The 71,135-nt window shown below is 45.9% G+C and overlaps 5 protein-coding genes, 1 non-coding gene and 1 pseudogene across 8 annotated transcripts; 3 read left to right on the top strand and 4 right to left on the bottom strand.

Moving 5' to 3' along the window:
• Nucleotides 1–37,980: 37,980 nt before the first annotated feature.
• Nucleotides 37,981–38,409, top strand: LOC136534040 (uncharacterized). The gene has a single exon (XM_066526530.1). The coding sequence runs from the start codon at nt 37,981–37,983 to the stop codon at nt 38,407–38,409; it is 429 nt and encodes a 142-aa protein (XP_066382627.1).
• Nucleotides 38,410–38,674: 265 nt separating this feature from the next.
• On the top strand, nt 38,675–43,285 carry LOC136534042 (ADP-ribosylation factor GTPase-activating protein AGD12-like). The gene is made up of 9 exons (XM_066526531.1): nt 38,675–38,959; nt 40,037–40,139; nt 40,467–40,551; nt 40,859–40,934; nt 41,106–41,269; nt 41,351–41,480; nt 41,699–41,815; nt 41,906–42,001; nt 42,530–43,285. Exons 2-9 carry the CDS (start codon nt 40,088–40,090, stop codon nt 42,806–42,808), a joined length of 999 nt encoding a protein of 332 aa, XP_066382628.1. The 5' UTR covers nt 38,675–38,959; nt 40,037–40,087; the 3' UTR covers nt 42,809–43,285.
• Nucleotides 43,286–43,806: 521 nt separating this feature from the next.
• On the bottom strand, nt 43,807–50,861 carry LOC136534043 (probable amino acid permease 7). 2 transcript variants are annotated; one of them, XM_066526532.1, is made up of 7 exons: nt 50,519–50,855; nt 50,142–50,378; nt 49,391–49,484; nt 45,164–45,381; nt 44,915–45,048; nt 44,558–44,785; nt 43,807–44,464 (listed from the first exon to the last, which is right to left on the bottom strand). In XM_066526532.1, the coding sequence occupies exons 1-7, from the start codon at nt 50,628–50,630 to the stop codon at nt 44,087–44,089; spliced, it is 1,401 nt and encodes a 466-aa protein (XP_066382629.1). In that variant the 5' UTR covers nt 50,631–50,855; the 3' UTR covers nt 43,807–44,086. The 2 variants fall into 2 exon arrangements, with proteins under 2 accessions (XP_066382629.1, XP_066382630.1); XM_066526533.1 differs by lacking the exon at nt 49,391–49,484 and having other exon boundaries at nt 50,519–50,861.
• Nucleotides 50,862–52,430: 1,569 nt separating this feature from the next.
• TRNAE-UUC (transfer RNA glutamic acid (anticodon UUC)) lies at nt 52,431–52,504 on the top strand. Its single transcript has one exon. It is a non-coding gene; the product is annotated as a tRNA-Glu (tRNA).
• A 1,647-nt stretch (nt 52,505–54,151) lies between these two features.
• On the bottom strand, nt 54,152–60,037 carry LOC136534045 (putative pentatricopeptide repeat-containing protein At5g06400, mitochondrial). Of its 2 annotated transcripts, XM_066526536.1 has the most exons (3): nt 56,231–60,037; nt 54,829–54,996; nt 54,152–54,279 (listed from the first exon to the last, which is right to left on the bottom strand). In XM_066526536.1, exon 1 carries the CDS (start codon nt 59,939–59,941, stop codon nt 56,597–56,599), a length of 3,345 nt encoding a protein of 1,114 aa, XP_066382633.1. In that variant the 5' UTR covers nt 59,942–60,037; the 3' UTR covers nt 54,152–54,279; nt 54,829–54,996; nt 56,231–56,596. The 2 variants fall into 2 exon arrangements, with proteins under 2 accessions (XP_066382633.1, XP_066382632.1); XM_066526535.1 differs by lacking the exon at nt 54,152–54,279 and having other exon boundaries at nt 54,636–54,996.
• Nucleotides 60,038–61,920: 1,883 nt separating this feature from the next.
• Nucleotides 61,921–65,054, bottom strand: LOC136534044 (transmembrane 9 superfamily member 12-like). Its single transcript, XM_066526534.1, has 2 exons — nt 64,841–65,054; nt 61,921–64,262 (listed from the first exon to the last, which is right to left on the bottom strand). The coding sequence occupies exon 2, from the start codon at nt 64,216–64,218 to the stop codon at nt 62,248–62,250; it is 1,971 nt and encodes a 656-aa protein (XP_066382631.1). The 5' UTR covers nt 64,219–64,262; nt 64,841–65,054; the 3' UTR covers nt 61,921–62,247.
• A 3,527-nt stretch (nt 65,055–68,581) lies between these two features.
• LOC136534041 (transmembrane 9 superfamily member 12-like) lies at nt 68,582–70,813 on the bottom strand (annotated as a pseudogene).
• Between the last annotated feature and the right edge of the window lie 322 nt (nt 70,814–71,135).

Raw genomic sequence — 71,135 nt, 5'->3', positions numbered from 1 at the left:
CGGTCGCTTGTCCAGCGTCCGGTCACCCCAGTGAACTCGTTTCTTCGCGATCTTGCATATGGCTTGGTTCCAATCTTCGTGCTTGGACTTTGCTTGATATCTTGGGTCTTCTCTTGTGCTTCTAAGATCTTTCTTAAGGTTTTGATCATCAGATCACCACGTCGCCTTCGTCCAAGTCACGTCTTGCACCTTATTGAACTACAAAATAAACACTTGCAAATTCATTAGTCCAATTTGGTTGTGTTGGTCATCAAACACCAAAATCCAAAGTAAATGGGTCAAGGGTCCATTTTCCTTACAGGCAGGGGCTACACAGATAGCTCCGGCCTTCACCTCGATTGCTGCTAAAGCTCAGCCTGGGCACGTCGAGCTGTCCAGCTAGACGGACAGTGTCCAACCTGACCCATTGACGCTGATGTTGTACCCGGACGCCACGCATGGTCGTGACATCACGGAGGACCCGATGCTGGAGGAATTCACAGCCTTGCTCGCCAGCAGTCGGATCATCGCGTGGCCTTCTCTTGAGCGCCAGTTGTCACCTCCGATGTTTTTTTTAATTTTAACTCTTTTTTTAATATAATTTTAAATCTAACACTGTCGGTTTTTTTAAAAAAAACTAACACTTTTGGCCGCGCCTATTGCCCTGGCGCGGCCAAATGCCTGTGCCGCGCCATGCATGGTGGCGCAGCACAGAGCTGACGTGGCGTGGGGCGGCCGGGGGGGCCGCTGACGTGGCTGGTCTTGCCGCGCCACCGACCTTGGCGTGGCTGGACCAAACATACCGCACGAGCAGCCACAGCACATGGCCGCTACGCCCACCGCCGGCCGGGGCTACCTGGATGGTAGAATCGAAATGCGTCGCGCCTGTATTTTATTGAGTTTTTTTCATGGCCGAATAGAGAATTTGATAAGCCAATGATTAGTTTTTCATCTTTCATAATACGGTTATGCACCATTTTAACTAATCAATTACGAAAAATTGCCACCGGTGTCTAGATACGCCGAGACTGCCGGTTCCCGAACGCAGGGTACTTAATCTCACCGGCAGTGCTGCCATGACTCAATGAAACGAATAAGAAGCAAGTTGACAAGCTGCCACATAACATATTCATTATTTTGACATAAGTTTGACATAACATAACCAAATAACCCCACAAGTTTTGGATGCCAATATTCGTTTGACCTAAACAAACTAAGACCCAGGAGTGTAAGGATCCCCCGGACGCCTCTGTCTCTTCGGATTTGTTGGCAACACATTAGGAGTGTAGCCAACATCGGTATGGTCGCGTCGACGGTGCGTATGGCTCGTACCCTGTAGGTATATGATACGCACAATTACTTATAATTATTTATGATCGTTAGTTCATGGAGCCTACATACTGAAACAAACTATCTTTGTTAGTACCTGTGAGGCTCCTTGGGTTCCAAATGGGGCACCACCTAGCTGAGACATGCCGATCTCGTCCTGTGGCCATTCGTCCCACTGGCCATGCTATCCGCGAAAGCCCGGGGGTTCATCGTCGTCATCATCGTCCTCCTCCTCGTCCTCGGTTGCAGGGTCCTTCCCAGCGCTATAATGTGGTGGTGTACGCACCGCCGAAGTGGCACCCTGCGTCATCGGCTGAGAAGAGCCGGCTAGTGTCCTCAAAGAGGCTGAAGGCGTGCCACCCGACCGCGCAGGGAGTGGAGGTTCCTCATAAGGAGTGTCCATGCGGCTCAACTTCTGAGCTAGCTTCCTGCAGCTCTTCTTCACCTTCTGCATAAATAGACGTTAAAGTCAGTTCATTAGCCAAACACATATACAAAAAGACATATTTTTGAAACGGACAAGTTTATGTTTACCTCCACAAAAGCCGTGAGAACGCCTGGCCCCTGCCCTCTAGACTCGTGAAGCCAGAACGCTGCTTCGTTGGATAGCCTTGCCAATTGTGTCGCCTAGGTACAGAAACACGGTTGGGCAGTTTTAGTACACATACTTAATACCAAAAGGATAACAAATTGTACCATTCAAGTATCTTATCACATATCTTTGAAGTGGGGCTCTCTGTAGCTGTGTGTCCTCTCTAGTGGTGACGTCGTACACATCTTCGATGACATCTTCCTTCGAGTCCTCGTCAATCGCCACATCAGTGTACAGAGGCTTGATATGTGTCCTTGTAGACCTGTGAAGCCACCACAGGTACTCATCGAAGGTGTGCTGGTCGTGTGGAGGACCCGCAAGGACCGCATGTGGTACCCTAGTCTGCCACAAATGGATGTACAAGCTATGTGTCACGCGCTAATCCTTGGTCTTGTACCTCTTCCTGTGGTCAAACCTGCAACAAAACGATATTAGTTGTACCAAACACACATCTGAATTGTAGCATTGTTATTAATCGATAACGCACCCGTGCAATACTTGATTGGTGGAGTAAAGCAGTGGTGGGCAGCCTGTCATTCTTCCAAACTATCTGCAGACCCGGATGGGCAAGTGAATCTCGACCACATGGAAGAAAATAAGAGGGATGTCGCAGCGATACTCGTGTGACTCGTCCCTAGTGACAGGACTCAGATAGTCCTGGAGCTCCGGAGAATCCCAAGGACACCAAAATACCTGAAATTTTGTAATTGTGTTAGGTTGTGATATAGTGTACATCGAAGAAGACACTGCTACGATAGTATAGAGAGCGTAACCTAGTACTGTGTTAGGACGTCGAGACCGTTCGTATACTCCCTGTACTTGCGCCACACATTCTCTCTAACTAACTGTGCTTCTTTCCAGATATACAGAGCTGTAGGGAGTGTATCATTCCTGTTCCATTGTTACGGCCAAATGGAATTTTAAATCTAACACCGATAGTTGGGGGGCCGTTCCATTGCTGCTGGCCCCCCCAACTACAAGATGAGGCCCCGGCAGTAACAGCCTCCCAGCGGGAGGATGAGGACTCGGCGGCTGTGGGCTCCTATGCGTTGTGGACACCACCTCCGCGTCCCATTCACTGGGCCATGGACTCATCGAACCTCACGGTGGACGCTGGCCCTCCCAGTTCACCACCGGTGGATACCCACCCGACCGAGGACAACGATGACTCCGCCAAACGCCGCCTCGATAGCTTCATCAACGAAGTGACGCGCACTACTATACAAACTTTACTGGAGGCGGGCGTTTTCGGTTTCCCGCGGCGGGCAAAGCCATCCGCCGCAGCCTAGAGGCCACGGTAAATCGTGGCTTAACCGCGGCAGGCGGCTTTGCCCGCCGCGGTTAATGTTTTTAAAAAACAAAAAAAACCCAGGAGCCCGCCAGTGAGCCCATTCTCAGCCCACCGGCGAGCCCGTTTCCAACCCAATAGTCCAAAACCCTACCGAAACCCTAGCACTGCCGAGATCCGATGCGAGCTCGCCTTGAGCTCCACCTCACCGGATCCACCGTCGATAGGCCCACCAGCCACCGGGAGAGGGGCGCCAGATGTGGATTCATGCCGTGGAGCCACCGATGGCCGGATCGATGCCATGGAGCCACTGGTGGCCGGATCGACACCGTGGAGCCACCGGGTCCAGATCCACCCTCGCCGGGGCCGGATACGCCCTTGCTGGGGTAGATCTGCCGTCGTGGCCGTCGCTAGAGGCGGATCGAGACGACGCCGCGCCGCTGTAGCCTGGTGGAGGATGGGCCGCCGCGACAACCTCCGCCCACGCGAGCCGCCTTAACGCGCCGTCCTCCCTCCGCGTGAGCCACGCCATGGCGCCGCCCTCCACCCGTGCGAGCAGCGCCACCGTGCCGCCCTCCCTCTGCGCGAGCCACGCCATGGCATCGCCCTTTGCCCGCGCGAGCAGCGCCCACCGCGCCGCCCTCCGCCCACGTGAGCCGCACCACCACAACTGAGAAGAGCACCGCCACCGCCGGGAGAGATAGAGGATGGGGAGTGTAGGGGTGGGGGTCGAGGGAGAGGGGCTTGTCTCTCAGGATGCAGCGCGTGGGAAGGGAGTGTGGCCGCGTCTGAGAAGAGTGAGAGGGAGGGCGAGGGGGTGAGAGGAGTGAAAGGGAACCCTAAGTGCTGGCTTATATATGAAGACAGCTATCGGGCCAGCGCTTGGCCATTTGGGCCTTGCCTTTTTCCGTGGTGGGCCTTTTAGTGTGCCCACCACGGTAAATCGATTTACCATGGCGGACACGTTAAGATGTCCGCTGCAGTAAATGGGGATTTACCGCAGCGGGTAAGTAAATGTCGCCGGCCGGCCACCGAATTACCGTGGTGGGCAAAAACAGTGCCCACCACGAAGGCCAATTATGCAACGCTGCGCAAGTTCATTTCTGTAGTAGTGGCGTAAGAGGGACTCTCCACTAATTCGTGAGCCTCCAAAGCAGCCTCCTGCTAAGCCAGTGATGCCGTGCCGGAGCAGGCAGTTGCCGGCTAAGCCCCTCTCTCGAGTACCTGCTTCCAAGCGAGGTGAGGTGCTGATCATATAGCGTATGGGCTTCGCCAAGGGTCCATCAACGCCATTCATGTTGGAGCTGGCGGCCTATGACAAGCTCTTCGGCGGTGACCTGACTGTGTCCAAAGCCAAAGCGTTGGACGAGCTCTTCTTGGCTGTTCGGTCCAGGCAGCCGCGAGGACGCAAGTCCACCTCCTAGGTCGCACCGTTGTGACGGTATTGGTTGTTTCCTTTAATGTAATATCGAATCTAGATGTCTCTTGCTAGGATGGTCCAGCTACGGCTGTATTAGATTCATCTCCTTCAGCACTCGATACAAGTGCGTTGTATGTTTGTCTAAACTCTTCTACTTAATCCAATGATACGCAAAGCTTTTGCGTATTCGAGAAAAAAAGAGAGGCTTTGCTGCTACCTGCCCAGTCAGAAGCCAAGCCAACGGAAGGCTGATGTTGCATGCAAAGGAGGAGACTTCCTCTCCTGCATTAGTATTTCCTTATTAGTCATGCATGCAACAGTGCATTAATTGATATATTCTTTCTTGAGAAATTGGTTAATGTTCTTTTTTTGACATATCATTTGTTAAAAAAGAAGGCCACAAAATAACAAGGAATATCCTTGCGCGAGTATTTCCAGAGTATAATGTCGTGAAATAGGGACTTGCTAAAATAGCTCTATCTAAGGTGACAGTTATTGCATATATTTTACATTAAAAATTATACTTTTAGTTCGTTGCAATTTATTGGTTCTGAGAATAAAAAACTCGTTGGTTAAAACCATAAATCCGACAAAATCTGATTTATGTTGGCACAGAAGTAATAAACAATTTATAATTGTTTCTATAGTTAGACAAGGTCAAAAATTTGATATGATATGATACAAAGACAAATAATAAATTATAAAATTAATGATTTACTTGTAGCAGTTGGTTATACAAGAGTGTTGTTTGAAACCATCTTAAAATTCAGGCACCTGAGGAGGAAGTGTGTAAAATAAGGACCAGTTTGGCAGGGCTTCGGCCTCACGTAAAAGGGTTTCAGTTCTGGTCCCTGTTATGGAGTTTAAGCTGTTATGGAAAACATTTAACAAAAATGGCTTCAATGACAATTTTATTATAATTCATGCCGAATTAATGAGGAGCCAGAAGAAGCTAGATTTTTATCACTCAGCTTGTCCAGTACAAAAGTGGCTTCGGCTTTGGCTTCTTCACCAAAGCCATTTCTTGAGTGACTCTTTGGAGGGCTTCGGTAGAAGACAGAGCCAGAGTCACTCTAGAAGCCCTGCCAAACGAACCCAAAGTCTATGGCGACACTTGTTGCTTATAAGCACATAGTAGGAGTAGAAAGACCGGTATCAGAGGAGTAGCTACTTTTTGACCAAAAACTTGGCACAATTGTTGATAAGCATTTTCCTAGAAAAAAACAAAGCTACAAATTAATAACCTAAACTATCACATAGACTTGGAGTTGTTGTTGAGGAAACTCTGTTTTTTATAAGGGAAAAACATCTAAGTTGAACTAGGCAATGAAAATCTGCATGGACCATTTGCAAGAATGCGGTGTCTCAAGCCACATCATCAATAAATGTATGCCCACGTAGGCAGGGGTGCCCGATGGCCAATGTGGTTAATTGCTACACCTATCTAAATCCTTCAAACATCTTCATATGCCATTGGCAATAAACCTCCAACCATAATAATTATACTTACAGCTACTCCTACACCGCATAACAAAACAGCAAGCTAGTTGAAGCAAAAACCGAGGCACAAATTGGGACCTGTCCAAACTAAGGCAATATAAATATTCTTATTACTCTTTTACTTGGTAGTAAGATGTTGAATGTGAATGTCTATGAGCAGCACTTGGTGAGGCCAAAACGGCAAGACCGGGCATGAAGAGAGCCAAGTGAACCGCTTAGGTTTCCCACTTTCCCAGCCATCACCGTCCCCTGGTCCCCTTCTCCTCCACCTCCAGCAACCTCGCTGGTAGCGAGGAGCAGGGGACCTACCCCTCTCGCATATAGACAACTTGTTCTAGTTTTGGCTCGTTGCTTAGCTTATATAGACTACTTCATGGTCTAGCTGGGCACTCCATTGGGCGGATGCTGGAGGAATACCACATTTGTCTTGCCTAGGTTGTTGAAGTATTCTTCGTCGTTGCCGGTGAAAACAAATGCAAGACGAGTCTACATAATATCATCAATTAGTTTTTCCCCTTCAAGCAGTTCCACCCTCGCCCCTCTTCGCTCACTACTACATGATTTCTCCTGCTATCGTGGTTGGTCTGCCTTGGATTGGGGTTGTTCTTGCAGATCTAGCTACCCACTTGGTGGATCTGATCTTTAGTGTTAGCTCTTTGGTCAACCTTCGCGGTTGCTCCCCTCAACCTCTTTGTCTTTGCCCGCCCCCTTGTAGCACCGCGCCTTGTGTCATCATGCCTTCATTGACTACGTCTCTTCTTGCCCTGCAGCTTGCCATCCCCTAAATCCTTCGACGATGGCATCAACTTTACCTTCGGTTCAGTGGAGATACACATGACAACTAGATGCATAGCAAAAAACTATATATCTAGAAAAGCCAGAACGACTTACTCATATATATTTCCCCTAAAACATTAATGGATCTGCCGCAATGTTGATCATGTCTGCTTGAGCCATTGTTGCCGAATAGGTATTGGTTGGCCTTGTCATCAAACCAACATCTATTAGTACAATCATTCTAAGACAAACTCTGAAACCATCATTGACACCATCAAGTTGTTGATCTCTGACCTACTACTTATGCTACTCTATCCAATTGTAGCGAACCATGTTATGACCATAATTGTTTCCACTTGTGAAGCTTCTCGCAAAGAAAAATTTTCGAACTATGTCCCTTATGCCACTTGCATGCTTGTCACTCATGTGCATAGGGAATTACTTGATCACTAGCCTATAAGACATCAAAAGAGGATATATTTTTCATGAACTTATCATAATCTTAGCCAATTGAAATTGTTTTCCTCTTCTTAGTCATCACCATGAAATTTGGACACTTTTGACAAAATCATGAAAAGTAGTTTTACACGATCAATGTGCCTGGATTTTTTACTAACTGCCTTTTACATGAACTTTGTATTTAAATATTGTTCTTTCTAAGCTCGTACGGAAACCAAATTGCTATTTTTCTTAATTTTCATTTTGAATTTACTATTTATTAATTAAATAAGGTATGGATTTTTTGATTTAGTCTAGTACATTCACATATACCTTTTTTTGAAGCACCATATTTCATGTCATAAATTGACGTAAATTCTTGCAAGGACCCTCATCGATAGGCACACCTGCTTGCTACCGTCGTGGCTTCATTGTACAGGCAATTTGCAAACTGAGCATAGCTTAACTGGTTTATTGTGGTAGAACCTGTCAATTCGAGTTCAAGTTTTAGACTTGATGCGGATGCTCACATTTTTTTATTATATATAGTATAGAGGGAACATTTACACTAAACCTTAGAGAACACCAAAAGAACATAATAAAGTCATCAATAGGGTTTTCCTCTGGAGTTTTACACAAACTTTACAATGGCATAGCGGAGGGTTCACTATATGACATTTACTAACAGCTACTTTCCTCTGGAGTTTTGCACAAACTTTACAGTGGCATAGCGAAGGATTCGCTATATGACTTGTACTAATAGCAACGTTCCTCTAGAGTTTTGCACGAACTTTATAATGGCACAGCGGAAGGTTCGCTATATGACATGTACTAGCAGCAACCTTATTATCCTCTGTAATTACTGGAGGGCTCAGTGGAGGATTCACGTCGCTTGAACCCTTTGTAGGGCTTAGTGGAGGATTCACCCATTACTTGAACTCTTTGACTCTTGGTACGGAGAGAGCCTAATTCTCGAGTAACAGTCCATCTAATTACATGGCTTAACCCTCAAACAAAGGTTATGTACAGGATTCACTTGGCACGTGTAGTAAACCCACTCATCCAATTCGAGACGCCTTGATTGCTTCACATGTGCCGTGTGGCTACAATCACGGGGTAGCAACAGTCTAGTTCCTTCATCAGCATACATTGGGCCATTGGGCCCTTCGAAAATATCCAGGACATCGGACCTACTGACATGAAAAAAATATAAAATATAACACAAAATGTCATTATGCATCTTACGATTTTATTTGATAAAAAATATAGATAACCTAAACATTATCGATGTACCAAACTTTAACTTGTTAAATGAAATCTCAAGACATAACACTACTGAAAAAATACTTCAAAATTACCCTTAAATAATGCCACAGCACCACTGGCTATATTGATGTACAAAATATGGCCACGATAACGTGCTATATATGTCAACTCGATGAATCTAATGTTATCTAAACACCTTTTAATTCTAACATATTAACTATACTTACACTAACTCTGATATATGCTGATCTAATTAAGCTCATTACATACCGAACTTCCCTCCACATAACCCTAACTACTCCAAATCCTAACATATTTATGGAAAAATCATCGAATGAATGCATGGAATAAAACAAGATACCTTCTTAGAGTGTTCTTTTCTTCTTGTTTCTTCGATTTGAGGAAGGGAAACAGAGATCTATACGAAGGAAGGGTCACTAGGCTGATGCCAAGCTCTGGTTAAAGGAGAAGAAGGACCAATCAACCCAAAGATAAGTCACGCCATATGTAATGGCGCGACTCGGTCACGCCATCACATTTGATGTGATTTAATCACGCTAGTCACTTTGGCATGGCTGAGTTTTCACACAAGCTCCATGTGGTTGGTTTGATCCATAGGAGCTACCATGGCACCCTAAGTCATATCACTATATGTGACGCGACTCGGTGGTCAGTTGCATCACGTTTATTAGCGCAACAAAAAAATTAACTCTTAAAAGTTTAGTTAGGAAATGAGTCGCTAGGTTATTCTTGGTGAAGAGTTTTATGATGTTGTTTTCAAGGATGTCACATCATGTAAAATAAAATAAAATAAAATAAAATAAGGATGAAAACATTCATTCTTAATGCATAGTTTCATTCTATTATTTCATAGACATTTAATTTCATGATTTATATGGAGATTTTCATCACTTCTTCTCGCTCTTCTTAAAAACGTGATCATGTAATAAAAAATACCTATCTGGTAACCTATTAAATGCAGGTGAAACTTATATGAAACTCTGACCGAGACTGATCTTAAGATAGTTTCAACTGTGAATCCATAAGATAGTTTTCATACTTACCAATTAATATAGCCAGATTCTTCAACTTAAACTCTGTATCAATCGTCTGCCATCTCTTCTATCGTGAACTTACTAACATTCTCTCTCTTAACTCATGTGTAGAGTTAGGGCGTGATTGGTTGCTCCAAGGTCAGCGAGCCAGGGTGGAGTGGTTGTCCAGGCTCTTTTCAACCATGATGAGACTATGCACTTTGTTATGTTTGGTTGTCCTTGTTGTTGGTCTAGTACGAGACGAGATCGTGTTTGGTTGCACGCATGCATCAGAGTTTTGAGTGTCTAACACATGAGCCATGCACCATGCGTGTATGAAGCCATCTCAGCTCACGAGGGAAGGTGAAATCGAGAAGACGGAGGTGTGCGTGATGGAGAGGGGCAGAGGAATGGCATGAAGCAGGCAAAACGTGCAAAGCTCTGGATGGGGCGAGCAAGGCAACCAATCACTCCCATAGTTTCTTGTATAATAATTATTTCTTCTCTCTCTTCTCTTTATTTTTTATATATGGCACATCAGCATTTTGTCTAATTGACACCCTAATTAATGCTATAATTACTATCTAGTGAGACTAATCTAGATTAAAATAGGAGTATTAGTTTTTTTTCTTGTAAGAAAACAGATCCCCACCCCACCCACGATCCGAATTTTTTACAATTTAGCCCTTTTTGAAAGTTTCTCACAAATAGACCCCTAGCGGAAAGAATTCCGAAAATGGACCCTTAGCTCGGCGCCATTGATGCTGGCGCCGAGGTAGGCGCCAGCGTCTCTGGCGCCAAGCTCCTGGGAACGGTGGACGCCCTGGCAAGGAGCTCAGCGCCAGTCACTATGGCGTCGAGCTCGGTGCCAAGATCTACGGCGCTGAACTCGGCGCCATAGTGACTGGCGCCGAGCTCCTAGCATTTAACCCTGGCCCAACCTTCCTGCCCGAGCGTTCTTCCTCTTCTTTCTCCTCCCTCTTGGGTTTTTTCTCTTCCCACTTCACCCTACCTCACGAATCGACATATTGGACCTTGAAAACCTTGATTTGATCCGTAGATCTTCGAGAGCAAGGTATCCTCGCTCCCCTCCTAGTTTTTTTCGCATCGATTCGGTATATATTAGTCAGATTTTTCAACCTAAGAATCATCATCACTTAGGGTTTCATTGTATCCCTCAATATATATATTATACAACCATTGGATGATGCCAAGGCGTGGAAAAAGCTAGCAAACCTAGGCGCATGTAGTTATGTTATGGGTTCATTGTTGTGCATCAAATGGGAAACCCTAGGTTTAGGGTTTAATGTTAACTGCTTTCGGTTCTTAGAACGAAATTGGTTGTATTGTAGTTATGGTTCTCATTGATATTTATTTGTGATGTTTTGATTTATGTTTGTTAAATTACATCCGTTTTGTTAGATGCAAGAAATGTTTCGGGAGGAGTTTTGGCGAAAACAGGGTCGTCCTCGAGAATTATACCCTGACGCGTCTAGCAAAGATGCCCCCGTCCCTCCTGACCTCCCTGTCCCTAACTGTGACTGTGGTTTCCCGGCCCATGTTTTTCAATCGAAACATCCGGACACAGCGGCGCGTTGCTTCTACACATGTAGTCGTTTTAATGTAAGAAATTGTTTCCACTATCCTTTTTCTTTATTTGTGTAAGTATGCTACTAATATTTTGTTGGAATCTCGTTGTGTAGGACCATGAGAGGTGCTTTTTCTTTTAGTGGATCGATGGTGCAGACAAGTTTGATCCTAGGTACCTCCTTTTCGACGATTGGTTTAGAGGGAGACATCCACGTGAGCACTTCAAGCGGTGGGTTCCACCCCCCTAACCCTCTGCCAATGATGGCTAAGGAGAAGCACCTAGCCGCAGTTAGATGACTCGAGGAACCTCCTCTGTGCGATTGCAGAGATCGAGCTGTGATAAACCCTGAGAATACGTTGGAGTTTGTGTGTCCAAACAAGCATGAAGTAAGTGCAAAGTGTATGTGTTCAAATCTTGAGCTATATGTGTTCATGTACTAATGTCTCATTATTTAGGTGTTTTCAATGGCGAAGTGTTGTTTCAAGGAATGGTTGTATGGTCCTAAGAACCAATGGCCGAAAGAACCGCTGAGGGTTAAGGAAAAGAAGAAAGAAAGGGTAATCTACAAAGCACCTCCTGTCATGTGCGAATGTGGTGTTAAATCCAACTATGGCCTAGTCCCTTCGGAGCTTGGAATAGGCCATTATTACAGGCCATATGATTGAGTATGATGAGGTTCGTTATTTTTATGGTAAACATGGAATCATATTTTGTTTCTTTTGCTAAGACATATATGATAATATTTCTTTTGAACAGAGCACTAGAAAATGCAGGTGGGAATGTTATGATGGTCAAGCTAAGTTCTTGGATGAACTAAAGAAGAGGCAACTAATTGCATGGAAGAGGGGATATGGACCTGACTACGTCAACCTATTCGTTAAACATCATAAAGAAAAGATGCGTGAGTTTGCTAGACAGCGCGGTATTTGCAACCCGATCGATGTTGGGCTTAACAAATGGGGATTGGAGAGGCGGATGACGTTAGAGGAGGAGAGGGCAAGGAATGAGGCAAGGGAGGAGACAATAGTATAGATGCAGGTCTTGAACGAGCATGTTGCTACATTATGTGCCGGTGAGTGCTTGAAAGCCTTTTTTTCGTTGCCTGATTTTAAATGTAATATAATCACGTTGCTAACTGATTGTATTTTATACATGAAGGGATTGGTTACAGCGAGGAACATGCTGTAGAGGTGGCTCGTGCAAGGTATGAGGAGAAGAAGTTAGATGAGCATAGATCACGAGCTGGTCGCACCGTTCAATCACCGATTGTGTTGTCTGATGAGGGGGACGAGGATGAGGACGACATTGACAGACTGAGTGAGCTCATTGCTCTAGCAGAGGTGGGCATGCAGACGCAGGAGGCTGAGGACGACACTGGTAGACTGAGTGAGCTCATTCGCTCTAGCAGAGATGAGCATGCAGGCGAAGGAGGCTGAGGACGACACTAGTAGACTGAGCAAGCTCATCGCTCTAGTAGAGGTGGGCTTACAGGCGGAGGAGGATGATGACGTGTTCTTCACTCAGGCCGCAGCGGCCGCAGATGAAGCAGAGGCCTCTTACTACAGGCGACAGGTAGGTCAGAGCAACACAGGTGAGCCTAGCCACAACAACAGGGTTGTGGTAGAGGACTGGTACTCGGATGATGAGTTGCTTACTCAGTATGTTTTAGACTGAGGATTTGAAAGTGCATTTGCCCCTATGTCTACTGTCGACACGTACTTCTAGTATTAATATGTTGTGTAATGTGGTATAGTATTGAACTTTTCATTATGTGGTTGTTTTTATTATTTATGGTCTTAATATTCCGCTTAATGATACAGACGTATTGAAATGTGAACACTTGCTGCAAAAAAACCTAACGACGTACGACATTATATAAATCAACACACGAAACACATGAAATGGCATGTGACTACATGTACCGAACCTGGGTACAGAGTTTCCTTCGACTAAACCTAACATGCCTTAGGTAATTAAACCAAACAACAAACACATAGATGTGGTATGTGAAAAAGATAAAGTCATCCTAGTAGTGTGGCCACATAGCAAATTGTGTTGCACCTTCTCTATAGTAGCCTCCCGTTGTTGTTGTTGGTGGTGGGGGGTGATGGGGGAGGCCCCTTGTTGTTGTGGTTAGGGATAGATGCAATATGGATCATTGCAGAGTGCCTCCTGTGAATCGGCACCATTGTTGTTGTCGTCCTATCTGTCGTCCTTGTAACCGCTGCTAACTTCCCTTTCTAGATCGAAGATACGGTCCTATAGGTAGTAGATGTACTCTGCATGTGGATAAATAGGTTGAGGATCGACCCACCTACTGAACCCACAGTTTTCTTCAGCCAAGGAAGACTACAATAAGTATGTCGTGTAAGTTATATACAAGAGAAACATATTGAAGAAACAAAAAGTAATAGCAATTACCCATGCTCATGGGCATTTGAAGAAACGATGACCTCCATCTATTCCATTGATGAACATCTACACTAGGCAGTCCTCACCATGCATGCATTTTGGCCACTCTTCTTTCCTTTCATCGTATCCTCTTAGTGGTGCCTCTTTGGTGAAATCACTTTTGCTCTCAACTGGGAACCTCTCATAAAGAGCTTCCTCAAAGAAATCGGGACCAAGAGGACCCTCCCACCCTAGGTAGTTCCCTTCCCCTTTCCTCTCCCTCTGGATGACCCTCCAGACATTGGTACTACAATAAAAGAAAATGCTGAGGAGTGTTCTTCTTCCTTGTTGTGTGTGTGTGAATGAGAGGGAGTGAGTGGTTATTTATAGGTTGAGAGGAGGAATGGAGGCCTCTCAGTGTGCCATGTCAGCGATCCGTGTGCCTCTTCACCTAAGCCCTTGGATCAAACAATAATAAGATGGATGGTGGAGATAGAGTGGAGTTGTGCTTCCTTGCATGCCAGTACTATGTCAGTGATGTGATAAATCACTGCTGTCCCTTTATCTGAAAAGTCTATTTTTATTATCTGAAAACCATAGAATCATTCACTGTTGCTTGGTAACCCTAGATTCATCTACAAAGCGTATGTATGATACGTTTGGATTATACACTTTCTAATAAATTTATAGTTAATCTGTATACTACATTTGTGCCTTTTAGCAGTGCAGTATGATTATTGTTTCATGGAAAAAATTCACAAGAGTTTTCCTTATTTTAGGAGCATCCACAGTTACAAACAGAGACATCATTATATATTTCAAACATTGAATCATCTAAGGAGCAAAATGCAACCACAACGAACATCACAACCAACATAATATGTCCTACGCAGTCCAAATAGTCCACAATGTCCTTACAGTCTCAAATAGTTACAGAAAAGTAAATATAAAATCCATAATAGTGCATACTAACAACTACCACATCCCTCACTGCCTCCTACTCTTGCCCTTACCCTTGTGACTGAGAGCGCTCGTACCTGGAGTGTAAGGGTCATGAGGATGGCGTCGCCTAGTGCCTAGAGGCGGTGTAGGATGAGTCGAGGGAGCGTCATGGAGCTGAGAGGGGCCAAGCTCCTCGTGCCTCTTGTCCACATCGTCGTCGTCGTCGTCTTCCTCGTCCTCATCCCCATCCCCTGTAGCTACTTGACTAGAGGAACCCAAGCCTCCTCTACCTACGGAAGGAACGTACACATCTTGTGTCGTGTCTGTCCTACAACCACAATGACCAGCCGCACGGCGTAGACGACGTGACAGCCTCTATTGTACAAAACTATGTTAACTGAAAGAATCTAACGTATTAATGATATGTTTGAAAGAATATTTTTAATCTTACGTCTAGGAAGCTAAGTATGTAGTCGTCATTGACTCTCGGCCAAACGCACTCGATCTCTTCAACTAAGCATTTGAGTGTATTGCCCTGCAACAAAGTTCTCAATAATAATACTTCTGAACAGATAGCAATAGGTTTTGTTTTCTTTTGTACAAGAATCTAACATATTATAAGGGTTATATGGCTCGAAGGTTGCACTAACTACAATAGATAACTCCTAATGTCGGTCCAAGAATGCCTAATGTATTGTTATGCAACTTAACGTACAAAAATAAAGCAATTGGCTTACCACTCTATCCAAGATCGGTCCTGCCTCCACCTGCCTTCCTGCACGAGTCAACTGGTCGTACGCTGTGTCTTCATCGTTGGAGGACTCGATGTCGGCATAGTCAGCTTTGGTCCACTGTAGCCTCAGCCTACATCATGTCGCACGCTGGTACCAAGCTTGGTACCGCCTGAACTCACGGTTCATGTGTGGCTTGTTGTTGTCATCCATGTTGTTGTGAATCTCCTCCCATTCCTCAATCAAGGACTGGTGGTGCCTCTCCCAGTGAAAAATCTTCTTGTTCCTCTGACGATCCAACCTGCACGTATGTCATCGTTACTTGAATCCATGTACATGTCACCATATTAATAGAAATGGACCATCATCATGAGACATTTGAAATATCAAAACACTTACTTGTGTAAGTCAACCCTAGTCGAGAACAGAGCCATAGGCCAAAGCTGTCTCACTCCAAATTAGCGTGCAACCCTATCTGGCAGATGGTACTCGATAGCATAGAAGCAGATTAGAGGGCACCTCATCCTATAGAAGTCATCGTCGGCCCCACAAACGTTGCTCAGTTGAAAAGGAAGTGCGTCCTCTCCACCATATGGCTCTCACTCCACCTACAACATGTCCAAACAAGATGTTAGATGGTATACTAATCCTTTTCAATCTAGCATGGGAAATAAAACTTACTTACACTAGACACCGTCAGGGTGTCTAGCTCGTTGGTGAACTCAATGTATGCCCGGTCTAACCTCGCGTACGAAACCCTAGCCTAGTCCCAAAGGTATGCCCACGTTGGCTACCGTCTTGGAGGCTGACCTTGGAACCACTCACGACGATCCAGAACCTCAGGATGGCCAACTAGAAGATGAGCCCACATCCATAGCTATAATAGGTACACGCATCCACCAAGTGATGGGTTTGACAAAGACTGACGACACCCCTCGCATAGCTGCCGGTATAGAAAACACAAGACTACAGAGCCCCAGCTGTAGTGACCCACCTGGTCCCAATCACTGAGGCAGTGGATCCACATCTAGGACGCACTATCACCCATGGCGTCAGGGAAGAGAACGTAGGCAAACAGGTGTAGGATCCATGCCTTGCAGTAGTACCCAACTGTGGGGGTATTAACCCCTATACCCTTATGGCTAGGCTTGGGCCGGCCCGGACTAGGGGGTCTGGCCCACTAGAAGACGATGCATGGTCTAGCCAATCTACTTGGAGTCCCACGCAAGGAATCAAGACAGACTTGGAGATCAAGCAAGATCCTGGTCGGTTAGAATAGGAATCCTTATCCACCCACCTATGGCAATTGTAACAGGTTAGGATTAGTTTCTAGATCTGTAACCCTGCCCCCCAGACTATATAAGGTGGGTAGGGGACCCCTCTCAAAAATCATCTCATTGACATACAATAATACAATCAGACACAGGACATAGGTATTACGCCTTCACGGTGGCTGAACCTGGATAAAACCTCATGTCTGTCTTGCGTCACCATCTCGTTCGTAGCTTGCGCACCTGTCTGCCGATAATCTACTACCTTGGGCATACCCCTAGGTAGATTGCCGACCATATTTCATCGACAGTGGCACGCCAGGTAGGGGGTGTGCGTACTGCTCCCTGGACGAACAAGATGGTCATCATCCCCAGTTCCATGGCTACGCCGAACGACCTCACGTTCACCATCGGCCAGATCACCTGGACCACTGGCTCCGACAACTTCATCGCCATGACCACAGAGGAGGCGCAGATCCAATCTGCGTCGACCACTGCTTCACCAGCGTCAGCTATGTAACAACCCAAAAATCCACACACCAAAAATCACAACTACAAAATTTTTGTTGTTAACCTATGCAATGTTGAGTGACATCTGTAGGAGCCAACCCTAAGTGTTGCATTAGATGTAACCCAACTAGACAATTTCATGAGCATGGCAAGTCATTTGTTAATTATGTTTATTTAAATCCTAACAAATAAAATGTAGCATACATTGTTAATTCAAATGGTGATTTGGATTTCCATTTGCTTTATGTAATGCTTAACAACTCTCTTAAAGTAATAAACCATAAAGTAATTATTAATCAAACCAAAGAATAAATGCTTAAAGAGAAAACTAGTTCTATTATTGTATAACAAAACTACACCTATTTTTGTTATACAAAATAGCTAAATAAAGTTCCTAATATGTATAAGAGTGTTGTGGACCTCACATCTAATAATCCAATGGATGAGGTACTCCAGATTTGAATTCAAATTCCAAATCAGATTTGAATTCAAACAAAGAAGAAGAAAAGTAAAACAGAAAAAGAAAGGAAATGGATGAGGAAAATGGAAAAGCCATCTGGCCCAGCTTGTGGCCTGTCCATCTTCTTGGCCCAGCTCGCCAACGGCAAAAAGCAGCCCAAGCAACCGAGTCAACCCAGCCTGCCTTCTACCACCAGCCAGCCTAGCTCGCCCTCCCAGCCTCGCTGGCCTGCTAGCACTCGTGGCCTCACACGCGCAGCCCACATAGCTAGCCCACACGCCATCGTCTTTCCCCGCGCTGACTGACGGGTGGGACACCCTCATCATCCCCTTCCGTGGTCCCCACCTCTGCATCCGAAAAACAGAGCACAGGTGCCGTGGGGGAAAAATCCAATGCCGCCTCGGCCCCTCTCCACCATCCGTGCCTCACAACCGACTGCAAGGCCCCGCTGGATGGGTGCCACGCTGGCACCGGCTGCCCGATAGGGTCACGCATGGTGCGTGACTGCTGCCACACATGCCTACCATGGCCATGGCCGAGCCATGATCCTATCGCCTCCCTGTCCCCCCATCTTGTTGACCAAGGAACGCGAAATCGGTTTTGCCATCACACCCGCGGTCGTGTTGCAACCCTGAAGCCCTAGCCTCGACGCGATCACAACCCTCCGCGCGCCCCTTGGCCATCTCCAGCCGCTCGTTCCAAGCCATGGCCGAGCTTTGGCTATAAAAGCCCTAGCCCCGGTTGCCCTAGCGTGTTCCCATGCCCCGCCGCCACCTTGTGGCCTTCCACTGCACACCCGAGCCAAGAGAGAGAGGGGATAGAGGGAGAAGAAGGAGCGCCGAAGCCGCCCGATGTCGCTGGTGTCGCCGAAGCGGAGGACGTCGCCCTGAGCAACCATGTCGACACTGCTGCTCAGCATGGCACGGCATCGTCTCGACATGGCATCGCCCTGAAACTGCACCACCTCACCGGCAAGCAGGCTCGGTGAGTTCCATCGCTGAGACCACCCCCAGCCCCACCGTGACCAACGACACGATGCACACATGAGCACGCGATCATGAAAGCCATGGCGACACCAAGCCGATCGTGCTCGAGCATGGCCCTGTTAGCGCACACACTCACTGCACATGCACGCGCACGCCGATAGCACCTTAATGGGATTCGCCATGCCGATGAGCACGTCATGCGCCCCTTCTTGAGGAAAGGGGGTCCGCTGCTACGCCGCCTGGCTCGCGTCGTTCACCACCGGACCGCCGCCATGACCAAATCGAGCCGCCACCGTGGCCAAAGCCACTGGGGGCTCTAGAATTCCCTTCGACCTGCCCGACGAGCTCGCTGGAGCACCGTGATGCTCACACGCACCACAAGTCCGGCCTTTGCCGCTGCAACCGCGCCATCCCCGTACGCCGAGGAGCTCGAGCAGCCGTCGCTGTGGCCAGACCCCTGGGGAAACTTTCGCCGCCGCAATAGCCCCACCGTTAGAGTCACCGCACCTTGGAGAAGTCGTAGCACCACTTGAACGCGCCCCTCCGCCCCCGGCTAGGCTCACCGGCGAGGTACGCCACCAGCGGGAACACACCGCTTGGTGAAAAGGGAGAAATTTCTTCCCTAGATCGCCCACTCATACACCCGGTGTACGTAGAACACAGAGAGAAGAGGAGAAAGGTGGACGCGGTTCACGGGAAGGAGAAGTGGTCCACCGTAGACCGGCGCATGCGTCCACCATGGACCGTGAGCCATGGACTCGAGCCCGGCCCAAATCCAGCCCTATCCAGGCCCACAAAAGCCCAATCGAGACCCAATCCGGTTGACCGTTGACCGGTCAGCGATGACTGTTGACCAGGCCCACAAGTGAGCGACACAGAGCCGCCGGACCCACTTGTCAGAGGATGAAACAGCCGAGACGACATTAGGATGATGTCATGATGACGTCAGCTGCTGACGTCAGCAACTCTGGCCCCACCTATCAGTGACTGTGACCCGTTGACCATTGACTTGCCATTGACTTTGACTGGACCCACATGTCAGCGACACAGAGACTCTGGGCTCACATGTCAGGAGGTGATGTCATGCTGATGTCGTGATGACGTCAGCAGGGACCCACCTATCAACCGCAGTTTAGCTCTGATGACATCACGCTGGCGTCAGCATGCCGCGTGGTCCAGTCACAGTGTGACACGTGTCAGCCCAGGAGCCTTTTCCATTTTCAGAGATGACTTAAACTTCAGAAATTCATAACTAATTCATACGACCTCAGAAAAATACGAAACCAGGACCAAAATTCATCTAAAATCGAACTTTACGCAATGAACCCATGTTTGAGTGCATTTGGCTCTTTTGAATTTTCATTGCTTCTTTGTGCTATTCTATAGACGTCGCTAACACGACTATAATTCGATCGTATGCAGACTCGGAGGAGAACCAGACGGACAAGGATCGTGAGTACCATGAGGAGTACGAAGACGACTACACTGAAGGTGCCACATCCCACCTAATCTCGTAGCACCTATTACGCATGGCTCATATAGGACTGCTATTGCTTTACTTTACTATTATAATCATACTATGATAGGACTTGCATGGTAGTATGCTTACTTGATGGCCTTTACCTTGATGCAACCTTACCCCTACATACCCTGCTATTAGGCTAGACACACGCTTACTGCTATATTTCATTGCTTATACTTCTACTATGCTTATACTATATTAATGCGTGGTGGAAACTGGTGTTATCTAGACTATGGGGAGGGTGTTGCGTGTGTGACTTGGGTGTGTGGAGGGTGTGGGTTGTGTCAACCAAGTTGGAGTATACGACGAGCCTAGGGCAAGTCTTGCCGCGGGGTGCTACCTGGGCACCCCTAGAATGGATACCTGTGGTGGGTAAATGGTATATGAGGTGGCCCTAGGTGTGAACCTGTGATGGGAGGAGCCCGGGGTGGAGGTGCTGTGGTGGCACGGTAAATGGAAACCCTAATGAAGACATTCTGGCTTGGTCATCCCTAAGGACTTACTAGTACTTAGATTCATCGGGAAGCCTTACGTACCACTCGCCCTATATGGTGCGGGACGGCCGGACTACTTGGTAGGATATTGCCACTACTGCTAGGTTGATAGCGGACAGTATAAAGAGGTACGGGGCACAGAGGATTCCCCCACACCCTTCAGAGACTTCATGGAGACCTTGTGGAACAGGCTCATGACTCATAGTTTCAGCCACCCCAGACTAAACTTGAGGTGTACCAGGGCTGAATGGTAGAGTGACATTATCCTAGGATAGCAAGCGGCCGGAATCAGCCCAGTTGACGATGGTCAGCGAAGAAGGCAGATCTTGTGGTTATGTAAAACCTCTACAGAGTGTATGGTTGATCGATCGATACATGTGCCAACTTGTTGGCTATGGACCTTTCCTAGGTTTCTCTTAAACTAGATAGTGAGATGAGTCCTTCTCTTCTTCCCCCGTGAGAGAGTGTCTGTCGTAGCTAGGGGCTACGGGCCTTGAGACAGTGCCGAGAGGGAGTTGGCCTGTCGACTGAGCGATGGTATGGTGATGGTGTGGAGATGGTGGTATATCAATCCCAGGATCGAAACCTGGCTCCGGACGGAAATAGGGTGGAATGGGTGTGGGAATGGTGTTAAAACTTGACCAACTAATATTATATACTTAATATGCTAAAACATAGGAAACCCCAGCCTTATAGGTTCCTTTTGATTATATCCCACTTGCATCCAATTCCTACAAAGCAATGCTCATAGGGTGGGAGTGGCCAGTACAAATCGTACTAATAAATTTTGGCACACAGGTTCTGCTGAGGATTATAGCTCTGAGTTTGACGGTTGAGGGGTTCGTTCCTACGCTCGAGTTTGGCGATCTCATCTTCAAGCTGTTCTGAATGAATGCTACTTTTGATTCCGCCAATGCAGCGATGTAATAAATTATGTAATTCCGCACTATTTGTACTCTGATATTATCGTTGTATGGATGTGGTATTCGACTGGAAATTTGGGTAATATGATCTACAACGGTCTTATTATACTTCGACTCTATGGATTTCCCTTCGTGGAAATCAGGTCGTTTCAAGCTACGGCTCCGACCATGTTGAATCTAGCTTCGGCCACACCAGCATCGTCTTCAGCCACGCCGACAACCCGTCGTTCGCTTCCTCACTACAAAGGGAGGCAGATCGACAACACCGACCTGCTCGACTCCATCGATCAGGTCGGCACCAAGCTTACTGAAACCCTAGCTTTGGTAGATTCGATTCAAAATCAACCTACCGAGCAGGTAACCACTCCCCACAATAGATCTACCCGACCAGCTCGGGCCAGTCATCCTGCACGACTCGGTATGGATCTCGTGGTCACCTATACTCCTGAAGGTGCTCCGTTCGTCACCGACCAGCCCCCACAATGGGTCTCCGGCTCTCTAAGTGCGAAGCCTTGATGGAGAATTACTAGGCTCAACCCTACGGCCTGCGAAACACTGCTTCCAACTATGCGTACAATATACAACGCTGCTTGGATCTATGTTTTATACATCAACCTCGGCCAAAGCCACGCAACTTCGTTAACATGGTTCGGATTGAGGAGTATCAAGAAGGATCGGTCCACTCAGTTCAAGAGGGCAGCTCAAGCTCCCCATCCGGCATCGCATCTAATGGCTCCGTCCACACTGAGCTCCAGCATCATGACAATGAAGAAGTTGAATATGATCTAGATATCCCAGACCACTCCCCGGGGTTCCCACGATTCCCATCCTTCCCACCAAGGCGAGGAGACTTGATCAATGTCGTCAGTAATGACGAACCACCGGCAGTTGGCGAAACAGAACAAGAAAGGCTAGCACGTGAGCACGCAATATTGACTAGTTTAATCACAGATAAGCCAAAGCTGAGGCAAAAGAGGAGGCACGACGCATAAGGTTCCAGCCACACGATCTCAACAATGCCTTTGATAGGGTAGGGGAAAAGTAGGTCATCAGGACTCCAAGCTCCAACATAGCTATTGCTATGGCGACAATGCAATGACTACCCAATACCCCAGAAATCCAAGCAATTTGTGATGATGTATAAGCCTACCTGACGGCTGCTATAGCCTAGACCGCAGAGATTGCAAACCAAGCCCGGGCTCCGTCCATCTCAGTCGAATCAAGCCGCAGTCGCTAGTACTCAAGTCGCCCACAGCCATCCAACAAACGTGGCTTGTGCAACAATGACCCACCAGACAACCGTTAAGGTGGAAATGGTGGTCATGATGGTGGTCGGGATGACAACCGCCACGACTACCGGAACGACAATCGCCACGACTACCGAGACGACAACCGCCGCAACAACCGGGATGATAATCGATGAGACAACCGCAATAGTCGCCGTGATAACCACAGTCGCAGGGTCAATGAGGGTGGCAATCGGGATCGCCATGATGACAATAACGATCTCCGCCATTCCCTCAGAGAACGCGATCTGCGTGATCGCATTAACCAAAGAGCCAATGATCATGCATCCCACGAAACCTATCACCGTATGGAATATGATACTACCCACGGCCCTCCAGGTTTGAAGCAGTTTACTCCTCACCTTCGCCAAGTCGTGTGGCCAAAAAACTTCAAGCTCAAAGAACTCTAGAAGTACGACGGCAAGGAGAACCCCGAGTTATGGGTCATGCTCTACGAAACCACGTGCAGATCAGCCATGGCTAACGAGCACGTCATGTCTAATTACTTTCTAGTTGCCGTCGGCCATGCAGGCCACCAATGGCTGGTCAGCTTGCCGGCGAACTACTTTGATTCTTGGCAAGAGCTCAAGCAAGCATTCATCGACAACTTCATTGCTACTTGCGAACAACCCAGCAACAAATATGATATGCAGCGGATTCGAGATCGCAAAGATGAGCCACTGTGTGAGTACGTCCGACGCTTCTCGGAGATGCGCATCAAGGTCCCGTCAATCTCCGATAACGAGGCAATCGAAGCTTTCATCACTAATCTCTGCTTCCACGATGCCCTAAGGGACAAGCTCCTCCGCAAAAGACCTAAATCGGTCATAGTGCTCCTAGCCACTACTAAAAAATATGCGGACGCCGATGATGCCAAAAAGATAATCATCGAAGAGGCAGCAAGGGTTCCACACTCTGACCACCCCCACACCACGACGACTACCGCGGCAACCATGGTCGGAACAACAATTTTGATCGCTGCAACTAGCGCAACGATTCCCACGACCACCATGACCAGCGTAATCACCGTGACGATTATAGGGGCAAGCGTGCTCGGGAAGATGACGGCGAAGTCAACATCATTAAAAAAAGGTGGTGGACGTCGCAACTACGAAGAAGACTACGCCAAAGCATTGAAAGGACCCTGCTAGCTCCATCCCAAGTCAAACCATACCATGGAGGATTGTCGTGTTCTCAAATCCATCTACACGCGCCAACAAGCTCCGGATAAATCCGACAAGCCTAACGACACAGGGGAGCAGCGTAATAAGGACAACGATGATGAAGACATAGATCCCCGTCACAAGTACATCAAGCCAACCGACCACATCCACACCATCATTGGGGGCAGAGTGTCCATCGAGACCAAACGAGAGCGCAAGCTGCTCACCCATGCTTGCTTGAACATGGCCAATGCCGACAACCTCATCGCTAATCCACAGCTCCCTCCTTGGTCTCACCGTGAGATCTCCTTCAGCAGAAAGGACCAATGGGCTGCAATACCTAAGCCAGGGCATTTTCCTCTGGTTCTCGATCCTTGTATGAACAAGGTTCAGTTCAATAGAGTGCTGATTGACAGTGGCAGTTCCATCGATATATTGTTCAAGAATAGTTTGCCAGCCCTTAAGATAACCTAGGCTGATCTCAAGCCATATGAGGCACAATTCTAGGGTGTTCTCCCCAGATAGAGCTCCACACCTCTCGGGCAGATCACGCTACCTATGCAATTTGGTACCCCAGACCACTTCCGCACCGACTACGTTAAGTCGTGGTCGTCGACTTTGAAGGCACCTACCATGCTATCCTTGGCTGACCGGTGCTCAGCAAGTGCATGGTCATACCTCACTACAGGTATTTGGTGCTCAAGATGCCTACTAAGAAGGGGGTTCTAACTCTCAGGGGCAACGTATACATAGCTTACACCTATGAGGATGATAGCTTCAAAATAGTAGAGGCTCATGACCTCTCTATTTGCATGGCCGAGACCATGCTCGACGCTAAGCAGGCCCCAGCCGATGACCTAGACATCCCAGAGCTTGAGGCCCCATGCAAGAACATCAAGTCCAAAGAGCACAAAGAGATCCAGCTGGTCAACGGTGATCCCAGCAAAATGACCCTTATTGAGGCCAACCTGGATCCTAAATAGGAAGACACGCTCGTCAGGTTCTTGAGGAGCAACGTGAGTGTGTTCGCATGGAAACCCGCTGACATGCCCGGTGTACCTCAGAACTTGATCGAGCACTCCTTAAATGTCGATGGCAAGGCCAAACCCATCAAGCAGAAGCTACGACGTTTCGCTTGTGACAAAAAGGAGGCTATTAGGGTAGAAGTTACACGGCTTTTAGCAGCTGGATTTATCAAAGAAGTGTATCATCCGGAGTGGTTAGCCAACCCGGTTCTTGTACGCAAAAAGAATAAGGAATGGAGAATGTGCATTGATTACACTGATCTCAACAAACACTGCCCTAAAGACCCCTTCGGCTTACCTCACATAGACGAGGTCGTAGATTCAACTACCGGTTGCGAGCTGCTTTCCTTTCTCGATTGCTACTCTAGTTATCACCAGATCGCTCTAAAAAGGATGACCAGATCAAGACATCCTTCATCACGCCCTTCGGCGCCTACTGCTACACGACCATGTCGTTCGGGCTCAAGAATGCTGGGGCTATCTACCAACACGCCATACAGGCCTGCCTCAAAGACGAGATAAAAGACGACCTCATCGAGGCTTATGTTGACGATGTAGTTGTTAAAACCAAGGAAGCATACACCCTTGTCGATAACCTAGAACGTACCTTTGCAGCACTTAATACATTCCAATGGAAATTAAACCCAAAGATGTGCATCTTTGGTGTTCCATCTGGTATATTGCTCGGCAACGTCATCAGTCACGACGGCATATGCCCTAACCCAGAGAAAGTAAAAGCTGCCTTGGACATGAAGCCGCCCAAAAAGGTGAAGGATGTTCAGAAGCTTACCGGATGCATGGCTGCCCTCAATCATTTCATATCTAGATTAGGCAAAAAAGGACTACCGTTTTTCCAGTTGCTCAAAGCATCTAAGAAGTTTGAGTGGTCAGAGGAAGCAGACGCTGCTTTTATACAGCTAAAACAATTCCTTACATCACCTCCGGTCCTCACTGCTCCCAGAGAAGACAAAACCCTCCTGCTTTACATTACGGCAACTAATCGAGTGGTCTCCACTGCCATGGTGATCGAGCACGATGAGCCCGACCACGTCTACAAGGTACAACGACCAATTTACTTCATCAGTGAGGTGCTCAGTGAATCCAAGACTAGGTACCCATAGATTTAGAAACTGATCTACGCCATACTAATTATATCCCGAAAGTTGAAACACTACTTCGATGGATATCGTGTGGTGGTCAAGACTGAGTACCCTCTAGGAGACATCATTTGAAACAAGGATGCAAACGGGCGCATCGTCAAATGGGCAATGGAGCTATGCCCCTTCTCCTTGGAATTTGCAAGCCATACCACAATCAAGTCTCAGGCACTTATCGATTTTATCGTCGAGTGGACAGACTTAAGCACACCTGCCTCTCAGGGGGCCGCCAAGTATTGGAAGATGTACTTCGACGGCTCTCTCAACATCAACGGCGTAGGAGCAGGAGTCCTTTTCGTATCACCATCCAAGGAGCAGCTCTGATATGTCCTTAGGATTTATTTCCCGACGTCTAATAACGCCGCCGAGTACGAAGCATGCCTACACGGTCTGTGCATTGCGGTCGAGCTCGGTGTCAAGTGTCTCTATGTCTACAAAGACTCGGCTCTAGTCATCAACCAACTCAACAAGGACTGGGATACGACCAGCAAAAAGATGGACGCATACTGCAAAGCGATCAGAAGCTGGAAGGCAAGTTCTATGGCATTGAGTACACACATGTGGTCTGGGACAAAAATCAAGCAGCACATGCGCTGTCAAAGTTAGGATCATCCCAAGCCAAAGTCCCACATGGTGTATTTGTTCAAGACCTGCTCACGCCCTCCATCAAAGAAGAAGATCCCGCGGTTGACAAGCCTCTAGACTAGCCATTGGTGGCTACGGTTCCGGCGTCAAACACCACCAAACCACCTCTGACCACTAAGGAGCCCGACTAGAGAGTACCTTTCATCAAGTACCTGATAGATGGTAGCGGTTACACTGATCGGATAGAAAACGAACGCCTGATGCATCGCAGTAAGCAGTATCTGCTTGTCGATGGCAAATTGTGGCGCAAGAACGTGAAGAAGGAAATCTTGATGAAGTGTATAACCTAGGAGGATGGTGGACATCTCCTAGACAAAATCCACTTTGGCTCCTGCAGCAACCACGCGGCCTCGAGAATGCTGGTCGGCAAGGCTTTTTGAGCAGGGTTCTATTGGCCGTCAGCCGTAGCCGATGCAGAGAAGCTAGTCCGCCATTGTGAAGGTTGTTAGTTTTTTGCCAAGAGAATCCACGTACCAGCACACGAGATTCAGACTATACCAGCCTCTTGGCCCTTCGTATGCTGGGGACTGGATGTGATCGGGCCTTTCAAACTGGCCCTAGGAAATTTACATGCGTCTTTGTGTTGATCGACAAATTCTCCAAGTGGATAGAGTACATGCCCCTAGTTAAGGCATCTTCAGAAAAGGCTGTCGCGTTCCTCAACCAGGTCATCCACCACTTCGGCATACCCAACAGCATCATCACTAATCTGGGTACTCAGTTCACCGGGAATGCTTTTTGGGACTTCTGCGATGAAAGGAGCATAGTAGTAAAATACGTCTTGGTGGCACACCCTAGAGCTAATGGACAGGTCGAGCGGGCAAATGGTATGATCCTGGACGCGCTTAAGAAGAGGATGTACAGAGAGAATGACAAAGCTCCTGGAAGATGGCTCAAAGAGTTACCAGCCGTGGTCTGGGGTCTCAGAACCTAGCCTAGTTGCAATACCGGCGTATCACCATACTTTATGGTTTATGGCGCTGAGGCAGTGCTCCTAGCAGATATAGCCTTTAGATCAGCACGGGTAGAGAACTTCAATGAAGACAAGGCCAATGAAGTGCGGGAGCTAGAAGTGAATAGTGCAGAAGAGAAGAGGCTTGATTCTTGCGTACGTACAGCCAAATACCTTGTTGTTTTGCGCAGGTACTACAACAAGAACATCAAGGAGCGATTCTTTGTGGTCGGGGACCTGGTCCTGAAGTGGAAGATGAATCAGGCTGGTGTCCATAAACTCGCAACCCCATGGGAAGGACCCTTCATGAATAAGGAGGTTACACGCCCTACATCTTATAGGTTAGCTCACATAGATGGCACAGACGTACCCAATTCCTAGCACATCGATAAGCTTAGGCGTTTCTATGCTTAGCTACTAAGATATGTACCCCTCTTGTACTTTTGATTTATTTCAATAAAGCTATTATGATTTCTCCGACCACTCTAATGTGTCACTTCGAAGTCTATTGTTATTCTAACTCTACCAGTTAAAACCGACCACCATTCCTTCTCGGGTTCTCAGAGCAGGCCCTGTCTCTGGTTTCTCCCAACGTGTACATGGGATCCGCTCTCTACGCTATGGGTGATCGGCAGGTGCACTCTGGTTTGACTTGTGTGTTTTTATGTGTGCACAAGCTACGCACCTGACATTTCGACCGCAAGACAAACCAGGGCCATACAAACCTTTTAGGATGACGTGTCGACTAAACTAGTACAACTAAACAAAACGCCAACATGTTCTAACTTAGTTACATCAACACGATATCCGAGCTTAAACACGTTTTCTACAAAACAAACAAGCTTATGTTGATATACAGTTACATTATTACAAGCTTGCCTAAAAAGGTCTAAGTTTACAATAACCCAACTACATCTTCTTCTATAGCTATAGCCTACTCTATTAGCTAGTCGGGGCACGCGACGCCTGCTGCTCGCTGGGCCTGACATTGTGCTCGAGTCTCGAGGCCTCTGGCATTGATCGAGCTGAAGAAGATGGCCCCGCCGATGCTTGGCTGGTCGAGACCGTAGGCTTCGCCGGTTGGCTTGAAGATGACGGCGCTCCTAGCTGACTTGTTGACGGCGTTCCTTGTACGGGTGGTGTTGCACCTCCACACAGGTTAATATCACCAATTATTTTCGCCGACAAGTCCAGCTGGGTCATCCGTAGCTCCTCGGCCTTGTCTAGATCTACCTCCTTTGGGTATTCGGCCTCTAAGCGCTTGAGATCGATCAGAGGGTAGTGAGCACGTACCATGCTTAGCACATGTGCGCCTACGTACTCTCCTGCCTCCATCACGAACCCCTAAAACTATCCCCATGCCCTTTGGCATCTCTCGATCAATCCTAGTTGCGGCATCCTTGGCACATCTTTTGCTAGCGCCAGATTGATGAGGTTAAGGACTAGCAAAATGCCCTTTGCCACCTCTTGGCACTGGCTTTTCTAGGTGTCACGGTCCTTGGTGATCTCTTGGCATTGCGCCTTCCAGCCGTCTTGGTCTTTCATCATGGCCTCCAGATGCTTCTTTGCATTGATTTTTATAACTGCAAACCGCACACGCCGTTAAGACGTTAGACCACGCCAAACCACGGTAGGCAACAAAAATGAGCAAAGGCGGTTGGACAACTTACCTTTCAGCTCCTCTGTCATCTTGGTCGTGTGGTCCCAGAGCTATGACTAGTCTTGAGCTAGTTTTCTGTTGTCCTCATTTAGGCGATCACACTCCCCGACCACACGACTGTTCTCCTCTCAGAGATGGATCACTTTAGCTTCTAAGCCTGCACTACAGCTGTTACTACCAACAATGCAACAGCACTTGTCAGAAGTCGGTATGAGAAAATGACTACTTACTTGTTCTTTCCCGCTCTTTCTTACTAAGCTAGATGACCAGGTTCTGGTTCTGGGAATCTTGCACCGTCTTTTCATGATCGGCGGCTTCCAGTCGCTGGCGCAAGCGGTCCACCTCCGTTGTCAGCTCCTTGTTGTTTGTGACGATCCCCTTGATCTGGTCGAAGCATTTCTTGCGGTACCTTACGGTCTTCATCAAGTCCTATGTGTAGATAGCTAAGTAAGACAACTACGACTAGACTGCAAGACCAGGGGATGAAGCGAAGCTTACCTACACTTCCGTAACAAGCCGCTTCGTCGCTCGTTCAACTTTCTTGGTTTCTTTGACCTCCGGGATTTCCTCATGGATAACCCATTGGTCATTCTGCCAATGCGACACATAAACATGTTGTTGCTTGTCTTGCGGATGGCCTAGGACCTCCTCTACCTCGTCCTCTTCGGGCTCTTCTTCGGGTCTTAGTGCTGGCCCAGCGTTAGCAGCATCTGTGATCACCACAGCTTTCCCATGAGCTATGGCATCGGTAAATGTGGTCTGTGCTCTCACCTCCAGCCACTGCTCCTCGGTCTGCTCTGTTACTCTCGATGGTGAGATGTTGCCCTTAGTAGGTTTAGCGCTCGGAGCACTCATGCCCAGCTCGGTTGGTCCCTCGACCACCTGCTCAGGGACTGTTGTCTGACTGCTCGCTTGCTGAGGCTCCGACGGATCTTCTACTATGGCTTCCTCGGTGGTCGACTACTAGGCAGTCTGCTCTGTACTTATTGGCGGCGCCACGCCACTTCTGGCTAGCTGGTCCAGACTTTCTGTGGACGTCGAGCTAGTACATCCGAGATAACTTCAGAAAGCAATCATATTAAATGCAAAATTGCTAACTTATATCAAGGTTACGAATACTTACATGTTGTAAGCACGGAATGATGTGGAGAAGGCGCGTCTCTTCTGCCATACTTGCTCCACGTGCTATGCGAATGACTCCTGGTCTCCCTCTACATCCAGCACTATCGCTGGGCCTTGGTGCTCGACCCCTTCGCCACTTGTCCTTCGTGTTGCAGTGGTCGGTGGCGTGCTTGGTTGAGTTGTCGCTCCTGTCGCCGGCCGCATTCCTTGCCCAGGTACTCCCGAGGTCGACCTGGTTGCATCCTTCACCGCCGTCGATGATGTGGGTCCCACAGGTGCGGAGGACCCACCTTGCTCCATCGACTCCAGTTGCTTCCTCCTTTTTCGAGGGACAAGTTGAAAGGTGTTTGCATCTTCTCCCTCCTCTGTGCCATCGTCCGGCCAAGCAAAAATCACCTACCGACGCTTGCTGGTCGGGTTCTCCACCGGGTCCTCCTCAGGCTCATTGATATTTAGTGCCCCCCCGGTGAGCAGGGTGGTTACTGATCTCTTCTTCGACTGTTTGGGGGCAGTCGGCCGCTTACCAGCAGCTTTGGCCGCTGCCTCCCCTCCAACTATGTGCTCCGCCTAGTCGACGTCCTCATCCTCGATCTCGACGCTGGTCTGGGTGGTGGGATCAGCTCCTTGTGGCCACTCTACTCTAGGGGGTGGCGACAAAAACACTGTCGCTCTATCCTGACCATTAACCTGGGTAACAAAAGGGAGTGAACACAGTAAGTTTCCACTTACCCTACCACAATATAAGACTACGGGTACGCGGCAATACCAGTTACCTTTGGGGGAGGTCGGGCAAGCTTAAAAGCAAGCTCAATGTCGCTCAATCTGGCATAATTTGGATCGGCTAAGTTAAATAGCTCGCTAATTCTAGCTTTGACTTTGATTTTGTCAAGCACTCTCTGCCTCATCCTCGTCGGGTCTGTGCTCCCTTGATACTCATAGACAGGATGTACCCTCCTCTGGTAGGGCTGGACCTGTCGGCTGATGAAACTCCCAACCATGCTCGGACTATCTAGTTTTTTTCATGGGATCATTCCAAATATTTCTGGGATCTATCCCAGATGCTCGGGCTTCTCCGACCAGCTCGTCTTCTTCTCTAGAATGTAGCCCGCGTCGCACAGCGTGATCATGTTTAGCTCTTCGTGGATGTAGAACCATTTTTTGTACCAGTCGTTGAGCGACGTGTTCCATGGGCAGTGCAGGTACTGAGCTTTCATGCCATCATGGAGGTTGAGGTATACACCTCCGGCTATCTTTGAACGCTTCCTTTCTTTCGCAGAAAGAAAAGAGGGTGGAAAAAATTGAAATGGGGCTAGAAGCCGCCATACGCTTCGCACAGATGAATAAAAGTGGCGACAAGGAGGATCGAGTTGGGATGCAGATTGCAAATGCCAATCTCGTAGTAAAGACAGAGCCCCTAAAGAAACGGATGCACCGGAACTCCAAATCCCCGTTTAAAGAAATCCTCGAACACCATGATCTCACCTAGTTGTGGATTAGGGTACCTCTCGCCCTCCGGCGCACGCCATCCTGTGAGCTCCTTGTTGTGGAGTACCCCCATGCTGACGAGGTCTTCAATGGTCTGCTCGTTGCTTTTCAACTTCCACCATTCCTTCGCCATGAACCCTGTTGTCTTCTACGCATCACTTTTCACCATTTCCTTTTGTTTGCCGCCTTAGACTCTGGCCTTGTTGGTGAACAGGGAGTGTTCTGATCTTCAACAGCAGCGGGGGATTAGCAGAGGCAGTAGTCGAAGCGGCGGCGAATTGATTGGTGGTGATTTCAGATGTGTTAGGGTTGGTTGGCGAGAGGAAGACGAAAGTTGCGGTTGCGAATGGCAATGGGGTTCAGTAAATAGTAATTGACCTATCATATACCGTATTTAACCCAAGAGTTATGCTGTTTTGTCTGCCTAGGATTCTTGGGGGACGTGCGCACGCGCCGCAGACGGTTGTTTTCACGTTTGCAGTATTACTCAGCCTCGAGATCTACGCCAATATATGCGCCTCTTCGTTGCCAGTGTGGGAGGGCCCACACTGATGCACCTACCGACAGGTGTCATGCAACTGTTTGCTTGACAAGACAAAAAGGCAGTATGACGTGCTGTACCCGTCTACTTTTTTGACCAGACGTGTCAGACTGGACTTGTCAGAACAAATGAATACATAAAATAATAGTACAAGTGGCATATGGTTTTTTGCCACACTTTTTGTGCTTGGGGATTGTCCCGACCACCCTCGTGCTCGGGGACTGTCGCGACCACCATCATGCTCGGGGACTGTTCCGACCACTCTCGTGCTCAGGACTGTCTCGACCGCCCTCGTGCTCGGGGACTAAACCGACTACGGTTATTCTCGAGGTTCGTCGTTTTCCCCATACTACGCTCGGGAACTGCCCCGACCACTCTCCGACCATTGCTCAGAGACTGCTCTCCTCGGCTACATGTGATTTGTACTCACATACAGTTGAGAGGCATTTATTTTCTTACTTAGACCATGCTACAAGGCTGATACCTTGCCTTCCAGCAAACTCGGGGACTACATCGGTACAATGCACCTACCGATGCAGCTCGTATCGCTTGTACGACGATTGGATTTTCAACTTAACTAGGAATTCTTTTTAGACCCTGGCACCATGTTCCTACGTCACCTACATACCAAGCTCGGGGACTAAGTGGGCACACTTCACCTTGCGGTGAATGTGCTTATTTTATCGACCCCTACGCTCTGACTGTTGGCCATAACTACTACTGTACAAGGGTCACTTACATTTCTTTTCAGAAATACAAGTGGGCACACTTGATCAGGAAAGAAATCTTTTTCTTTTTTCTTTAGAGCACCATGCATTCTTCGGACAACCGGAATCTTTGGCTATAATCATGGTCTACTGCTCTCTATGCCGACCAGAATACTGGCACATTTGCTTGGTTAATGTTTCAACCAGTTGGAGATGACATGAAGATAGACCGCATTAGCCGAAGAAGATCAAACGGCATGTTGAAACATAATATATGGTGCTCGGGGACTAACTGTGGAGGTATTAACCCCTATACCCTTACGGCTAGGCTTGGGCCAGCCCGGACCAGGGGGTCCGGCCCACTAGAAGACGACGCACGGTCCAGCTGATCTGCTCGGAGTCCCGCGCAAGGAATCAAGACAGACTTGGAGATCAAGCAAGATCCTGGTCGGTTATAATAGGAATACTTATCCGGCCACCTATGGTAATTGTAACTGGTTGAGATTAGTTTCTAGATCTGTAACCCTACCCCCAGACTATATAAGGTGGGTAGGGGACCCCTCTCAAAAATCATCTTATTGACATACAGCAATATAATCAGACGTAGGACGTAGGTATTACGCCTTCACGGTGGCCGAACCTGGATAAAACCTCATGTCTGTCTTACGTCACCATCTCATTCGTAGCTTGTGCACCTGTCTACCGATAATCTACTACCTTGGGCATACCCCTAGGTAGACTGTCGACCATATTTCATCAATACCAAATGTCTCCTCATCTGCCTCCTCAGGGCACTGTGCGAACTCTTCCCATAGCCAGGAGATGAGAACTCCAGAAGTGCGAGCCACTTGCTCGCCAAGCTCACGCCCAAGGAAGGCCTCCACTCGTGCTCTCTAGCCCTCTAACCTGCACTACCCGGTGACTGGATTACCATGAATCCTTAGGCCTAGCATCTTCTAACAATCTTAGAGCGTGACTGTCATCTCCCTGAAAGGTAGGTGAAAGCTGTGAGTCTCCGGCCACCACCTATATTTAAGACAATGCAATATTAATTGTCAAAAAGTCAATCACATGAACAAATGGCCATGAATGGAGGTAATGATTCAATTTAATATCTATCAACCAGCGTAGTTATGGCCGCTGAGTTGGACTTGGACAACCCATGATGAACCTGAAAAGAGATGACATCCAGGCCAGCTCTTTGTAGGAAAGGAGTGTACCTGTCGTCGTACCGCATGTCCAAGAACCCACTGTGGGTTCTAGGATGAAAGAGCGGAAGATCCTACATCGAATAAAATATAGTCTCCTGTTACTTCACAAACACATGTACGTGCACCAAATTTTGAACAAAACTTATAGATTATTACCTGCCCCGGCGCTATGAGACGTCCTCGGTGGGTCACCTCGTACGTCGGGTCGAGCAGGTGGAATTGCTCCATCCTACAAAAAAGTGAATGAATTAGAATTTCAATATACAATGAAATATGAACTTACAAATGTATAAGTAATTGACACCAATACAAGCACAAAAAGAGACATGCATAATTAATTAAATAAAGACGACAAATATAAAATAATAAAATGAACCAATAGTCGCACCTCCCTAATCTACCAATGGCAACTTCATGAATTATGGCCAAGTCTACCGCACTTGCCGCATTCGTACAGCTCGGGGTTAGTAACAAATGGAGTTTCTCTCCTATGCCTTGTTCTTTCGGGTATCTGATCCATAACCATCCTGTGCCTCGTCCTCTGCCTTGATCCACGCTTGTTCCAACGGTAAGCTGGATCCGCAATGCTCTTCGGCCCATCAAATGGAGGCCACTCTCTAGGGTCCTAGAAAGGCACGAAGCGGGGGCTCCATGTGTGCACAAGCGTGTCGACACTAAACTCGTGAGGTATCCTCCTCTTGATATTATAGTTGCGATGCCTAGCTGCTGCCACCAAATGAGAACATAGAAAGTGATACTGCCTTGGTTTACCACAAGTGCACTTGAAATCTTGGAGGACAACCACATATATCCTTGACTCTCGGACCTCGCCGTCGGACATTGTACCGCCCCTATGCTCGACCTGATAAGTTCCTGTGGTGTGGTCAAAGCATGCAACCTCATATGTGCCAGCCCTTTCTCTTGCCTTCTCTAGGTGTGCCTTTGGTTTTAGAGCCCATATCTCTTCATCACTCTGCAACTGCAATGCATGGGTGTGTCTATCGTTGAACCAGGCAACAAGCTTATAGAAGGTGAATTGAAAGATTAAATTCATGGGCATACCACGTATCCCTAATAGCAACTTATTGAATGACTCTACCATGTTGCTGCACTGAAACTCGTACCTCCATCCACCGACGTCGTGAGCTCTCGTCCATTTCTCCAAATCCCTCATCAAACCTATGAGCCATTGTCTGCCTTCTGCATTTGATATGGTTCTAACCTGCTCTAACTTTTCCTTAAAGTACCTGTCCTCAAGCTGTCGAGCTGCCTCCTAGAACAGATCAAAGTTACCCTTGACACCATCCTTCTAGAGTAGATTCTCGGTAAGGTGCCGAGTACACCAACGATGGTGCAAAGGTGCATACCCCTCTATCTGCTCTCGCACGGCATTAAGTATGCCCTGATGCCTATTAGATATGACACCAACCACCTTATCAGGCCCAACCATGTGTATCCGGATTAGCCTTAAGAACCATCCCTAACTATCATTGTTCTCCTTCTCAACCAAAGCAAATGCCAAAGGAACCAACTTGTTGTTCGCGTCACAGGATATAGCTATAAGAAGTGTGCCCTGATATTTGCCAATCAAGAACGTACCATCAATGGAGAAGACGGGACAACAGTGCCTAAAGGCCTCGACACATTGAGGGAAGCACCAGAAGGCACAGAAGAATATCTGCCTCCCATCCTTCTATGCATTAGGTTTTGGGATGTACACATAATGCATTCCTGGATTCACCGCTTTGATTGTATTGAAAAGAACTGGCAGCTGCTCATATCCATCCTCCTAGTCCCCATATATCATCTTCCACGCTCGCTGCTTAGCTCTCCATGCTTTATCATAAGTTATCACATATCCTCCATACAACGCCTCAATGATCCTGATAATTGTCCTCACCTTCATGTTGGGTTCTCCCTGCAAAATTCCCATCAACCGCTTGGCAATGAGGGTAGATGTCAACTGCTGATGCCTCAGTGTCAGCTCATGGTCAGCACAATTGTGTGGCCTGACAACTTTTATGATCTTCCATTTTCTGGTTACCTATTGCTTCCTTGCACAAACCCTCCATGGGCAGCGTTTCTTGTCACACACAACTGTGTAACGGCGCTCCGCATATGAATTCAATACCCTGTAAGGTCTCTTTCGTATCACTACAAAAGCCTACAACCACCTATTTAAAGCAGGGAGGTCATTGAACACTCTTCCATTCTCAATTACCATGTTAGGACCGGCCTCAGGAGCTTCTAGGAGCTCATCATCACGTCCTTCTGCAAACACCTGATCAAAATGAGCAAGATCGCTAAACTTGTGAACTCTAGGATTATGGCGGTCGGGAAAGATACGCCTCATTATCTCAACATCACTCTCCGTCAGCTCTCCAACAGGGCGATCATCATTAGAATCAAGAGCCCTAGCCATCTCATATGGCTCCGAATAATGCATAATTTCAACACTATTGGAGCCACAAAATCCATCTCCAAAGTGCATTTGCGCAGCAACAGGGGGCACATCCACATTCTCAGGAATGTCTCCTGCAACATCAGTACAGAAATGAGGAAAGAATGAAAGAAATAGATGTAAGGAACGGGGTAAGCTCCCAAAAACCATGCGGTTAAGACACATACTCGGATAATTCTGTGTCAAAGGGATCTCATAAGGAGGATCTGCCACAGAAACATGAGTCTAACAACCATCTACAAATACCGCATTAGGGGCAGATTGAGCATCGAGAACCGTAGGTGCAATCTACATATGTAGGTAAGGTTCCGGAACGGGAGGGTCGATGTATGCCTGATGATCCATTGCTGGGGTAAACCCATGACGGATGGGATCAACTAACATCCGATGCACAACCACGTCCAAACATTGCAGCTGGCTCTTCATAGCCGATCTCACATAGTTCTTCCACTGATCCGCACAACCAATTGAGATCATTCGTCTAAAGATGTTCGGAGAAGAACCTAGGTGCAGTACACCATCAACTGCAATGTCATCATCTCCAAGGCAGTGCAGCTCCTCCCGAGCCTTTACAACCATCTCACTAAATAAAGGCCTATCATTGAATAGCACAGGCACGCTTTGCATATCAAGAAACTCAACATATCCATAACAATCGTTTTCAACGGTGCCTCCATGATATATGGTCACTTAGGTTGTTCATCTAGTTCAAACACGTAACGAAACGCATGCCCTTTAGTCAAAATTAGACGATAGATAGTACCTAACAGGTACTTTCTTGCTACAAACTAAGTAATCAAGATAATAACTACGTATATATATAAAGTGTACTCACTAAATAGCTAGATCATATGTAGTTAACTAAATATGTAACTACATATCTAAGTAGCTATCTAACTATATCTATGAACCTATGTATCTATGTTACTATATATATATATATATATATATATATATATATATATATATATATATATATATATATATATCACTAGATCACTACCCGAGTCATCACATTAACTAGTAAATAGCAAATGCTAACTAAGTAGGTACATTATATATTCATAATTTTTACCTTTTCAATGACTGCTCCGCGGACGTCGAAGGAGTCGCAGCGGACGATGGGCTTGGGTCAGGCCGACGATACGGACCGGCGGTGGCACGGCCGGCCGCTGCAGGTGGCGGGGTCGGCCGTGGCGCGGCCGACGACAGCGATGGCGCGCGGCTTGCGCGGGATGCCCGGGGCTCCGCGCGGCGATCCGGCTCGACGGGCGCGGGAGGCAAGGGGGCGCTGGACGGCGGCAAGGCGGGGCGAGGCGCGGCGGCCAGCCGCGGGCAACGGCACTGCGTGGGGGTGGCGCAGCCACGGGGCGCGGCGCTCCTGCACTTCGAGGCGTGGCGCGGCGCGAGGCGGGGGGGCGGTGGCCGGCGCGGCCAAGGGGCGCGGGCTGTCCGCTGGGCGCGGTGGCGCGGGCGAGGGCGGCGGTGGCGTGGCGCGGCGCGGCGCGGTCGAGGGCGGCGGCGGTGGCGGCGGAGCTCAGCTATCCTAGGGTGAGAGAGGGAGAAGAAGAGAGGAAAGACGCGGACCCAATAGGTATTAAAGGCTCGACGCCAAGATCTATGGTGCCGAGCTCCCTGCCAGGCCCCTCAGGAACTCGGCGCCAGAGACGCTGGCACCTATCTCGGCGTCAGCATCAATGGCACCGAACTAAGGGTCCATTTTCTGAATTCTTTCCGTTGAAGATTTATTTGTGAGAATTTTTTTTAAAAAAGGCTAAATTATAAAAAAAAATTCGGACCCACGATCCACCCGACGCCATGAGCCTATGACCGCGAGCGAATCCACCACCACCATGGCACCATGTGACCAAGACCAAGGTTGGCTACAGATATAGGAGAAGAATTGGTATATCCGTCCCATATTAATCCTCCCCACGTCGCCGTGCTCGTTTTGCGCGTCCACCAGCCCGCCCCCCAACCCCACCCAGCGCGACGAAGCCGGGGGGCGATCGCTCCAAGCGCCGCCGGCGACCTTACCCCCCGGGAGCCGCCGGCGGTACCCCGCTCCCTATCCCGCCTCGTCGAACCCTCAGGCCTCAGGTTCGTTGGTTGGTTGGTTTGTTTGTTCTTCCGACATTTCTACCGTGCGGATCCTCTGATTCGGTCGCTTTCAAGCGTTGATGCGGTCAGCTCCTTGATCCGCTAGGGAGGGGGAGAGAATGTGCTGCGTCGCGATCGTCTGGATGCGATCCGATTTATGTGAGTGCGTCTGATTTCGCTGGGTCACGGGTGTTTGTTTGACACCTCGATTGGTCCCTACTGCAGAGTTTGAATTATGTAGGCATGTTATTTGATTTCGAGTCGGAACACAACCATCAGTACACGCTGTTGGAATGGAATCTAGGATGATCTGTATCGGAAGGCTGGGACAATCGATTAACATCCCAGCTCTTATTCTATGGAATATAGGATGGTTCATGCTTTGGATGAAATTGAGATACTGGTCAGCTATTAAACAGATACCACTGGATTTCCATAGGCACGATCCTCCCCTCCCCCTCAAGCCAATCACCCCAGTTGTTCATGCTATATATCTGCCTGATCTAGGCCGATTTCTTTCTGCCAGGCTTCAGAGCACATGGCATTTGCATATTCCTTTGGGGTTGGGTGATCACCGTCTTTGGGGTATTGCGGTGGCAAAGGCAAGGGGGGCTATTGGCTCTTGTCTGCCCTTGTAGTCGTGTACATCTTGTGATTGCAGAGCTTATCAATGTGAGAGGATCCAACCACACATAATTAGTAGGATGATGGGTTCTTTGACTTAGTTTCAGTTTTGTCTAGGTGATAAATATGTAAAGAAATTTCACAGACCAACCCTGTGAGCTTGATATCCAGGATTCACAAATATGTTCCAGCCCCAACATTAATTCTTTTGTACGCTTCATTTTTCAACAACCAGACTTTATTAAGTTATATTTGACCTGATATTCGCTGGGCTAGTGAAACCTCATTTGTAGTGAGGGACCAGCAGCAGTATAGTGATTCCTGTGTATCATGGAGCTATGTTCTTATGAAATAAAAAGCTTCAGATTTTGTTATCTTATTTGGCATGTCTGTTTGTTTCATCATGATAAGAAAATGATCCTTAACTCTGGCTAATCCATATGTTGTCTGCAGGTCGAAGTAGTTCGCGTGGTTTTGTGAGTTATCCAAAGTTGCACCGCAAAGATGAGTACTGCTAATCGCTACCAACACATCAAGTCAACCAAGCCTGTTGTAGGTATATAAGATATTCTTTGCTAACACAGTATATGCTATATGCCATGTGGCATGCTTTTGTTCTGCGCATACATTGATGCTAACGATGACATGAGTACATGACAATACAATAATAGTCATAATCCAATAAATAAACAAACTTCTGGCATGAACTTTACTATATTTTTAAATATGATATAAGAGTGTGTTTTGTGCTATAGCTTGATTTTTCAATATTATGTTATTCAAGTCCACAAATAGTAGCAAGTGAATCTTTGGTTCCTTTTATTTTCTGTCACATACTCACATGCATGTTTTTTTTGCTAAATTCTTGTTAATCGTTTGATAGGCAAAGCAAGAAAATTGAAGGATCTTATGATAAAAAGTGACAATAGGATATGTGCTGATTGTGGTGCACCTGATCCCAAATGGGCGTAAGTGAAGTCATTGTTTCTGATTAAACTTTTATTATTATGTTTATCATTTCAGAAGATAGCTACTTGCATGGCTTCTCTACAGAAACATTCTTCCTTTTTATGTTGATAAACTGGATCATTGGTTTCTTTTATGTGAAGACAGAATGCAATGGAGCGCGCACGTGCACACACACAGCTTTGCTGATATACCCATGCCATTGATTACAAAAACCAAATGCTGAATATGCTCAGTACTGTATTTTGATTTTTTTTCATCTCATTATACATAAGTTGTAAAAGCTATATGTTTTTTTGTGCATTTCAGATCTGCTAATATTGGAGTGTTTCTTTGCTTAAAATGTGGAGATGTTCATAGGGCACTTGGACCTGACATTTCAAAGGTTATCTGGACCGTGACAAACTTCTGTTTACATTTCTTTTCATTGTAATGTACATATATGTGAATGCACCTTCAAACTCATCAGTTTTTTAGTATTCATATGATCTATAGTCTGTCATAGCTCATCCTTAGACTCCTTACTCATTTCATGCTTCCGCCTGTTCTCTATCAGGTTTTGTCTGTAACTTTGGATGATTGGTCTGATAGTGATATCGACTCTATGCTTGAGGTTGGTGGAAACTCATATGCAAATTCAATTTATGAGGCTTTTCTTCCAAAAGATCACCCAAAACCCAAACCAGATTCAACAATGGAATATAGGACAAAATTTATAAGGTCTGCTAACTGTTCCATTTCGTACTCTGTAATGTCACCAATGTGTTCCTATATAATAACCCTTATCTTTTTCATATACAGAGCTAAGTATGAGACACAAGATTTTTTGAAGCCAAGTTTGCGCATTTCGTCAAGATCATCTTTCAAATCTACCACTTCTGTGAAGAGTGTAGATAGCAATTTCTCTAGCACTTCAAGGAAGGATGTCTCTGTAAGTTGTGCTGAGAAATATATAAAGGGCGTACCCAGTGCAGAGAGCTCCCGCTTTGTGATCTTACATTTTTTTTTAATATTCATCTCACTCTTCTATTTCCTGGCTTCCATGATTTCTGCATAGCAATTGCATGTCTGTGATGGAGCATTTTCATTGAAACTTGTATGGTTGTAGTGATCTAGTCAATCTACCTTACCATTACAAATTTATCACAGGAAGATACAAGAGAATTTGTTGGAGACCTGAATATTACAGTGGTGAAAGGTACTAACTTGGCCGTTAGAGACATGCTAACAAGTGATCCATATGTTATTTTAACACTCGGAGGGCAGGTATATTTTTATAATGTTTATATACATAAATCATTTTATTTATCATTCTAGTTTTCCTCTAAAAAAATCAACAATTGGTCCTAACTGCAGAAAGCTCAATCGACGGTTAAAAAAAGTGATTTGAATCCGGTATGGAATGAAGTGCTTAAGATATCTGTTCCTCGAAATTATGGACCTCTAAAACTTGTAAGTTTTATCATTAGAACCTTTAAATTTATTTTCCTTATATTCAAAGGACTCTAGTTCAAGCAAGAGTATAATATGCTAAGTGTCATGAATTATGGCAAAGTTCTTAGGGTGTTTCCTTGAATTCAGTCATATGATAGTCCCTACGTCCCAAAATAACTGCACATCTTACTTTTCTGGAAGCCAAACTTTTTTTAAGTTTGACTAAATTTATAGAAAATGTTATCAACATATGTATCTCCTAATATGTTTATTATGAAATTAATATAATCATACTTATTATACATCATAAATATTAGTGTATTTTTGTATAGATTTAGTCAAACTTAAAAAAGTTTGTCGAAGAACAAGTGTGCAGTTATTTTGGGACGGAGGGAGTAATAGGTAGTATATAATAACTCGAAAAAAGCACTTAAACATAATTACACATAATGCTTCAAGAAAAGGGCAGAGCATTGAGAAAGTAGCGAAGACAAAAACTGCTGGCCGTTAGCGACATGAAAGTAATACACATAATCTCTATGTCAGGAAGTGTATGACCATGATATGTTCTCAGCCGATGATATCATGGGTGAAGCAGAGATAGATCTCCAACCAATGATCACAGCTGCCATGGCCTTTGGAGATACTTCACGTCTTGGTGACATGCAAATTGGGAGGTGGTTCATGACCAAAGACAACGCCCTGATGAAAGATAGCACAGTGAATGTTGTGGCAGGCAAGGTAAAACAGGAGGTGCATTTAAAGCTGCAGAACGTAGAATCAGGTGAGTTGGAGTTAGAGCTAGAATGGATTCCGATCCTCTAGACTAATGATAACTCCCCTGATCTGTCTAAAAATCTATCCTGAAGATACATCGATGTTTTCAAGCTGTCCACTTGATGGTCTTGGGCATTTTTGCTGGATGGCTTGAATCTGTTAAAAATGTCATTGTAGAATATCCTGGTGTAACTGTCGGTTATACTCACAGCCTTTCATTTCCCCCCTTTGGTAACTGGTTGTCATGCCTTGTAAGTACTCGTCTCTTTATTGTTGTTGTATTGTCCCATTGAAAGGACCTGTGCCTTATAAGAGATGACAATTATAGCTAGTGAACTGCTGATGCCACGTTGGCGCTGCAGTAGGTATCGGGTTGTCGGGTTGTTGGTTTTCCTAGAGCTTTGCCTAGCTGAGTCTGACCTGCACCGGTTTAGTGTCATTTTGCTGACACTTTGTTCTTACCATTCGTCGATAATACTTCTATGGTCTCTACAATAATATTATGCATTTTGTTCTTACCATTCATCGATAATACTTCTATGGTCTCTAAATAATATCATGCATTTTGTTCTTGCCATTCATCGATAATACTTCTATGGTCTCGAAAATAATATTATGCAGTATGGAACATGTTGCTTCAGTCTTATCAGGAAAAAAAAGAGCATGATCTTGCAATCTAAAACATGTTTTAAGAATTCATGGACCTAGATGACACACTTTAACAAGTTCATGGACCAAAGGTGTATTTAACTCAAAAATATATACCAAAATCCACAACTGTCACATTTTAATTAAATACACCAAAAAATACTATCTTTGATAGTGAATATATTTGATATTGTGCATGATGATACATTCTATAAACTTGCAAGTTATCGGAATTGTGGAAAAACATGAACACTTAATATTTTAGGCCTCATTTGGAATGGAGGAAAATTTCATGTTTCCTATATTTTTCTTGTGAAAATGAACCGATTCCAGTGAATTTCCTATACAATTCCTATGAAATGTTTGAGTTCCAAAGGGGTAGAACCGCAGAACGGATGAGTACGTAACAAGACCATAAATTTGCCAATCTTGCTCTCTTTTAAGCCTTACAATTCACCAACTTATACACCAAGATGATTCGCCAAAAAAAAAAATCCTTATACACCAAGATCTTCGTACGTAGGCTGGAGAATGGAATTTGAAGTCTACTACCCCTGATTGTAGCTAAACGCTAATTATACAAGCGCACTGTATGTACACAACATGTGGCTGGATGCAGTCCGATCCCAATCCGAAAAATGCCCGACCGACAATTGCATTTGCAGAGTTGAATCGTCGTCAGCTCGTCTCCGACCCGAACACCCCCACTGCAGAGCCGACGGAGGCGAAGGCGCTGATGAGCAGGCAGCCGAGGCTGAACGCATGGATGACGAGCCACTGGTTGGTCCACGGCGCCACCTTGTTCCTCGTGAGGTACATCTCCACGGGGAAGTAGACGCCAAGCGGCCAGAAGGTGAAGGCGCCGAGCAGCCCGATGACCTGGTTGAAGTAGGGGAACCACACGGCCAGCGCCGTGGTCGCCGCCACATACGCCGTGCGGATGCACAGCCTGAACACGTCCACGCGGCGCGTGCCCAGCAGCGGCGCCTCCACGACGACCGTGGCCCGGCCGCCGAACTTGCGGTCCAAGAACGCGAACACCGGCTGCGTGTACACCTGCAGGCAGGGTGACATGTGCGTGGCGGCGTCAGGTCGAAGGCAGGACTAGTGTGCACGGTGGTGTGGTGTTTCTGACAGTTGAAGCCTTGCCTGGTAGCCGCCGAGGAGGTGGAGAACGATGCAGAGGTTGGCGAGGTCGATGAGCCAGTAGGGCTCGTAGAAGCCAAAGCCGGTGAGGAGGTTGCCCGGGGTGCCGTCGCCGAACGCCGCGTAGCCAAAGCATCCGCAGCAGAGGTAGAAGATGGAGGTGATAGCGATGCTCGCTCTCGTTGCCTTCTTCATCGTCTCGGTCTCCGGCGGCGGCGACCTCAGCGTGTCCTTGAAAACACAACAGGCAATAAATAATTAAATCTCATGAAAGTCGATTAATTAGTACAAGATCGCAACAGTGGTGCTAGCTCTGCACTGCATTCGATGCATATCGGACGCACTACCGGCATGTAGTACCTCTATTTCCAGCAGCACCAAGGAGAAAGGGTAGGCGAACATGACGTCCCCGAGGGCCTGGGACACTCGCCACACCTTCTGCGTCGTGGACACCTGCGGGATGCCTCCGATGCCGCCCATGATCACCCCGTTTGCTGAAGTGACGGTAATCAAATCACGCAGGGGCTCGATCAATCTCAAAAAATGGCTGGCGCCTGGCATGGCATGCATATGAGTGGTGATCGTGGCGTGGCGGCATATATATATTACCAATGACTTTGGCGACGCCGAGGCCGACGCCGACGAGGGCATAGGTGAAGGACATGACGGCGGCGAAGACGGAGAGCCCCGCCATCTCGTGGAAGTTGGGTATCTGCGAGAGCACCACCTGCGCGAGGCCGAAGAGGAGCATGTAGTAGACGTCCCCTCCCACGGAGCACGGCGCGTCGTGGCCTTCCTCGTGGTAGCAGTTGGCCTTCTGAATCGCCCTGCAGCGCGCGCGCGCGCGTTTGGAAAAATAAAAATGAACGCCGGCCAAAGGACGGAACAGACCAAGACATGGTTTTGCGGAGGACCTGACATTGGACAAACTTTTTTCTACTTTGTTTATCGAGATGTTATTTTGCGAGAACCGTGCATGCAGGCAGAGATCAGAATTCGGTGTCTAAAATCTCCCGAAAACGGTATTCGTCACTAATGCAAAGCCGGGGATGGGCGTAGTAGGCCTGAGCAAAGCTCGGCCCAATACCGGGGCGGCCCATGGAGCTTGCATCGGCTCACGCGGCTGTGGGAGTCTGGATTCGTTAGGGAAAAAGCCCACTTTTTCTCCCTCATCTTTTGCAAAAGTCGGAGTCTCCTCCCTCAACTCGAAAACCAGACAAACGCCCTCCCTCATCTATCGAATCCATGCACAAACCCCCATAGCTGGTTTGGGCTCTGGTTTTTGCATAGCTAGCGCCATGTCGGATTTGGGTCCATGCTGACTTAGCCCAAGGTAAATACAAAAGAGGTGCCCCGTGCCCAAGATTCAGCTGTCCGTGACCCAAAAAAATCCCCCCAATTCGGAACCCTAGCTCGCACGGCACGGCGGCAGACATCGCCGCACCAGTTGCGGAGGCGTCGCGTATGGTTGCGGCGCCGGACTTCACGCACGGGCACCGCTGTCGATTTGGATTTCATCTGACACTGGGTCAGATTGACTCCTCGTGGTAAGTGCTAAGCCACACATGGATCCCTGTAGTTTTTAGTTGTTTTTGTTTCGGAATACTTGATTCTCTTGGAGTTTGTGTAATTTAACTAGTAATTGGTACATCTGACCTTGATTATAGCTTATGCTTTAGAGTGTTCGTCATATTTTTAAGGACAGTAGGCACCTTTATGTTGCACTTGTAGTCATATTTTAAGCATTATTATTCTTTAGTGGACCTATTTTATTAGTACTAAACCTCATAGCGTGTATGGTTTGCATGTAGGCGTCAGGTGATTAAATGGATGTTTGCGACTTCCTCCCTGTTTGGTTTCATTTTAATGGGGAGTTCTTGAGGAATAGCAATGGATTGTTTTATGTTGAAGGTACTCAAGCTATGTCTTATATAGACCGAGACAAGTTGTCATTACCTGAAGTTGTTGGTCATCTCCGTGACCATTGCAATGTCAAAGAAGGCACAATGTTGCACTGGCTATTTCCAGGGAGAGACATGAGTACAGACTTAAGAGCTTTGGTTGATGACAGGGTGTGCCAGTACGTGTCCAACTGCATTGTTGAAGGTGGTGTTGCAGATGTGTATGCTGAAAATCACGAGCAGGATGCAACAGCTGAAGCAAGTGACTATGAGGAAGAGATGGAAGATAATCCGGAGGATGATGAGATAGAAGACGAAGATCTGCAACCTTTGACTGTTTGGAAAAGTGAAAGCAAAGGAAAAGTAGAGAAGCAAGTTGCCCTTGTCAGACAATTTTACAGTAGTCCAAATAAAGGGAAAGAACAAGCAAATAGCATGCCAGGAGAGACAAATGGAGATGAGAAATCTGACACTGACAATGAGTACATGCCTAAAGACTCATGTAGTTCAGGTGATGATGAAGAAGCAGCCCATATATATAGGAAATTTAAGGATTTCAAGAAGAAGATGAAGAGGGGTGAGGCAAGAAGCTTAGATGATGTGATATATGAGGGTTTTGCATCTAGGCCATAAACTAGACAAGAGGATGAGGATGATGGCAACTGCACTCCATATGTAGATAGTAGTGATGCAGAATCTGTTGATGAGTTAGGAGGTGTAGGGCAAGGTGGCATGTATCCAAGAGTTAACAAGAAGAATCATGTTGTCAAGTTTAAGTTGGGAATGAAGTTTAGTTCTAAGAAGCAATTCAAAAAGGTTGTAATTAAACATGGCTTGGATGAGAGAAAGGTTATTCAGTTTGCTAAGGATGATCCAAAGAGGGTGAGGGCCATATGTGACTGGAAAGGTTGCCCATGGGTATGTCTGTTGTCAAATACTTATAGGTCTGATAGTTGGCAAATATCTACATTTACTAATAATCACATGTGTCCACCTAAAAGAGACAACAAACTAGTCACCGCAACTGTAATTGCTAGAAAATATAAGAAGTTTATTTTTGCCAACCCATGCTAGAAACTTGAGCATATGTTGCAGACAGTTCAAGAAGAAATGTTTGCCCATGTTTCTATGCCCAAGCTAAAGAGAGCAAAAGCACTAGTGATGAAGAAAGCTTTAGATGCAACTAAAGGGCAGTACTCTAGGCTGTATGACTACCAGATGGAGCTTCTCAGAAGCAACCCAGGAAGCACTGTTATTGTTCACAAGGAAGATAATGTAGAGCCTCCTATTTTTAGAAGAATGTACATATGTCTGCATGCTTGTAAAGAAGGGTTCAAAGCTGGCCGCGGGAAGGTTGTTGGGTTAGATGGATGTTTCTTCAGTGATTTAACCTGTTCATATATCTCAGATTGCACAATCCCCTGCACACTCTCTGTCATCTCCAATGGACGGTAATGACACATCTCAGATTCTTGAAGCATCCCATAATTAATAACACCTTAGATTCTTGAAGCATCCCATAATTAATAAGAAAGTTGGCGTATTCTTCTTTGAACATGTAGAACTCAAAGAGAGAAACCGAAATGACTAAAAAAAGAAAAATTCAGTCTGCACTGTACGAACTCTAACTTTGAATTACCACCCGAATTTTTTAATAAGGAAAGCTAACCTTTTTGTACTTTCTCGGACATTTGAAGAACCTTTCCATTGGGTGCTCATCTGATTTTGACATCAGCTCCAAAATCCTCCCCATGCCACAGTATGGACACCAGATTACTGGCAGGCCACTTTCTCCTAGCGGCGGCTCCGTCGCGGATTCTGGCTGCGGCAAGAGCATACGCGATGTGCTAGGGGGCATAGGGATTCGGAGGGGAAGCAACGAAGAGACTAGGGCAGCGCGGCAAGACGGTGGTGAGAATGCGTCGGAGCCGAGGAAGAGCGCTGGTGCGAGCGTGAGCGGCGGCGCGGGGTACGACCATTGGAGACGAGATGAACGGGACGGCCAGCTCTCTTCAATAATAGCGTTGGGCTGAGTCAGTGTGGGCCCAAATCCGACGTGGCGCCAGCTATGCAAAAACCAGAGCCCAAACCAGCTATGGGGGTTTTGTGCACGGATTTGTTAGATGAGGGGGGGGAGGCGTTTGTCTGATTTTCGAGTTGAGGGAAGAAAATCGAACTTTCGTAAAAGATGAGAGAGAAAAAGTGGACTTTTTCCATTGGTTAACTAAGCTGATCATTTCGGCAGCACCGGGTCTGCTGGATACGGACGTTGCTTTGTGCCTTCCTCTATCCTCCTGGAATTCTAGTATTAGTATATCTCCTAATCTGACTGTATCCTCTCTAGTTAGCCTGGCCTTGATAAAAGTAGGAAAGCATAATGGCATATAAAATTTGCTGACGTGTATCGAAAAGGACAACATTGATATACCTAGCAGAAAAGAAATATTTCGTTATCAGAGAACGTAAAAGAGAAACAAGAAAAAAAAAACAAATATTCTCCCAGTCCACAAGAAGTTGTATGCACACCGCACACGGAAGGTACATTTACAGGAGGGTGACCTCATTTAGCTTTTTGCATTATTGGTACGGTCTATCCAACAAACCCTTTTCCCCCAGTTTTGCATCATTAGCTTTTCACTACTTTAATTTGCCCACCACTAGTTACCGGTGATGTGAAACAGTGTAGCAAAGCCGTGATGATCATGGGATTATATACTAGAGAGTTGCCATGCATCACTGTCTATCGCCTTCACGGCCCTTTCTTTCCAATCAAATCATGTCATTAACCCTTGGTCCTACGCGAATGCAACAACCAACCAAGTGACAACTGCTAGCACCAGTCTACCACAGGACAGGTAACAAACTCGTGGCTGGCTGATTGCCACGCAACAATGAGGTGAAGTTGATGTGCAAGTCTACTAGTAGCGGACTGTACCTCATACTAGTGGCGGAAGTGAGCGTGTACACCACACCGGTGCCAAACAAGCTGAAGTTGAGGAAGAAACCGCAGAACAACTGGCTCTTCTCGCCTGCACACGTGGCAGCCAACGATTGAATGTCAGTCGCATCAGTCGTACTCGCACCAACACAATTTCTTTTAGCAACTTCTTTCTTTGCAACTAGTAATATACTCCTAATATATACACACATTGAAAGCAACGGATCCTGACATAGCCCGTTCGGCTTACCTTATATCTGGCTTGTTTGGCTTTTTTTTTCAGCCAAAACAATATTTTTCTTTCACAATATTTCAGCCAGAACAGTATTTTTCAGTCAATTTTAGCCAAGATTCAGCAAGCCGAACGGGGCCATAGTAATATCTAACCGTTTTATTTTCAAACTTGTGACCCACGCTTGATTGCTTCACGGTAACATGCATGCTAATGCAAATCAGTACGCAATTTTCAGTGACTATTTGTTTTTATTATAGACTCCTACAGGGAGTCAAGGATCGACTAGCATATATAGCGACCTATGGTCCTGCAAAACGCTTTCGTATTTACGGATGGATGGATGGATGCATAGTAGCAACAGGCTGGCTGACTGGTTCTGTCACGCACTCAAGGTGCAGGCTATTAATTGGAATGGTTGATCGATTCATACACTCGATCGATCGATGATCATCTCGTCAAAGATTCCGTCGAGAAAAAAGGGCAAATCGACGATCGATGGCTGACCGTACGTACCTAGGTAGAGGCGCACGGCGTCGACGTAGGAGCGGTTCCTGACGACGCCTCGCTCCGGGTCGTGGGAAATGTAGCAGTCGGCGATCAGGGTGGACTGCACCGCGGTGACGCCGGCGAAGAACACCATGGCCGCCGGGCCGCCCACCCACCCCAGCTGCGCCACGCTCCACGCCAGCGACAGCACGCCGGACCCGATCACCGCCGTGATGATGTGCGCCATCGCCGTCCATATCGTGCCTGCGCGCGCCGCCGCCCACGCATGTGCATGCAGAACAAACAACGGCAAGCTGCTGATGAGCTAGCGAGCTATGAACCACATCACAAGCATGCACGGAGGGGCAGGCATGGTATGATCTTGGCGCGTGATGATCACTCACCGGTTCTGTTGACCAGGTGCTCGTCGGACAAGCTGTACGATGACTCCGAGAGCTTGCCGAGGAGCGGCTGCGCTTGCCGGTCGCCGTCGCCGTCGCCACCACCTGACCCCATCGCCGCCACTTCTTAGGTTGCTGCTTTACGGGCTCCCCTATCTGCTTCTTCTCTGCACGCTATGTTGTTGTCCGAGGGATTAAGCTAGCGAAAGCTACACGATAACACAATGTGCCCGAATATAAAGAAAGCTTTCCTGCTACGAAATCATCGCTCGTTTGGAGGCACACATGTGTAAAAGCCCATCGTTCTCCCTGCCTGTTCAATCCGGGTTGGTAGATACATACGTCAGGGAGGGCCTCAGGGCCCAGGGGTGCGGGTGCTGGTGGGGGCGGTGGTGGAAGTCCATGTCGATCTTACCACCACGCACGCCAGGCGAGCTACTAGAATAATAGAAACAAGCAGATGCCTCAGGTACAATTTTTCAGCAATCCCTTTGTACGTAGTCAAGAATACCGAACACAATCAACGAACTACAGTGCGGTAGTAATGTTTGAATGGTACACAACTGCACGTAGACGTAGTATAAGCAAAGCGAACAGATAAAAAAACATAGACTATTCAACTGTTCGTCGTATGTCTTTTGCGGTAAGTATCTTCTTATCTCTTGGGAGAACAGGATTTCAGTCATCTGGCCTTTGCGTGTGTCGTCCGCTCACAGAAAACAGTTCGCGTTGCCTTTTTTTAGTTTGTGTCCATCCCGATCCTCAGCAGTGTGCCCTGCTCGTTAGCATCATCCACCTTCTGCAGATCGCAATCGGACCTTTCTCCTCACAGACCGCCGGTTGGCACGTGGGGGAAAAAAAGTACTCCATTTTCGTGGGGTCATCCCAGCCATACTGTGCACTAATATAAGAACGATTTTAACTGACAACTCCTTTTATTTACCACTTCTCTTATATTTTAGATGCCATATGATTTCAAACAACACTCGTGATGTACAACCAACTAGTACAAGTAAATTGTTGACATATCAAATTTTTGCCCTTGTCTGACTATAAAAATAATTGTTAATTGTCTTTGTGCCAATACAGATAAGATTTTATCGGGTTTGTGGTTTTGTCTCACGGATTTTTTTTATTCTCGGAACAAAAAATTACAGATTATGCTATATAAATTGCAACGAACTAAAGTTACAATTTTAGTATAAAATATATGCAACAACCGTCGTTTGAAAAGAAGCTTTAGCATGCCCCTTTAGAGGTACCTAGTGGAAAAATGTATAAAATATATGGTTAAAAAATGTATGTCTCAAAAATACCTAGTGAATTTTAGAGGCGGACAATCCATTTACAGAGACATTCCAAAATCAACGGTCTCTATAAATCAATTTCAGATACAGTCTCTTAACAAGTTCACCTCTTTACAACGTTGTCTCAAAAAAATCATAAATCTTGCATATAAAGTTGAATATAGATAAACTTTATATCAAAATTATAGAGATCTACAATATATACAACTTTGTATTGACAAGTTTTGATTTGAAGTAACTTAGAGTCCTAAAAGTTTATTTTAAATTCTCATATTTTGAAGTTTAAAATTTAGAATTTTGGAACGTCCTCAAATGTTGACATGATCTTCTGTATAAAAGGGAGGGGAGGTTTGCGGGACACGAAATAAAGCGATGTGTTTTGTTCTCCCATTCATTTTTTTTCTCTCAAGAAAATATTGGTCGTTGAAATGATGTACCGGAGCCTTGCCATGCCAAATTTAGCCAGAGGACCATCTCAAAATAAAAAATTTGCCGAGAGGTGAAGAGTGGAGTGCTGCCGGTGGAGATGTTGGAGCGCCTGATAGGCACGACCCAACAGTAATGAACAATATATTTCAAATCCTTATGTGTACAGCTTGCACATCAAATCCATTGTCGTCTAGTCCGGTTAGGATACCTGGCTTTCACCCAGGCGACCCGGGTTCAAATCCCGGCAATGGAATGTATTGTTTTATTTTTTTTCTAGTAGCTCTTCCAGGACCCAACAGCATTTTTACTTTTTGTATGTAGTAGTGGAATGTTTGCTTTTTTTTTAGTAGCTCTTTCAGAACCCAACAGCATTTTTACTTTTTGTATGTAGTAGCTCTGCCAAAACCCAACAGCAGCAGAGTAAGACGAGACAATCTAGCACAATGTGAAAAGTGAAAAATAACAGCAGCAGAGTCAAGATGAGACAATCTAGCACGATCTGAATAGTGAAAAATAAGCATAAAACTCATAACCAACTGTCGAACTCAGCATTTACACTTTGACGAACTCAGCATTCACATGGCTTCAGCTATGCCAGAATATAACACAATTTACTTTAAAGTAAAACTCAAGCCAGGTAACAGGATAATACTAGATCAGCGAGTTTGTAGCAATTCCACCAATGCAATTGCATGATCCTTTCGGAAAATCTGGGCCGACTCTTGTTTTTATTTTCTTCTTCTACTAAAACTTACGGCAAAGCTTTTGCCACTCTTTTGGTACAACCGATTCACGGCCTCACATTGGTCAGTCAGGTCATCAGCTCAGGTTTTGCAGATTTGGTGCTATGCTAATATGCTATGGAGAATCTAGGGAGATTAATTCTGGCACAACCCTTTGCTAGTTAAGCTTAGGCCATTTTTGCGTTTCAAAAGGAAGTGAGTGACAGTCAGCAGATGTATTCTTGAATTCGACATACAAAACAGTTGAACATCGTTGATCTGCAGTCCAATATAGAATGAAATTTTCGACAGTACGGTTCGACTACAACCAAACATGCGTATAGAAACTGGCAAACTGTACAGAAATGTATGAGCTTTTTTTTGTTTTTTTTACAATGATGAATTGATATTTGAGAAACCTTGTCCAAACTGAAGTAAGACTGAACCACTGTGATATGGTAAGTGTATATCAGTCCCTACAGATGGTCTGAAAAATGTTACATGAGCTGAATTTTTAAGCTGAAGAATGCCAATCAATCAAGAACTGATACTAAACTTCCTCAGGGGATACTAAAGTACTTGAATCTAGAAAGCCTCGCAGCTCTGTAAGTACCCGCAACTGGTGCTTCGTCGCACTATTATATGCTTGAGATTATGGATCGCGCTAGCATGACAGATTGCAAGCCGTGCTCTACACCTGTTGATTCTATCAGAAGCTATGCGCTACAGCCGGTGCTCCTGTTTCGGACCCAACTGACTATCAGTCTAGTTGATGTCATGCAGTACCTCACCGACACTCAACGTCTCAACCGGATATCGTCTACACCATTCAGCAAGTCTGTCTTCGCGTGCATGATCCCCGAGAGCCACATCGTACTGCTTTGAAGCACATACGATATGTCCACACGCAAGTCCACAGTTCCACAACGGACAATGCCGTGTTCCTCGGTGATAATCTCATTTCTTGGTCTTCAATTCCCAGAGTGTATCTCGGTCCAGTGTAGATGCTGAGTATCATATTGTTGCAAATGCTATTGCTGAGGCTACCTCGCTACGCCAGCTCTTGCTCAAGCTACATATGTCCTTGCGTCGAGCTTCTCTGGTGTATTGCAGCACCGTCTATGTCTTCCAACCTCATTCAACCTGGACTGTGTTGTTGAAAAAAAAAAACTCCACTTTATTCATGAGCCTGTTGCTCTTGTTGCTCTTGGTGATGTCCACTACTTCATGTAGCCACTTCATTATAGTTTGCTGGCAGCATCCCATATACATTCCGGGCGTTCAATGCTTTGAACGGAGACATCATCTGCATTGTTTTACTCAAAAAATCAGAGAACCGAGTACAGCAAGAACATTCTGTAGGGTTTTACTGATAAAAGTTTTCCTTCTCTACTGCACAAGTTCAGCAGCGAAGTAGATAGTTTCATTTTCAGCATACTGGACAGAAGCAAAGAGAGGAAGTGTTTACACATTCAGTTGAGCTGGATACATCATAGTCCTGGATACATACATATAGCAGGGGTTGCTCGCCTGGGCTCTTCTATCTTCGACTTATTTTTTTTTTTGGCTTTATTCTTTATTTATTTCATTTCGATTTTTCCCTCTTCCTCTATCCCTATCCTCTAGGTACAGCGTTTACATCAATAGAGAACTTTTTCCTCTGTATGAATCGATATTATTCCATTCCGATTTCTTCCCGAAACTTCCCAAGCGACAATTTTACATTTGTTTAGACAAGACAGTTTGTAGAATGGGGCGTACCCTAATTTAGCCAGATTTCACGAGTTGCTCAGAGAATATAGGTATAGATTCAACATGAGAAACACCAATGTATTTAGAATACAAAATATATCACCTTTCCCTATCTTCAAAGAGCAATCCTCACTGCCACTACGTTATCTAAAAAACAATCCTCTCACTGCCACTAGCAATTAGACCTGAAGAATGTGCATCCATGTAATATACAAGAGAAGAATGCCCAATCATGTCCAGCAGGGGCTGACTGGCACATAACTTGATAGCGCTGTGACAAACAAAAATACCATGTGTGAACAAATAGCAACCAGTGAAGAATTAGAGTGACTGCATTGATGATGCATCAAATTGAAAGATGAAGAACAAAGGGCAAAAGACTGGTGGTTGGGTCAAAAAATATTTTCAGCAAACCCAAGGAAACATTCTGATGCACAAGGTGAGCATAAGTTAACAAGGAGCCTATATTCTTTTTCGCTTACCTGTCGTGTGGGGCGGAAAGAATTCCTAGACCTGGCATTGAGGCTAAACATCTAACAGTATCCGCATGTGACATAAAATTAGGTCAGGTTTAAATGAAGCTTAAATGTTTAAAAGCAGCAACATAAAAAAAAATAGTTCTTATTCTCAATCCCATGCAGAGTGTTAGCTGTCTGCTCGGGATAGAACTTAAGACGTGGATAAACTGCTACATATGACTGGAAAAAGGAGGTTTACTGCTATCTATATTTGTATTTAGTCAGTCCATAGGAAATCTCAATCGGACTATCTGAGCCAACAACAATTATAGCTTTCCTTTCTGTAGTTTGTTTGACCAAGAGCTTAAGAAGTTACATGATCCATCCCCAATTAGTGAGTATTAAATGACATTGCTTGTTTCTAAATTCTAATGTCAACACATGGAAATTCTGCAAAATAAGAGATGCCCAGTCTTCACAAATTAATTGCACTTATCACTAAAAAAATTAGTAGCATAAACACATTAAAATATGAAAGACCCAGGTGCAACTGTAACCAAGGATTTTTACTGTACACCTGGAGGCAACTAGATGATTGAACTAACAGGTTCTAACAATCATTCAGTTCCAGTTACAGTGGCTACAATCATCACTAACAGTTTTTAACAAATTGTTGGATAGTTCTTTTCATTGTCAGTTCAACAGGGTAACCGAACCAACCACTATCATGGCAGCCTACCTAAATTGAGACTGCCCAACTATCAATTGACAGAATTTCAAGATGATTTATGATCGTATCATAAGAATATGAACACCAATCCTAAAATGCGATAGAGTGAAATGGACACCAGAACAGAATCAACTGGATCTAATCAGAACTCAAAATCTTGCAAGATTATAGTACAATTTCAGTTGGCACAGGGGGCATTAATTTTTGTGGTTTGGAATCACTAAAAGCACCTAAAGTTTGATATTTTCAAACAAGCATTGATTTTTTTGTTCATGCATAATACCAATAAAATGCTTAATGTAGAAGCAGCAGAATACCGGTGTGTGTTGCTTCTGGCGTTTTGGTCCCTTGATTGGGCTTGTGATACCTTTGTCCTGAGTAAACTCACTGGGATTCGCCTGTCTCTGACTAAGCAGTAAGGCATGCCACATCAAGTCAGTCCTCACAACGATTTTTACTGTACCTTCCTCCATCTCTGGTCCTAGTTTACCATGCTGATGCGTCAGATTTCTGCCCACCATTGACAAAATGAAGGGTGTTTTTTTGTAGCAAAAGTGTCCATGATTCATTTTACTTCATGCTCCTACCATATGTTTGTTCCAAGAAAATACAATGAACATTGAATCTTGCAGTCCAAGTTGTAAACACCATCAAACATTTTGAGAGCATGAGAGAAGCAAAAACTAATATGAGATGGTTCTTTGCTTCCGCAAGTGCCATTTTGACCGTAGAACAGACTCAGCAAGCTCATGTTTGCCCTCGACATTTAGACCATGGACAACAGTCATGAAGTTTACTGTGCTGGGAATGAAACCATAATCCGACATGTCATGGATAAGATGCAACCCATCCTCTGATCTACCTGCTTTGCATAGGCATGACATGAACATGGAGTAGGTTCCAAAGTCTGGTGCAGGTCCTTTCAGCTTCATTTGTTGGAAAACATCCCAAGCCTCTGAAACCATACCCATGGCCATGTAGCCACGGATCAAAGCAGAATATGTGACAACTGTAGGATCACATCCATTCTCTTTCATCTCCCTGAGCACATCCAATGCCTTGACAACATCTCTCTTCTGAAAGTAATAAACAATGAAGGAGGTATATATATGTGCGCTTTGAAGTATCCCTTCGTTCTTCATTTCTGTAAGCTTGGCAACAGCAGCTTCAAATTTGTCCCTCCTTAGCAAAACATGGATGAGACTCCCGTACATGTACTGGTCCCTGGAGCAACCATGTTTCTCAATACAATCGAACAAATGGAGAGCTTCCTCCATTCTATCAGCCCTGCACAATGATCTAAGGAATATGGAGTAGCCAGCCTGCACAGAAAATCCTCGTTCACATAAGGATACTACTGAGCTTGTTGCATCTGCTATTTTCCTACACTCGCATAGAGCCAAAAGATACATGAAAAGTATCCTATTATCAGGTATATGGCCTGCATGACACATTTCTTGGAAGATTGTGACTGCCACATCTATTTTCCGCCCTTTACTGCAGGTGAGGTACATTATCAGGTGATTGTAAGTAGTTTTATCAGGCAGAAACCCACACTCCTTCATGTCACAGAATGTCTTCAAGGCCTTTTCAGACAGATCAGCATTGCCATACTGACAGACCATGACATTCCATGTATCCACAGTTGGGGAGCATCCGGTCCTTAACATTTCTCTGTACAGATACCACATGTGCTTAAAATCTTTTGCAGAACCCGCAAGTTTCATAGCAGTATTGTATGTTTTTGTAGTAGGAATGTAGTAAGGTCGTCTCCCAACCCATGAGAAAAATTGCAAAGCAGCACGACTATTCCTTTTACAACGCTTCAAAATGGCATCAACAAGATTAGGACTAAAATGGACTGATCTCATCTCCAGTGCCTGTTGAGTTGAGCCCCAATCATCAGAAGAAGACAGAATCCGACATATTTCTTCGACATCTCCATCACTGTAGTCCTGTTGTTCTTTCTGATGTGTATCATCAGAAAGCGTGAAACTGGAGACCTTACCATATTGATCTGAAGGAGAGCCAGTGAACTCCAATGCCAGTTCTTTATCTTGGGGATTAGACTTGCGCATTTTTTGAAACTTATCAACATTGTCAATGCCATCTAACTGTTCGAATTGCAAACCATCTCTAGGGTTTCGCAAATTAAAAGATGCCCGCATTCTCTCAACATAACTTGCCTCTTCCAAATAGGATTTGTCGCGTAAAGCAGAAATTAACCAGCGGAAAGTTGTCTCAGAAGGCCTGACATCATATTCCAGCATTTCCTTCAGAAGTGCTACGGCCTCAAGGTGCCTGGACACCTTGCAGAGCTCTCGCATGAACACTGTATATGCTTTCAATGTGGGTTTCGGACCATTCTTATTGATATTCCTGAAGACATCCCATGCTTTGGATACATGTCCGCTGCGAACATGCCCACAAATCAGTGCTGTGAACGTAACAATATCTGGTTCAACACTGTTTTTTAGCATATCTTCAAACAGTCCACATGCTTCTTCACACTGATCTATTGCAAATAGGTGTTGCATGACCTGGGTATAAGATGACGCAAGTGGAACACATCCATATTCTCTCATCTCCCGCAGCAAGTCAAGTGCCTTGATATGGTCCCGTTTCCTAAGGTAGCCATTGATGAGGAACGAAAAAGTTGTACTGTTTAGACCTGATGTCCTCTTCATGTATTCTGTGACCTGCAAAGCTTCATCCATTCTCCCTGCTCTGCAGAGCCCTCTCAGGAGATTCTCAAGTGCAGATGAGTTAGCCATCGATTTATTATTCATCTTCTGAAAGACTTTCCATGCCTCACCAAGCTTTCCTGCTATGCAAAAGCTTCGAAGAGCCTCCGTGTAGCAGTACTCCTCTGGATGTTTCATGCCCTCAATCATATCATCTCTGATAAGATAGACACCTTCAGCTGTATTATCCTGTGTTGCAAGACAACACATTAGTAGTCGAAGAATGTCAGTCCCGACCTCCACATTGCTGGGCATATCCTTGTAGAATTCAAGAGCAAGCTCAGGCTTATCAGCATTGCATAAAGCGTGAAGAACTGTCCTATAGACTTTACTGTCTATCCAGATGGATTCCGATTTCCTCATCGCCTCAAAGGTTGACAGCATCTTGCTGATCTGCCTCGCCTTCCCATAACTGGATAATAAAATCGTCCATGTCTTCATGTCCTTGGGGCACATCTCCCGATCCATCTCGCCCACGAGCTCCTCCATGATACCAAAGCTCCTCGCTTCGCCCGCGATGTACAGCATCGTGTTGTACGTCTCCGTCATGTGGTGGAAATCTGGGAGTCGCTTTGCCCAGTGGAAGAACCAGAATCCCGATTGCCTGACCTTGAAGCACCTCTTCAGCACCATGTTAACAAGGTTCGGAGTGTAATTAGCGCCCAGTCTCTCAAGCTTCCGCTCCACTGACGGCCCAGGTGCCTCCGACCGGAGGACTGCTGTAATCCTGTGCACCATTGCGCTGATATTATCATCATCAGAATCTACTGCCATGCCAGTGCCTCCAGCCTCCCGGCAGAATGCTTCTGCAGCATTGGCGATAGTGCCACAAGATTGACGACTCCCATCATCTGCAGAGTCACCAAGAATAACCCGGTCCGAAATGCTGCCAGCAATGGAGGTAGAAGCCAATGCCGCTCTCTCTGAAGCAATTCCTCGAGCACCTTCGGTGCACCCCACAGCAGCAGCTCCGAGGTCATCACAAGGCGCGTCGCCATTCCTTCGGGGTCCTAACGCTTCGACATTGGCCACTGAGGCAACGAGTTCGGAGATTTCCTGGAAAAGAGAGGCGCGCGCTCCTGGTGGCTCTGGGCGACCGCTGCCGGCGGGCGCAGGCGCCAACTTTCTACGAGGCTGTGAGCGGGGAGGCTTGCGGGAGGTGGTCTTAGAACGGGATGTACGGAGTAGGAGGAGGGGAGGGTGGCGAAGGCGCAAGTGGCAGTGGCTGGAGCCGAGAAGGAGAGGGGAGAAAGCGAGCAGCCGGGCGGCGGCGCTTCGCGCCATAGGCGGACTACCGGAGTGGGCCGGCGTCGATTGCTCGCTAGATCTTATTTAACGACAGGATCTTTCCTGCGGGTGTCGCTCTAGGCATTCAGGGTCCGTTCGGTTGGCAGCCGCATACCGCACCCGCACCTTCCGCGCCCTATTTTCGTGAGCGTTTGCTTCGCGGCCGCATGTTGCCACATGTTTGGCTCGTCGCAATTTCCGCTTCAGTTGCAGTTTCTTGCGCCAAATGTGTGGCGAGCAATTTTGCCGCCGCACCTTTGGCGAGCCGCACTTCAGTTGTGGTGAGTTAAGAGCACAAATCAAACACGATCTCAATACGGTGGTCTTCATGTTTCTTCTGTTTTTGCAACGTCTTCATCGATTGCTCGCCGAATCTTATTTATTGAAGAGATCTCCCGTGTGGGTGCTGCTCTTGGCATCCAATCCAGTGGTTTTTTATGCTTCTTCGGTTTTTGCAGGGGCGCAATTAGGAGGATAATCAAGTTCAAGCGACGACCGGGTTTGAATTTGGGTTTCCAATCTAGCATTGCTAGTACTAGCGGCGCCAGATTGTTTGTCCCTTGATCATCTTTGACGGCGAGGTGGCCGATGTTACGTGGATGCGTCCTAAGAAGTTCCCGTGGCGTTGGCGGTTGATCATGCTAAGTTTTCAATTTTAGGCCACGTTCGCTTCTCTTATAATCCGTACTTTTCAGCTTATTTTTTAGTCAAAACATTATTTTTCTCTCATAACAAATCAGTCAGAACAGGGTTTCGGTTTATTTTTTCAGCGAAGCGAACGAGGTAGAAGGTTGCACTACTTTGGCCATCGTTGGTGTTATTGAGTTCCAACGGGTTAGAATTAGATAGTCATCAACAAGGTTTAGAGGTGAAGATTGCTATTAGAGGGCTCTAGATATACTCTGGTGTATTTTTGTTCGCTTGAACTTATCAGCTTGGCTTATTAGTCATGGTACAGTGTTTTTCTCTCACAACAAATCAGTGAACGGTACTTTTCAACTAGCTTTTCAGTGAAGCGAACAGGCACCCATGAACATGGATGTAATTGTGCTACCTTATATTGATACAATCTCTTTCCCTTTGAGGTAAAAATATGGCACCACGTAGAATGACTGACGTGACCCCACGTCAAACTAAACTACTTTGAAAACTATACAAGGAGGAAAAGCAATCGGTTTTTTAGTTTCGAGGAGCTAAAAGATTCGGTTTTCTAGTTCAAGTAAATCGGACCATAAAGGAGCTCTTGAGGAAATAATAGTTAAAGGGTCTCTGGAGGACTTTCCGAGAATGTACAAGTGTCTGTGAAGGTTTGGCCGCTATTTGTCTCAGCAACCAGATTGTACTGGCAGGCTTGCCTAACTTTGAATCGATGCAGCGTATAAGTTGAGTCCTCGTCCGTCCGCCATTGCTGCCTTCGGCAGCGTGTGTTATGATGTTTCATAAAAGAGTAATACATATCAAAGTTACTTTGCCTCTGTTATATCCACTTAGCATTGGCGTAAAGAATAGAGTTGCGTCCATCTATTGATTGGTGAGATGGACACTAATAATGTTATGGTTCTTCAAAAAAGCCAGTCCTAGTCCTTGTTTAAAAAATATATGAAGGTCTACAACTGTCAATAGTATTTATCAAACAACAGTAAAAAGTCTGTAACTATGGCATGCGCTGATGCGCATTTAGGCGATAGACACTTCAGAAGTTGTGCGTTAGAACCGGCAATTCGTCACAAGCATCAGAAAACTGTAGCAGCTACCAACAACTCCACAATTCAACATTTAGCATCAGAGTCATGTGAAATTTCACTATTACAGTAGCATGTATATCAACTATCAATTGACTCAGTAGTCAGCAGAACTTCACTTGATAAAAAAAAAAAAACAGTAGTACTGGTGCTACTATTAACGAACAGCACGCATCACAATTCACGACTCATGTGGCAACCATGTTACAGTAAAGCCTTCCCAGAATCGTAACAAACTGTAAATGAATAGCTCCTTTTTCATATTTGAATAGATCTCAAGTGTTCCAACACCAAAGGCTGCTCACAAATGCCCAGAGCAAGCAAAACTGAATAGTATTACAGAGGGTAATAAACATAGCTGAAGGACTTACAATCATTCCTAAGAAATAAGTTTCAACTTGAGTAACTGTGCTATGCTAAATGATTGAATTAATCAGGATCAAAAGCCATGGCTGTTGCCATGTATCCATTTTTTCATTTGATTTATTGTGTAGTATTTCTAAGGGGGTAACTCTTACCATGATCAGATGACTCTATCGCAGAAAGAGGCAGCGGGCACCTCTAATCAATCTTAACAGACGAGAAGAGGTAGTGGACGAAGTAGAAGGAGAGCAAGAAACCAATGGCACCAGTGGAGAGCATGATTGCAAGGGCCATGATCAGAGAATAGCCAATGTAGAGTGTTGCGGAAACTGGTCCACTCAGGCTCCTGAGATCGAACACCAGGTAGTTAATTGAGTAGAGGAACACATAGAATGCAACAGAGCCAGAAGCAAAGAAGGCCTTCCACCACCATTTCCAGTCCTCCACGCAAAGGTGCATGTAGGTTAGGACCAGAGAAACTTCACCACAGACTATGACCAGCAGGAAGAGGACAATGAACAGGAAGCCAAAGACATAGTAGAATCTTCCCAACCAAATGCTGGAAAGGATGAAGAAGAGCTCAATGAAGAGAGTACCAAAAGGCAATGTTCCCGCACCGAGCACAAGCAGCCATGAGGGGAACTTGCGCTCAGGGATCTCTCGTGGAATCTGGTTGGTTCGGACAGGGTAGTCGATGCTTGCAGCACGTGTGCCTAGCAAGCCTCCAATAAGTGTGAGTGGCACAGAGATGCAGAACCACAGGGCCAGAAGGGTGAAGAACAGTGAGATGGGTAGAGCTCCAGTGCTCTTCTTGCCCCACAGAATGGAGTTCAGCACAGTAAGGATGATGAACACAATCCCAGGGAAGAAGCAGGCAGTCAGCCAAGCAACAGATTTCCACCCTTCTGAGGTTCCTTTGATAGTCCTCCAAACACGGACACCAACATATCCAGCAATGATACCAAGGAAGAGGTAGAGAATGATCATTCCGGTCAGGAGCATTCCCCTGGAAGCAGGTGAGAGGAATCCCAGAGCAGCAAACACAATTGTAACAACTGCCATACCAGTGATCTGGATACCATCAGCGACCATAACGCACAACAACTTTGGACAGCTGGGCTCTCTGAAGACATCACCAACAACAAGTTTCCATCCTGAGAGCTCCTCATTCATCTGAGCTTGTGCTTCCTTGTCCATCTCCTCATACCTTGTCAGATCCCTACGGACAGTCCTCAAGAATATGACAAACACAATACCAGCCAGGAAGAAGACAACCATCATCGAGTTCATGATAGAGAACCAGTGAACCTTGGCACCATCCATCTTCAGATACGCATCCCACCTTGATGGCCACTTGATGTTGCTCTTGACATACTCAACCTCATAGGTAAATGTAATCCGCTCATTCTCACGGATCACCTGAGATTTCTCAAGCTCCAACGGGCAATTCACAGAGTCGGCCTTGTCATACATCTTGAGCTTGGACATGGCCTCAGGATCACGCCTTACACTGCAAGGCACAACCTCAAACCCAACAATCTGGAACCCACTCTTGCGATCAGACTCAACCATTGCAACACCATCCTCACTCGTGACCACCACATCACCCTGCGACTGGTACTGATGGACCAAGACTCTGAACTTGAGGTGGTTTATGATATAATCCTCATTGCTCCCTGTCGGGTTGTACCCAACAGGAAACCCAGTCCACTGGATCGTTACCCCATTCTGCTCAGTGAACCGCATGACCGGTAAATTATCCAGTATCATGTTGACCTGGTACAGATCTCGCGCCCTCTTCTTGAGCAGCTCGGCCTGCTCCTTGGTGAGCGGGTCCGTGGTGCAAAGGTATACTGACTTATTGACATTAACTTGGAAGCGATATGGGGAGTTGTCGATCTGGTCACCCATGAGGATCTCACCAAGGTTCTCAGCGCTCTTCTTGACACCATCCAGAGGCTTGCAGTATGGCAGGCTGTAGTAGCTGAAGGGCAGCTCGGTCTCGATGGAGGTGAGCGAGTTGACCTTGGCCGAGATCGCCTCTCCAGAGGAGTAGGTGTGCATGAAGGTGCCGGGGAGGTAGAAGGCATGGACACCCGGGTGCAGGCTCAGGAGCAGAACGAGCACGGACGCCGAGATCCATGGGGATGGCAACATCTTGGCCACCATTACAGTGACAGTTCTTGTGATCGCCCAATCAAGAACCTCACAACCTGCAAGCAATTGTATAAAATAATAAATCAATTCCATTCTTAAGATTGCCTCTCTCTTTTTCCTCCTTTCAGCCTCCTTTTTCCCGGGGAGATATCAAGATATAAGGATACGGCATAAAAAATATAAAACTCCAGGATGGAATTAGCATGCGACATAGGTTCAGTAGAACCCCAGGAACTTTTGAAAACATAAACTGCTACAGTATATAATAAAAAATAAAAGAAAAACGAAGAGATGTTGCTCCACCGCATGAATTATAATGGTGGAGACAACGTCAATTCAAATGGAGTGGATCTAAACGCAGCAAAGGAATCCGCAGTAAGCCTGGTGGATCGGAGCATCCATGCCAGAATCAAATACTCGTATTCAGGGCGCAAGAGTCACAACAAAGAAAAGATCTCCTGCGGAACAAAACGAGCATGCCTCTAGGCAAACTAGTGCTCCCTTACCAACGGATGAAGAAATGAATCCCAAGTCCTAGTGAGAGAGACGACGCCTGGATCTGTCACCGAGGCGCGAGGAGATGCAGGGTAAGGGAGTGAGGAGCGCGGAGATCAGGGGAGGGGAGGGAGCTCACCTCAGATCTAGATCGCTGCCGAGACGACGCAGGCGAGGTCAAAACATGGGCGCGCGCCTCCTCTTTCTCCCTCTCTCGCTCTCCCCTCCTCGAGATCGCGGACGGAGAACGGGAGAAGATGTAAACGCTTCGCCGGCGGAATAGATAGGCGGGGGAGACGCGGCACGAGCCCGCCAAATTTTATACCCGCCCTCTTCTTCCCCTTCGACCTTCGCACCCCCCCACCCCCCCACCCCCCACCCAACAGAGCAGCTTTAATACGTACGGAGTAGTTTCTTTGCTGATGACACGGCTACCTCCGTCACACACACACACACACACACAAAGTCCTAAATCTTCTCTATGACAAGTTTATAAAAAAGATTATTAATACTTTTAATGTTAAATAGATTTCTATAAAAAATATATTTTATGATAAAATCTAATAATAATTACTCCATCCGTTTCAAATTATAACTCGCTTTGACTTTTTTAATTCATCTATTTTGCTATGTATCTAGACATATTATTATATCTAAATGCATAGCAAAATGAACGTACCAAATAAGTCAAAGCGACTTATAATTTGGAACGGATGGAGTATTTATAAACATTCATTTTATTTATATAAATTTAGCCAATTTATGATTGGTTTAGGATAAAACTAAAATGATATTTTCTTCTGACACAGTAGCATTATCATATAGTCCTCCTATATACTCACCCTGTTCTATAAAAAGTGTCATTCTCGTTTCCTAATAAATCAATCATTTCAACTTTAATCAAGTGCACATAAGAAAATAATAATAGTTACAATACACAATTAGTTTATTAATAAATCATTAACATATTTTTATAATAAACTTATTTAAAGATATAAATGTTGCTAATATTTGTTATAAATCTAATTAAATTTAAAAAAAATAACCAGCACGAATCTTATTGCAACATTTTTTACGACATAAAGGGATTATTTCTTGATATTTATTTAATTTTTTTTGTTAGGTCGTGTGCCTTTTCGTCGGTGTGTGTAGTGTTTCGGGCGCTGGTCCACGTTTGGGATCCGTTCTTTCGTCGGTGTGTGGAGTGTTTCGGGCGCTAGTCCACATTTGGATCCGTGCTTCCTATTGCCCTATTGCGTCTCCACTCTCCACGACTGACAATATCACCACGTGTATGAGAAGTTTTTTAGCGGGCTAGGAAGGCTAATTGATCGTTGTTTGACCAAAGCGGGGTTCGGCAGGTTGGTGAGGAGCCTAACCAGAAGAATCCGTGTTTGCTTTGCAGATCCGCACCCAGTTATTTTTGTGAGACGAGGTTATATTTTGGTAAGAGCTGGTACACCGTAGAATATACAGTACAGTACTAGTAGTACGTTGAAAAGACGGACAGGCCTGCCTGCCTACCTGCTTACAGTCCGATTAACAGCTCAAATCACGTTAAATTTAGCTGGCTAATCATGTGGTACCAGTGAGCTGCCAACGAATTTGACGGTATCGTTGCCCAGGCCTCAGGCTGTGAGCGCAGAAGACATGAGCCCCCGGTCTCTACATCACACACAATGCAAGGATGCAGCATGCCCCTTCCGTGGTTGTAATCAGATGCTGCCCCAGCTCCAATCAGACAATCACCCACGAAACTGACTTCAAACAAGGAGACAATCAGACAAACGCCCCAGCACAACCCGCCAATGGAGATCCTACGAACTTGAGAGAGACCACCAGATGCGTCCTTTTTATTTTCTCCCCTGGTCCAGCCACGCAAATGCTACCTCCAACCTGCCGCGCCGCGCGACCGCGATGCCTTACTTGATTGATGATCGCCCACCACTCCCGTTCAGTTTCCGTTTCCGAAGCCAGCAAAAGGAAGGGCGTCATGGCTTCACGATCACTCACACACCCACCCTCCCCTGCCGCTCGATCATTAGATTTCTCGTTTCTTAGCAAGGAAACCGCGTTTGGTGGAAAAGGGGAAGGTGGAGTGGGGATGGGAGCACCCAAGACGTGAACCGTCCAACGATCTGAGGGGGAAAAAAGGTTGGAATAAACAAGGAGCGAAAACCATCGCGGTTTGCATGAGCACGAAAAGGGGTCACGTTTCTTAGGGAGCACACAACAGCTTGGGTTGGGAAGGGAGTACCTTTCACATGAACAAGCCAGGTCACGTCTGTCAAAGGAAATCGAGAGCACCTCCGCATCGAAAGCGAAGAGCCAAAGGCGCAGGCACATGACGACCGCAACTGCCGTATGCTATATAGAGAGAAATACTGCAAATAGACGACAGGTCACCGGGAAAAAGAAAGTCATCTGATGCATTCTGAACCCTGCATTTCCATTCCAGTAGAAAAGGTAGGTAGATAGACAAGCTAGATAGCAAAAGATGGTGCAGAATCATAACAAAAGATGGTGCAGAATCATAACAAAAGATGGTGCAGAATCATAGCGGTCAGCATCAGCATTAGGTTTCTGGTATGTCTGTTTGGTTGTTATGAGTTGAGGCTGAGAACAACAGCGAAACGCCAAGGTTAGAGCTAGAATCATTTCATTTGAGCAATAAAAAAAGCAACAGCCAAGAGTGGGACTTCCTTCCAGAAACATGGGGAAAAAAGGCAGAGGGGTTGGCATACACATTTCATCAGTCTAGCAACATAACCAATCACTGAATAAAGCTAACTCCGAAATGACATTTTAGCTGCCATTCAAGAAACCAGACAGAAGTGCACGACAAAGAAAGGGCTTAATAAGTTGCCTAACATCTGAATTTGACAGGCAATCCATGAACATGGGGGTCAACCGTAGCAACCAAACATTTGAGCACCTCAAAATCGTAACATGTTCAACTAACAAAACACAGGTCCTCAGAATGACATGATGAGAGTTGAACTGTTCAAGTCTCATAACTAAAGCAGAAACAATAATAGCAATGATAAACAGCAAAAGGATCAAATGAGATATATATTCTAGTACCAAGCAAAAGAACAACGGTGGTAACGTCTGCAAATTTGATTCCCTTGCTGTAGTCACATGTGCAAGACACAGTTACTTTGAGTCTCTTACAATCATTTTAGAACAGTGAAGAAAGGTGAAAACACAAATTTAAGTGAATGAAGTGCATGCCCAAAAATATATCTGACTATGTTTTTCACAGATTTCAGTATCAACTTAACTAAGAAAAAGTAATAACATGATAGAAACAAACCTAATGAAGCCTGAAATTGAGTGACTTGACATAACAGTGATACCTAAAAAATCACACATTACTTTCATTCATTCATAATGGTACGAGTAAAAGGCAAAAATGAACTTTCAAGCTTAACTATCAAACATAAACTAGATGTAGTGTTCTATGGAATCTTGGGTAAATACATAACGACAAAAGAAAAGCGTGGAGAAGGTGTGCATAGGAAACATTTTGTACATGTACTCCCTCCGTCCAGAAAACATACAATTCTAACAGTGTCATAGTTTAGTTTCTCAAGTTTAATTAATTATAGATTAAAAATTATCAATATTTATGATATCAAATAAATACCATTAGATTAATTATGTAATGTATTTTCTTAATAAATTAATTTGGAGTCATAAATGTGAATAATATTCGCTAGAAATTTGGTTAAACATAAACTACTTTTGCCGGCACGTAACCCATAGTTGCATGTTTTCTTGGGCAGAGGGAGTAGATTATACCATAAGAACATAGTTCTCCAGCTGGAAGCCAATCTTGCAGAAAGAAACAGACAAAACACTCCATACGGCACCAATGGGATCATAAACTCGAGACTTTTCTGACAGTATTGGCAGCATCAACAAAATGTTGTAGCAAAGCGTGACAAACTTTAAAGCACATCTGCTGAAATATACTATTCATTACGAGGTACAATAGTGTCAGACTCTCAGTAATAAAAGCTACATTACAAACAGCGCTGCTCTGTGAAAGGCCTTCAAGATGGAATGATCATGTCATTTGAGCTCACAGGTGATTTTGCACAAAGACATCCTTGGATCTTCAATCAATCTTGACTGATGAGAAAAGGTAGTGGACAAAAGAGAACGATGTCAGGAACCCAACAGTACCAGTAGCTAGCATAATGGCAAGAGAGACAATGAAAGAGTATCCAATGTAGAGCATAGCAGAAACCAGCCCACTCAAGCTTCTGAGATCAAACACCAAGTAGTTGATGGAGTAAAGGAACACATAAAGGGCCACAGTTCCAGAGGCAAAGAAAGCTTTCCACCACCACCTCCAGTCCTCAGCACAGAGATGCATGTAGGTAAGAACAACTGATACCTCAGCACACACCACAATCAGCAAAAGGAGTACGACAAGGAGGAAGCCGAACACATAATAGAACCTTCCTAGCCAAATACTAGAAAGAATGAAGAAGAGCTCGATGAAGAGCGTTCCAAAGGGTAGAGTTCCAGCCCCAAGTATGAAGAGCAACGAGTACTTCTTTGTAGGGATCTCTCTTGGTATCTGATGGTTCGAACAGGGAAATCTATTGGCTCAGCCCTTGTGCCAAAGAAACCACCTAAAAGGGTAAGTGGCACAGAGACACAAAACCACAAGGACAAAAGGCCGAAGAAAAGTGAGATTGGAAGGGCTCCAGTACTATTTCTTGTCCACAGCATGAAGTTTAACACAGTGAGGACAATGAAGACAATGCCAGGGAAGAAACAAGCAGTTGACCAGGAGACAGACCTCCATCCCTTGGATGTTCCTTTTAAAGTCCTCCAGAGCCTGACAGCAGCATACCCAGCCACAATTCCAAGTAACATATAAAGGACTATCATCCCTGTCAACAGCATTCCTCTCGATGCAGGAGACATGAAGCCAAATGCGGCAAAGAAAATGGTAACAATTGCCATACCCAAAATCTGAACCCCATCGCCGATCATGACACAGAGCAGCTTTGATGAGGTTGGTTCTCTGAAGACATCTCCAACAACAAGTTTCCAACCAGAGAGCTCCTCATTCATCTGAGCTTGGGCCTCCTTATCCAACTCTTCATACCTAGTCAGGTCCCTCCTCACAGTCCGCAAGAATATGACAAATACAATGCCAGCCAAAAATAGAATTACCATCAAAGAGTTCATAATCGAAAACCAGTGAATCTTCGAACCCTCCATCTTCAGGTATGCATCCCACCGTGATGGCCACCTGATATCACTGTTCACAAATTCAACCTCATACGTAAAGGTAATCTTCTCTTTCTCCCTAAACATTGAGATTTTTCCAACTCCACAGGGCAGTTCACAGGATCGACTTTATCATACATATTAAACTTCGACATGGCTTCAGGATCACGCTTCACACTGCATGGGACAACTTCAAATCCCACAATCTCATATCCAGAATTGGCATCGCTGTCAGCCTCTGAGATAAATTCCGTTCCTTCTCCAGTCCCAAGTACCTTTACTTTGCCTCCTTCATACTTGTGGACCAAGACCTTAAATTCAGGTGATTGATGATGTAGACATCAGAAGTACCTTCTGGAATATAACCAACTGGATAGCCTGTCCACTGGATGGTCATTCCATTCTGCTCTGTGAACCTCCTCACAGGAAGATTGTCAAGAATCATGTTCACCTGGTATAGATCAACGGCTTCGCTGCTTGAGAAGCTTCACATCAGCCTCATCAAGTGGGGTTTGTGGTACACAGATACAGAGATTCGTTGACATTTACATGGAAACGGTATGGAGAATTATCTATTTGATCACCCATCAGAAGCTCGCCTAAGTTTTCAGCACTCTTCTTAACCCATCTATAGGATGACAGTATGGAAGGCTGTAGTAACTGAAGGGCAGTTCTGTCTCAATGGAAGTGAGCGAGTTCACCTTCGCCCCTATCACCTCGCCTTTCTGATATGTGTGCATGTAGCTACCTGGCAAGTAGAATGACTCGCAAGGTGTTGCGAACGCTAAAAACGCCACTAACAAAGCAGAGAATACCCAGCCTTCCACCATGACGAACAGTTAGGACAAACTTTGCCTATAGCCTGAAAGAAAAAACAATACCATCCACATTCAGTATCTCCAAATAGACACGTGTGCATAGAAAATGTATAACACCAAGGCCTTTTATAGGAAACATAGCACCAAGGTTAAACAGAAGAACAGAGAAAGTGTGGCAGGTATTTGCAAACAAAGATATTTTATACTAAAAAACTGCAGTAAACTACAGCCTTACGGGGCTAAATAACAATCCTCAGCCAAGTTTAAAAGATTCATATTCACGATTTAGAGGGCACGATATCATGAACATATCTACTACTCCCTCCATTCCAAATTATAAGATCTTTTGGCTTTTCTAGATAC

This window comes from Miscanthus floridulus, unplaced genomic scaffold (assembly GCF_019320115.1).
Source record: "Miscanthus floridulus cultivar M001 unplaced genomic scaffold, ASM1932011v1 os_1452_1, whole genome shotgun sequence".
Classification (NCBI taxonomy): domain Eukaryota; kingdom Viridiplantae; phylum Streptophyta; class Magnoliopsida; order Poales; family Poaceae; genus Miscanthus; species Miscanthus floridulus.
The sequence above is the reverse complement of the archived record's forward strand: the minus strand, read 5'-3'. Positions and strand labels throughout refer to the sequence as shown.

What these genes read in the sequence shown, in the direction of transcription:
- LOC136534040 (XM_066526530.1), top strand. Translation starts at nt 37,981, where the DNA reads ATGGGCTTGGGTCAGGCCGACGATACGGACCGGCGGTGGCACGGCCGG.
- LOC136534042 (XM_066526531.1), top strand. Translation starts at nt 40,088, where the DNA reads ATGAGTACTGCTAATCGCTACCAACACATCAAGTCAACCAAGCCTGTT. An exon ending in TTGGACCTGACATTTCAAAG is followed by an intron (nt 40,935 to 41,105) that starts GTTATCTGGACC and finishes GTTCTCTATCAG; the next exon opens with GTTTTGTCTGTAACTTTGGA. An exon ending in TTTTAACACTCGGAGGGCAG is followed by an intron (nt 41,816 to 41,905) that starts GTATATTTTTAT and finishes TCCTAACTGCAG; the next exon opens with AAAGCTCAATCGACGGTTAA.
- LOC136534043 (XM_066526532.1), bottom strand. Translation starts at nt 50,630, where the DNA reads ATGGGGTCAGGTGGTGGCGACGGCGACGGCGACCGGCAAGCGCAGCCG. An exon ending in CGCCGTGCGCCTCTACCTAG is followed by an intron (nt 49,485 to 50,141) that starts GTACGTACGGTC and finishes CCACGTGTGCAG; the next exon opens with GCGAGAAGAGCCAGTTGTTC. An exon ending in TGGTGCTGCTGGAAATAGAG is followed by an intron (nt 44,786 to 44,914) that starts GTACTACATGCC and finishes TGTGTTTTCAAG; the next exon opens with GACACGCTGAGGTCGCCGCC.
- LOC136534045 (XM_066526536.1), bottom strand. Translation starts at nt 59,941, where the DNA reads ATGGCGCGAAGCGCCGCCGCCCGGCTGCTCGCTTTCTCCCCTCTCCTT.
- LOC136534044 (XM_066526534.1), bottom strand. Translation starts at nt 64,218, where the DNA reads ATGGTGGCCAAGATGTTGCCATCCCCATGGATCTCGGCGTCCGTGCTC.